This window comes from Tasmannia lanceolata, unplaced genomic scaffold (genome assembly GCF_043159265.1).
Source record: "Tasmannia lanceolata isolate RefF3 unplaced genomic scaffold, GAP_Taslan_0.1 ptg000037l, whole genome shotgun sequence".
Taxonomy (NCBI): domain Eukaryota; kingdom Viridiplantae; phylum Streptophyta; class Magnoliopsida; order Canellales; family Winteraceae; genus Tasmannia; species Tasmannia lanceolata.
Genome location: NW_027518714.1, coordinates 20,188,257 through 20,260,345, shown reverse-complemented (window position 1 = coordinate 20,260,345; position 72,089 = coordinate 20,188,257). Strand labels below are relative to the sequence as shown.

Here is a 72,089-nt window from a genome sequence, read left to right as displayed (position 1 = left end):
AATTGGGGAAGACGACATGTATTATTCAATAGTAGTTTTGAGAATTTTTGACATCTAATGGGAGTTTTAAAACTTTCAAACGACTACCATACAATGGTAGTTTTTTACATAAATGTCATAGTTTCATAAGTTTATAAAGTCTTTTAAATAAAACATTGCCGTCACAGCGAGCGTGCCAAGCGCAAGTCATGAATACAAGGGCGGTGAATTATCCTCTATGAAGTGAAAAAAAAACAGAAGGGGAGTGAATTTATCCAAAACCAGAATCTTTTCGGGGGCCGGTTCGGCCTTCTCCCGGTCGGTTCTTGGCAAATCGAAACCGGTTCCGGGACCTATAGGTTCCCTCTACCTTGTGTAAAAATTTCAAGGGCACTGTCTTCCATTTTTTATGAAATCTGAACTTTTTGGCATATTTGGGTTCCCCTACTACTAGCCTTTTGGACTCATTTTTGGGAGAAGTTTTACAAGATAGGACTGTTTCGTGAGGTTTTCCGATATTCCGGATCCATTGGCGTAGGTTTTGAAGCCATCTGAGGATCGAATCTTATAGCCCATGTGTAAATGTGCTTGTGGGCCTCCTTTTGTGAGTAGGTTTTGGACCCTTTAGAGTTGCAGTTTTCTTTTTCTCACAATTAATACTTGTTTGGTCTTACTTAGATGCATTAGTTGCACAAAATATCTTTTTGTGATATGCATGTCTCGTTTATTTTTATGCACCCAAATACATATTGTAGATGTTTTATATACCCCTACTTATCTTTTAGCCATTTTGTTCCTCATTCTTGAGGTTATATGGCAATGCTATTATTTGGGTACATCTTAATTTTATTGTTGGACATGAATCTAACATGAAGATGTGCTTTTAGGCTCTTTTTATATATCCAACCATACTTTTATGTGTCTTTTGTGTTTGAATTTAGTTGGATTACTTAAGAAATATATGTGCATGTTTTGAGAAGGACCTTTGGATTCATGCAATGAGGTTTTTAAAGGATTCCTAGTGTTTTGAAGCATAAATTAAGAGCCTAATATATGTAAACGTACAATAAGGGATTGAAATCTTGTGAGTAGCATTATTAGTTGGCCGTGGATAAGCATCATTGTTGCACTTGTATCTATTTAGTCTCCCTTGTGCACCCAACTACGGTTTCTAGATGCTCATTGTTCACATAAAAGGATTTTGTGCCTATATGTAAAGGATTATTTGGATTCACACAACAAAGTTTCCAAAGGATCCCAATTGGTCATGAGGCACAAATTGAGAGCTTACATATGTATGCACACTGTGAGAGTTTGCAATATTGGTTGATCCGATGAGAATCTGTCTCGCTGTCCCATTGAGAGTCCGTTTCATTACCCCCATTCGAGAGTCTGTCTCACCATCCTTTCGAGAGTCTGTCTCGCTGTCCCTTTGAGAGTCCGTTTCATTACCCCCATTCGAGAGTCTGTCTCACCATCCTTTCGAGAGTCTGTCTCGCTGTCCCTTTGAGAGTCCGTTTCATTACCCCATCGATGGTCTGTCTCGCCATCTCAGTTTTCTTTACGAGAATCCGTCTCATCAATTCATCTTATCATTTCTTTCTTGATTGATCCGATGAGAATCTGTCTCGTCAGTCAACCTTGTTATCCTCTTACATCCCTTTAGTTTGAAGCCTTGGGCCAATCAAAATGTGTTGTCTGTTCGGCTTTGGCTTTCATGCGACAAGCGCACTCTGCCAAAGAGGGGCATCTGTAGACACCCCATTTTGACCGGACCCTAAAGCCCCCGAAATCAAATAAGAACTTCAAAAATCGAATAAAATTCCCAAATTCCGAGTCCCAAAATATCTCGAAATTAATCTCATAAATTCCTGGAGGACTGGGCCCAAAATGAGAAGAAGGCTCAAGTTTTGGGCATCTTATTGTGCGTATTCCTGGGTACAAATTCCCGAGGAGGTTGTTAGTATTCTCAGGGATACCCCTGCAAAATTTCATGGCAATCGGGTGAAAAATGTAAAGAAAGACAGGCGAAGTTTGTGCAATAATCAAAACTGGGTTATGATAGGGTATGAATTATCAAAGCTTGGTTGTGTAGATATCACCCTCCTTTTTTTATAAAAGGCAAGATATTTTTTTGTTTGGTAAAATGGTGATTTGCCATCTTTAGAAGGGTGATGTTGTAATTCTAATATTACTTAAGGTGTAAGTAATCTCTAAGAGCCATTAGATCAAATCAAAAGGCTAGGATTGAATAGGGAGAAGAGAATCTTTCTCTTTATTTTTACCTTGTTTTCTACTCGGACCACCCCCTGTTCACCAAATCAATAAGCATAAATGCATTAGGAGGGGTTGTCCAAGTAAAGAAGAGTGGGGGCAAATTCACCATTTCCCTTTAAATAAACCGTCGGCTAGGGTTTTCTGGAAGAGAAAAAAGCCTCATTTTTGCAAGAGAAAAATCAAGGAAAAAAACAGAGAGAGAGAGAGAGAGAGAGAGGCAGAGAAGAGGAAAATCCACAAACCCCTTCCATCTTCGGCCAGCCATTTCTGACCGACCGCCACGCCCACTCCCACCTTGAATCCGTCCACCTTCTTCTCCTTCTTACCACACCCCCCATCTTCACCTTTAAACACACACACACACACACACACACACACACACACACACACACACACACACACAGAGAAGACTCCGGTCATCTTCTCCAGCGGCCATCATCGGAATCTAATTACCCTATCCCCTCTCCTCCAATCACCACCATTCGCCCAACCTCCCCTGTCCATCTCTCACACCGTCAAAACCCCATTGAAACCCACTAGCCACCGAACCCATCTCCTTCATTTTCCTAAATCTAAAACCCACTAACCCAAACCCTTCTCCATTTTCGAAGAAGAAAATCACAAAGAAAGAAGGAGAGGGAGCTCAAGCTCCATAGGCCATCATCATCATCTTCTCCGGCCGGATTGCCGGAATCCGGCCAAACCCCCATCACCCCTCCACCTAGATCCACCACCTACCACCTCCGTTTACCCTAACTCCGGCAAGCTCCATTAAATCCGGCAATGCCTTCCTCTAACTCCAACCAAACCCATTTTCTGCTTTATCCTCTGTAAATCCCATTTCTTCCCCACCATCAAACCCCCTTCTCAGCCACTTTCCCTATCTCCTCCACCGAGTCCCCATCTTTGTTAAACCCATTTTTTTTCTTCCTGCTCCAACTTCTTCTTCTTCCCATCCCATCTCGACCATATACCCCTTAACCCCATTACCTAATCTACCACCACCTCTGCAATTTCATCCAAGTCACCATCGGGTCCAACGATTTACAACAATATCCCATGATTTTGTATGTTCCAGCGACCCTCTTCTCTATAATTCTGGCAATCCACATCGGTAACCCCATCGCTCTTGGTATATAATTCGAAATGAGAAGAGGGGGAGATTGGGGCTTGTGCGCCGATGATCTGAGCATTGTCCGAACCTCGCAATGGTCGCCGGTACATCTCACGTAAACTCCATTCCACTTTGACACCATCGTTTGACCCTATCTTGAGGAGCAGATACATGTAACATTTCCATTTATTTCTGATGTTGATCACACTAGAATGTTTATTCTTGTTTCGTTTCTTTCGATTGAATGGTGTCTATTGCATGATTTGGTTTCAATAGGAGAATCTATTTTGGCCTTGAGCATGGGGTAATGTTGTGATAATCGGTCCTCTTTAGTTATGGCTTTGATAGATATTGGAATGTCCTGAAATTGCTGATGGATTGGGCTATGATTGGTGTTTGCAAATAAATTTCAGTTGTAATGTACTTTGATTACAAACCAATTTGGAATTTCTCGGTCCTCACAAGTTGATCTTGGTCTTTTATTGCACTCTGCAATTCTAACTTGTTTTTGGATACCTCTGTGCTTACAAACTGAATTTAGTTGTAATACTCTGTGATTATCCATGCCACCTGTTAATGATAGCAGGCTTATGATTCCCAGTAGATTCAACCATCCCGTTGGCCTATGGGGTATTCTTCCCTTCAGAGGCTCTTGACTAATATTGATATATTCACTCAGGGCATCAATAATTCTTGGTCATTTTGTTTGACTAGTTGGTTGTATGGTGAAACCCTAAGACCATCTTTCTGCTCCTGCTAATTGGACTTTCTTTGTGTACTTATAATTGAATCGTAGTAATCTCAGGGCAAGTTTGGCAATTAGGATCAAAGTGAGTTTATCACCTTTGAGGTAATGGATCGAGAGCCTCAAGGTCATGTTGATTTATCACCCCCAATCGGTGTAATTAGGGGGTCATAGAGATGTTTTAAGTCTTTGGGTCCATGTCAAGAATTAATGCTGGTCTTTCGTATTCCTATCCAGAATACAGTGACAAAGCTTTGGTCTTACCTCTGAGTCCATATTGATTTCGGGCTGAACCTGTACATTTGAGTAGTATGGGAGAAAGGCCTTAATGTAGAATTTTCCACTGGAATGTTTGTTGCTTTCTTGTCTTTATCTAAAAAGGGTTCGGGTAATGTTTGGTCTCCAATTCACTTGTGCTAGCACTAGCTGTCTCATTTATAACATTGATTTTGGCAATGGATTTATGTTGTCTTCCCTTTTGCTGTAGGCGCTCTAAGGAAAATTTATAATTGATTGTCAAAAAGGAAGTAACCTGATCAAATCTATTTTTACCTTGGTTTTGGCCTAACAGGGGTTAAGAATGTTCTTCACCTCTTGATAATGGTCTTAATATGGTTAAAATTACTCGGAGCCTACCCTTCCTTTTTCCCTCATTCTTTTGGAGTTTGTGTTGATACTTGGGTTTCGTTTTCTAGAGTTTCCTTTTGTTTTTGGAGTCTTCAGTGGAGTTTGAGATTGTCATTAGCATTCGATACCTTCGTCGATTTTCGGAAACTTCCCCAGCAGAGGCTATGACGGAATGCTTCTTGAGCCAACCCCTTCCCTTCCTGCCTTAGAGTTTTCGCAGGTTAGGGGATTTCTTCCTCTTTAGAGTCTATCATAGAGAGTTTAGGAGTCTGTCCTACCACCCTAGAGTTTAGGAGTCTTAGGAGTCTTTCCTACCCATTTAAAGTTTAGGAGTCTGTCCTACCCTTTTAAAATTCATCAGTCTATCCTACCTCTATAAAATATAGGATTCTGTCCAACCTTCATAGAGTTTAGGATTCTGTCTTTCCATCTTTGAGAGTCAATCTTTCAGGAGTCTGTCCTATCATCATAGGGGTTAGGATTATGTCCATCCTCTCATCAAGTCATGTGATTTTTATCTGCTCTTGCAAGGTATAGGATGATGTCCAACCCTTGCAGAGTCGTGATTCTGTCTAATTCCCCCGCAAAGCATAGGATGATGTCCAACCTTTGCGGGATATTAGGAGTCTGTCCTACCCTTATGATGATAAGATTCTGTCATCTTGTGTCAAAAATAACAAAAACGCTTCAAAACATCAAAAATCTCAAAAATCTTGAGTCATTAAGAGTGTAGTTAGGAAAATCCAGTCCGAACTACGGATGGCTTGATCCCTAGCTGAGGGGTACGTAGGCAGCTCGGGCTTGCAGCTGGCATCCCGAGTTCAGTCACAACTTTAAAAACTTCTATAAGCTTCAAAACCTTTCAAACCTTCCAAAACTACAAAAATTCTTCAAAATAACCTTACCAACAATTTTCAAAAGATCTTCCCAAAGAGTTAGGAGTCTGTCCTAGGCGTTTGGGGTGTCTTAGAGTTAAGAGTCTGTCCTGTTTGTGTTGATATGCCGAGTCTTGTCGTGTGAGTGTCCTCAGAGTTAGGAGGCCTTGAGTCGTGGTCGGTTAGACATTTAGTCGATCCGATGGCTAGACTAGAACGCGCTTAGATAGCCCATGGTTTTACTTATGACGCACAGCCTAGTCACACATATGATGTAAGGCCCACCTGCATTAATTTAAGGCAAAGTTTGTATTAGTTAGGACATATAGGGAGTCCTAAAAATTACAATTCACTTGAACTTAAGTAATAGCAAGAATCTTTAAAAACTAGTCGAGTCTAGTTGATCGGACTAGCCCGGATTCGAGGCGTACCTTAAACAAAGAAAGAGTCGCCATCCAAGGAAGTATGCCCTGGATCCCATGTTGCGCTCTGTCGCAACAGATAACCAGAGATACAAAAGGTCTGTGCCTGATGACGAATGGGGAAGGGGTTAGGCGCCCCCAATTCGCCCAAGTGCAAGCACCTGATCTCTTATGCCATTTATTATTAACCTTGAAGAGTTTTGGGCAAAAATCATATGAAATGGGAACGAATATCTCCGAGATAACGTCTATCTAATCATGCATGTCTCGGAGATGAATAAGAAGCCTACACAAAAGAAATGAAAGACATGGCACCTAAGAATAGCTAGGTTATGAGTGTCATTCCTAATTGGTGTCTAAGTTCTGATGGGCAAACACATGCATGCTAAAGCTAAAGGTATAGGGTCTGTACATGAAAGTAAGAAAACAGAGCAAAACACACAACACAACCCGACTCCACACACGACTCAACACGACAAACCCTAGACTCTAATGCGATACTTGACTCGGACCAAGATGGCCATCCATCCTGGCTGCACTACGTATCTCGGCCAAATTTGGAAACTCAGCGAGTTGCCAAATGTTGTCAAGACAGTTGGCTATAGGTAGATCTTTAATACCAATGTTTGACTCCAAGGATGATATTGAGATGCATAAAGTAAGATACCGAAAGGCTACACTGTGGAGGGGGATAGACTATGAAGAGACTTTCTCTCAAGTTTCAAAGAAAGGCTCTCTATGGGAAGGCATGTCTTTGGTGGCTCCTTTTGTTCTGGAGTTGCATCAGGTGTCTCGGTAGTGGTACTTAAAGTTTTCACATATTAATAATAGGATTTGGGTTCAATAAAAATGTCATGGATAAATGAATATATTTTAGGGACAGTGGGAGTAATATCATCACTTTAGTATTTGTGAGTTAATAGTGTTTTACTCTCTAGTAGTATTATTTTGTCCATATTGTATTGAGACCAAGCAAGCACAGGCTCCTGGCCTGGGTAATTCTTCTGCCCAAAGGTGATGAAGTACTTCTGAAAGCCTATAATGAGAAGGTCCTTAAATTATCAACATGGATGAGTGCCCCACTAGTGGTTCCTCTTGTGGTTAGTGCTGATATATTCAGTCAAGCTTGTAGGTCCCAGGATCGAACATGAGCAGATAAAGAGAAGCCCCTATAGTTCTGCATTAGGGAATCTCATAAATGCTTGAGTTTACACCTGTCTCGGCATAATCTATGTGGTGGGCTAGCTTAGAAGGTACCAATGTGATCTTATGAATGGATCATTGGGAGGAACCTGCCAAGAAGGTTGTGTAAGGGACTGAAGGCTCACATACAGTAGATTAGATGACCCTAAGGAAATTACTTGATTTGATTCTGATTTTGTAATTGTGAGATACCTAGAGTTCTGCTTAAGGATATTTTAGCAGAAATTCTCAAATCGTGGAAGAACGTAAGATATAGACCATTAATTGCTTCCACATTGGGTTTAGAATTCATGGTGTATTAAAAGGCCTTAAGATATGCCTTGTAGTTGTGAAATTTTTACTTAGGGTGTTACCTTGTTGATAATCAACAAGTTACTAAGAATGTGTTGTGATAATTCCGTTGCGGTTTTATTTTTCCAAGAACGACAAATAAAGTAAATAGTCAATGTGTTGACCTATTGTCGTGATGAAGATAATTCAGGGTCAGTTAATGTCTATTGAGTACATAAGTACCGCACTTATGTTAGCAGATCAAATAACGAAAGGCTTACCATTTGAGGACATCAACGACCATAAAGCGCGTATAAGGTTGGTGGGTAAGGCCGATTACATTGATTGGTGGGAGTCTGCATAAAGGTTATAGACATTGTAATGTGGTCACTTTTGAGCTTGATCCTGATAAATAAAGTTGTCTGCTGCACCATTATTTGTTTTGTGCACATTGAATGGATATTTTGAAAGCAGAATGTCTGTAATGACATAAAGTGGACCATGCTTAATTCATGTTGACGAGTTTGCTAGCATTGTGACCGTGGGGAGGTTATTGGATAATTTAACATTCCAATGGTTACACAATCCATTGTTAGTACACTTATTGAAGGGAATATTAAGTGGTTGATATGAAAGGTATAAAGCCCATGCAGACTAAGTGGGAGACTGTTGGAAAGTTTCTAAAAAGTCTAGAGTTTCTAACTTGATAGAATCCCTAAAAGACAATGATTGCTATGTTTAGGCTTGCTAATTTAAATGTGGCCTTGCATGTTTAGTAACCTTTCATGTTCATAGGGTTATACCTTAACTTTGGAAACGTTTGGGAAGGAAAAGATGACTCTAATTGTACTTTCTAATTAGGGTTTAGTTGCCAAACGAATTTGGGCACTTTAGGAAAGCTCTATGGGAGCTTTGCCTATAAAAGAGACCATTGGTCCCTCTTGCCACACACCACAACACTAGAACTCATTAAGAGAGAGAGAGTTCACTTTTGAGAAGTTTCCCATAGACCTATTTGTGTTCAAGGTAAGAGAACAACAATGGGCATTTCCAGGCCTTCATTGTGCTTAGAAAAGATCGAAGACTCGTTGGATTTCAAGCTTGGCGGTCATGGTGAAAGGTACATCAAACCCATCTCGTTAAGTTCAAGTTTTTCTTTGATTTTCATTGCCCAAGATCCAAAGGGATCATTAATTTGATGTTTAGAATAGCATCTATAATTAGATATTATAATTCCTACAAGCAGCTATCAAAGGCCAATAAGAAGAGTATTTAATAAAATGATATAGTGTTTGGATATTATCTCTTGTAAAAATATGATGTCATTATCTGGCCTGTGAGACATCATTGTATAGCATGGATTACGCATGCTATGAAGTCTTGTTTTTCCTTTTCTTTTTCTTCTTTTTCTAAAAAAATGAAAAAGAAAAGGCAACGAGGAGAGATGGTGGGCCACATGTCCTTTTTTATGCCACTTCAGTAAGCTAACGAAACACGTCTTTCCAAAGTAGAATATATTCTTGGTTTAATCTATATATCATCATATTTTAAGAGGAGTGCTAAACGGAAGGGTGGTCTTGCACAAACCCAACTGCAAGGGCGTCCCATTGGATTCACGTCACACTACATTATCATCATATTTTAAAATATGATGATAATATAGTGTTTGGATATTATCATCATATTTTAATCTATATCTCATGTAAATACAGTTGGGTGATGTGGGTCCAATGAGGCACCCTTCCGAGTGAGTTTTTGCAAGGGCGCCCTTCAGTTTGGCATTCATTTCATTTTAATTAGATTGAAGAATGGAAGTTTGAGATACACATACAGACATATGAAAAAAAAACATGATAGCAAATAAATTTGGCATTCTCATCCAAAGGCAAAGGAAAGCATTCGAATGAGTTGAGCATCTTTAGCCTATGTCGGCATTATGTCTCCAAAGAATCTGTTAAAGAATTAAACATTCAAAGAAAAAACATGTACTAGAGTCCATGATCAATTTTGTCAAATGAAAATTTAATAAACTATTATATTGTTTTATGGCTTTATGCTAAACTTATTCTACAGCTATAGCATTCGGGCAGCCATCCAAATCGTCCTATATAGTGACTACTAATAAATCTCTCTTTTTCTCACTGTTTTAAATCTTCAGATATATCCAATGAAGGCACTATATTGATAAAGGTGCTCAAAATTTTCATGGGTGATATATCAGTATTCTTATCGGTCATATCAGCAAGTATTTTCAAATGCAAATGCAGGCTAAAATGAGGCCAAAAATAAATCCTAGTCGTCTCAGCGTAGTGTGATCGAGTACTCGGTTACAAGCTCAAATAAGAATACAGCCCCTAGGATACAACAGTCCGACGTACGGCCGATCTCTAAGAACAGCATGATCTAAGAGATTCGAACCAGACGAACATTCTAATTGCCCGACAAATTACGTAATGTAGAAAGAGAAAGAAGAATGTGAAAGAACATTGTTTGCAAAGAACATAAAACAGAGAACAAACAGCAAAAAGAAGGGTCTCGGTTATAAGGTTTTTCTATGTTATCAATAATACATGTTGGTTTCTGTTTTTATAAGCCAAAAGTGTCCGTTCAATACAGCCTTTAATATAGTAATGACATCCTTTAAGAATAGAGCCATTTAAATGACATTACAGATGCAAAAGATCGCATTCCAAAAGTCACGACCCGCAAGAACGGTGAAGTTATTCGCCGCGAGAATTTATATGGCTAGTAACAAAACAAAATTTAGAAGGCAGGGTAAACGCTTCGGGTTACACATGCGGCTGGCCTCGTTGGGCCGGGCGATGCATGTGTGTGATATAGTCAAAAACCCATTGGGCCCACTTGGTGGCTCATGCGCGTAGGCCCTCTTTTCTCTTCTCATTCACTAGATAAGTGTATAGCTATATAAAACCATTAACATTTCCTTCACTTTCTAATACGAGACTATTTACTTTTGTGAAAGAATAATGAAAACTCATTTTTTCAAACCAATATGGCAGATTTGTAAATAACACAAACTTTTAGAAATACAAAAGAATGCCACTTTTTTATTAAAATACCAACAATATTTACGAATCTCAAAAATATTGGCTAATATATTTGACATATATATGACATATATATGACATATATATGACTTCATCTCGTTGATATGTTGTCTATATATGCGGATACGACGGTTTTTTTTAAAAAAAATAAAAGATAAATGTATCTTATGTAATGCATAGAAATATCGTCGCTCCCCTGTAACCTTTTTTTTGATGACGTAGGATGTCCCCACCCCCTTCGGGAGTAGGACTAGTCCCCACGGATACACGCAACGACCCACTCACCACATGTATCAGGTAACTCGGGGGCGGGATTCGAACACTTGTCAACAGGGAGCAAACCCGTGACTTTATGCCGAAGAGCCAATGCCTCGGTGGGTAAAAATATCTTATGTAATACATAGAAATATCGTCGCTCCCCTGTAACTTATCTTGAAGCATTTGAAATTTTGTCCTTACATCTTAAGTGCGTAGGCAATTTCTCCATTCGAGGATGCTTGCTTCAAGAATCCGATCTGGGTTGCTTCAGTCAAGCATTCTCGGTTGAGAAATTACATATCTCGCACCTTTGCTCCTCTACTTCGAGTATTGAAGAAGAGATATTCCTATGAACGTGAGAAGGTATTTTATACAGTACATTGATAAAAATTTAGGCTGCAAAGAGCTCTTTGGGAAAGACTAGTGCTTCTACGGAAAATGGCTGCCTAATGAAGAGCGAAACCTAGCAAATCCATACAGGCCACATGTATAGGGAGGGCTAGTTTTTCTGTTTTAAGAAAAGCAAAAAATAGAAAGAAACTAAGATAAAGGGACAATATGTTACGAGGCAATTGTCGGTTCCATACTCAGGCTTCCAATTCGGTTGCCATATCATTATTCTTCTGGGAATTGTAATAACCTTTTTGACAACTTGTTAAACAGTGTTAAACAAAGTGAGTTCACCATATAAACCTTAAATCTAATGCCGATATGTAGATCTATAAATCTAAGGATCTAATCATGCAAATAAACTAGAATACAAAAGGGATTAAGAACTTATCTCAACCTGCCATAGCGGTGATTGATCGGGCTGGATCCTCTATTGTCTCTCTGGTTTGCTTGATCTTTGATGGGGAAGATCTCCTTTAGTCAGGATAGATGGCAGCAGAGACCAACTCCTTATTTATAGAAAAATACCTCTTAGAGTTTCACCCACAATAGAACTCTATTTGGCTTAATACATTTAACCAACTACATTATCCATATCTACTTGATATAGTTGATTGGGCTACACTAATCATGCATGTCTCAATAGAGATGAGATGTACTAATTAACCTTATATCCTTTACTGATCACTTTGGTCAGTAGGTAACTCCAGAAATTTCCCTCTTAATCTCATGCTTCAATCTAGACCGTTGATCTTAGATCAATGATTGCCTACATAAGATCTTACACACCATATTTATCAAAACATGGTTGTGTGGGCATCTGAAACCAATTTTCATTTTCTTGAAAACAGGGAAAGCCTCATGTTGATTTTATGTGGAAACAAACCAGCGGGCAAAAATGAATTGTTGGACAAATTAGATGTTGTCCAGTAGGGTCTGATATATGGCTTGATTGAATCCAGAAATTAGAAATGTAAATAAATCAGTACTTAGCTTTTGTAGAAAACGTTTCTGTAAAACAGATCGAGAAGAAGAAGGCTGAGTCGTGCCACTGGTCAATCTCCTTAAGAATCGTATCCACCCCCTACCGGTGCAAACCGGGATCCGCGAACCGATGCTCCAAGATAAAACAGCCAAAGTTGGCTCCAGTCCACGTGCACTCGCTGACTGGTCCACCCAGAATCACCGTAGAACTGTGCTCAGATCAGAACGGAGGAAAGGAAGAAGACAAGCAGAAACTTTGATGTTTTTCTGTAAAAAACTATATCTTCAATGGTGCTGTTCTCTTCTTTTTATAGATGAGAATATGACCGTTGGAGGATAATTAATCACCATTAAAAGACCAAAACGTTCCTCTTTTAATCACCATTAAAAGACAAAAAATGTTTCTCTTTTAATCACCATTAAAAGACAAAAAACGTTTCTCTTTTAATTACCATTAAAAGACATAAACGTTTCTCTTTTAATCACCATTAAAAGACAAAAACGTTTCTCTTTTAATTACCATTAAAAGACAAAAACGTTTCTCTTTAATCACCATTAAAAGACAAAAACGTTTCTCTCTTAATTACCATTAAAAGACATAAACGTTTCTCTCTTAATTACCATTAAAAGACAAAAACGGTTTTGGTTTTGAAAACACACCACAAGCACACTCACCAAGGTCTTGGGTTCAAGTCCCCACATATGCAAAAGTCTTTTGCTTTAAAACAAGAGAAGGAAACATAATTTGAATCTTCCCTCCAAATTTTTTTAAACAAAAAGAAAAAGCATCTTTGACTTTTCAAATCTTTTTATTATTTTGTTTAAAAATTCTAACAATCCCCCACAAGATTCAAAATACAGTTGAAAATTGAAAACGGAAGTATCTAAGCACATTAGAAAATAGAGTGGATTCATACCGGTGTCTTTTGGACTTCAACCGATATTTAGGATAAACAGATTACGTTACCGAGTATGGGTAGAGTTAGACTCCTTCAACCTTTCCTCGTGGGTGTAACTGACTAACCTGTTATCCACACTCTACATTCGATTCCTTGGTAATTCATTCACAGTTTTGGAACATTTTGGCCTTGTTCCCCTCTTGGTTCTCATGAATGTTCTAGAGAATTACTCGTTAAATTCTCATAGGAAGCGGCCTTACCTCCACATTCACTTAGGTCAGTCATCAAGTATGCACTGCAAGTAACATACCACCCAATACAGGTTATGATCTGATTAAGAGTCTATAACTCATCCTCTCTCATTTGCAGTGAACACTATCTTTCATCATTTTGCATCTAGGAGTAGGGGGTGATAGTGTTAACAAACCATCCGGTGACTTGTTAGTACCCATTGAACCAAATTTCAGGGATCTCCTTTCACATTGGTTGGGTGTCCATCACTAATGATTCATGCCACGAGCTTTAACCCCATTCCTTGCGATGTCTCATAAACCACCTTGTTTATCTGTGGTTTTGTCAGAGGATCTGCTAGATTCCTCTCCGACCTTACAAAGTCGAGTGCTATTGTTCCATCACTCAAGTATTGCTTTACCAAATTATGCCTTAGGCGAATATGCCTTCTTTTGCCATTATAGGTCTTATTTTTGGCCTGGGCTATAGCATTTTTTGGCAGTCACTATATAGAAACACCGAGGGAACTGGCCTTGGCCATAAAGGCACATCTGCCATAAAATTCCTGAGCCATTCGGCTTCAGCTCCTGCTAGGGCTAAGGCTATAAATTCCGCTTCCATAGTGGAACTTGTACTACAAGTTTGTTTAACCGATTTCCAAGAAATCGCACCACCACCAAGGGTGAATAAGTACCCACTGGTATACCTTGATTCTCTCAATTAGAGATCCATTAGCACAACCTAGCCTTCTTGAACAACAGGGCCCCCACAATTTGAACAATTACCTCTTAATTCTGAGTTACCAGGTACTACCCATCCCGATTTGATGTACACATGTACCTTTCGAGCAACAAACCATAAGTGAGTACATGGCATTTACATTTTAAGCCGCCATACTCCAAAAATTATGATTAGCCTCCCATTCAAGAATTTAGAGTCATGTCCATACGATACTCATACGCAATTACATTCAATTATCCAATCTTTATATAAGTTTTCTTACTTTCTACAACCTGCAGAATATGTATATAATAGGCACATAATGCATATATTGTTCAAATTTTATTCCAATATGCAAAATCTACTTATTTTTCAAAAAAAATACAGAAAATTAGAATGACATTTTAACATGTATTATATTGATGAATTTCATCAATTCTTCTTTAGATGGAATAAACTAGTTAGGGTAATGCCAAACCCAATTTGGCTCTTAGAGTTCCCATGCCATAGTACATATAAAACATCATTTCTAATACATCAAGTTCCTTAACAAGAACAAGAACTTTAAACTTTGATAGTATATGAACTATATAGCATTCCCATTCAAGTAATGCGGATTTTTTCTCATTGAAAATAAATCATTACTTATATTGCCATTAGATTCATTTACAAGCATTCAACAAGACATGCTTATCTCTTAAAGGCATTTTAGCAAACACTTGACAAGCATCATTTTTTTTTTTTAACTATGTACCATTACCAAAACAAATGAGTGTCAAAACATTTAACTAGATAAATGGGTGTTGATATCAAAACATAGGCTACTGATTTTATGAGCCACCACAAACGGTCCAAATATCAAGCCCATATGATGATCAACCATGAATTCCCTTTTCTTTTATCAACAAACCAATAAAATTTCTTAAAACAGAAATTTAACATGTTGAGGCAATTGTATAAAGATACAATAAGAAAATCCATCATCAAAGCCAAACAAATATAATCTACTAGTTTAGGTGCCAATAACAATATTGAGTCATAAGGTACTCAACCTTTTAATTTGCCAAACCAAATAAGAGATGGGTTTTTGCAAATATAATCAGCATTATTCCAGTTTTCAAAATCAGCAGAATCTTCAGATGGTTTTGATTGTGTAAGAACAAAAGCGGCACCAATTTGTTGTAGAGCAAACAAGATCTGTTGTTTCCATCTTTTATAGTTCAATCCAGTAAGGCGTTCGATCTTGAAAAAATCTGGAATGGTGTTGAGAATTCTGTTCACAACAGAGGTGCGAACAACCGTTGGATTGGAATTCTCAATAGAGATGGTATCAACAGAAGTTGGGTTCGGATTATCAGAAGCCATATGATCAGATTTGAAAAATACGATTCTTAAGATTGTTGGACAAATTAGATGTTGTCCAGTAGTGTCTGATATATGGCTTGATTGAATCCAGAAATTAGAAATGTAAATAAATCAGTACTTAGCTTTTGTAGAAAACGTTTCTGTAAAACAGATCGAGAAGAAGAAGGCTGAGTCGTGCCACTGGTCACTCTCCTTAAGAATCGTATCTGCCCCCTACCGGTGCAAACCGGGATCCGCGAACCGATGCTCCAAGATAAAACAGCCAAAGTTGGCTCCAGTCCACGTGCACTCGCTGACTGGTCCACCCAGAATCACCGTAAAACTGTGCTCAGATCAGAACGGAGGAAAGGAAGAAGACAAGCAGAAACTTTGATGTTTTTCTGTAAAAAACTATATCTTCAATGGTGCTGTTCTCTTCTTTTTATAGATGAGAATATGACCGTTGGAGGATAATTAATCACCATTAAAAGACCAAAACGTTCCTCTTTTAATCACCATTAAAAGACAAAAAACGTTTCTCTTTTAATCACCATTAAAAGACAAAAAATGTTTCTCTTTTAATTACCATTAAAAGACATAAACGTTTTTGGTTTTGAAAACACACCACAAGCACACTCACCAAGGTCTTGGGTTCAAGTCCCCACATATGCAAAAGTCTTTTGCTTTAAAACAAGAGAGGGAAACATAATTTGAATCTTCCCTCCAAATATTTTTAAACAAAAAGAAAAAGCATCTTTGACTTTTCAAATCTTTTTATTATTTTGTTTAAAAATTCTAACATGAATATTTTCAGAACAAACAATAGAACAACAGAGGCGCAAATGCAATTACTTTTAGAGTCCGACAAATGGAAGAGGTGACAGTGTTGAAAAAAAGGTGCAGAGATCATTTCTTCATCTATTATTGCCGGGGAAGAAAAGGAGGTGAATATATCACTTCCCCAATTTAGATAGTTGAAAAGGGATCCCACATGTACTTTTGCTTGCTCTTCACCAACCTTGAATGACACAAACATGCACCATATTTAGGGGTGGCAATGGTTCGGTTTCAGTTCGGTTCAACCCCCAAACCGAACCAAACCGAAATTTGAATGGTTTGGTTTTACCAAACCGAAACCGAACCAAAACCGAATTTTCAGTTCGGTTCCACCAATTTTGCCCCCCCTTACTCATAATCATTGGAAATATTCGGTTTTGGTTCGGTTTGATCCCCAAACCGAACCAAACCAAAATTCGAATCGGTTTGGTTAAACCAAACCGAAACTGAATTTTTTGTTCAGTTTCGGCTCGGTTTCGGTTCGGTTCGGCCAATTTTGCCACCCCTAACCATATTATTCCCCATAAGGCACTGCATAATAGGAAAAATGCTTTTTTTTTTTCAATCATGCAAAGTACATACGGGGATTGCAAATCCAAGCCATTCATCTTATTAGTCTCATTGTGCTCCACACATACTCTTTTATTGGATGTATCCTACTAGACCCTATATTTCCTAATCATTAAAGTCTCCGGGCTTCACCCTATAAAGAATGAAGGCCCTGCGACCCCCGGCGTTAACACTCCCAAATCTGGAAATGCTAACCACAGTTTCAATGGTAACGGGAATACGCCTGACGGCGAAAGCATAGGAGTGACTAGGAGATTTTACAAATCAGATTTCGCAGCCCCTCTTTCTCAGGAGAGAAGAGCCACCTCATAGATGGCTTCTAGCTATTCAATTAATTAATTTCATAGGTTATTCTATCTTGAGAAAGAGGGGCCGCCAAAATCTGATTTGTGAAATTCCTCTTGTTTTGAGTGTTTAGAGGGGTGTTTAGGTCTACAGGAAGAGAAAATTAGGAAAAAAAAAATCAATAGAAATAAAATTCTAGGGCTCTACTAGGTTTACAATTTTCCTTGAAACAATGGAAGATGTTTAATTTTGGAAAAAAAAAAAGCCATAGAAAATGGGTTTTCCACATGCTGGAAAACTCACTGTTTAAGGAAAAGATTTTCCAGGACTTTTTCCCTAAATCCAAACAGAGCCTGATTGTTTAACAGATAAGAGTATGACGTGGGGTCATCCTAAAAAAAGGACCCCCCTTAGAATGATCCTGATGATTCAAAGAAAAAAAATCCTGATCAGAGACTACTTTAGTGTATAATTCAATTGGACTGGGTTCAATTTATCTATGTATTTGCAATCTAACCACATCTAAAATCTAATTACATCAATGGTTTATAACATTTGAACAAGTGGTCGCCAACAATACCAAATCCATAAAAAGAAAGTCACTTTTAGACATTTTCCTAAAGGCACTCATTGGGGGCCACCTTTGCCGATTTACGTGACCCAAATGGTGTTGAGAACGCCCTGATGAGATGATCTAGGCTCTTGACCCATCAACATTGTTTAGGGGCCATTTGGATACACGGATTTTAGAATCCTTGATTTCTTTAAAATTGTAGATGGGAGACTGAGAGAAGAAAGAGACTGGCCGTCGTTTTCTGATTTCTCTCCATTCTTTCCGATAGCAAGAGAGCAGCAAATCGTCCCACGTTTCTAGGATTTAGATATCTCAGTCTGCGGGAGAGATTTCTAAAACCTGGATTTCTTATTTAAAATCCAAGAAACGCTGTCAAGACAGCATACAACAGCTTGATCAAGTTTTACACTGTTTTTAAACTAAAACCCGGATTCTAAAATCCATGTATCAGGGGCCGTTTGGATACGCGGATTTTAGAATCCAGGTTTTTAGTTTGAAAACAGTATAAAAGAGGGTTTCTTGAATTTTAAGTGAGAAATTAAGGTTTTAAAAATCTCTCCTGCAACCTGAGATTTCTAAAACCTAGAAATATGGGAGGATATGCTACTCTCTTGCTGTCATAAATAAAGGAGAGAAGGTAAAAACAACGGCTGGTCTGCTTCTTCTCTTGTCTCTTAGCTACAATTTTGAAGAAATCCCGGATTCTAAAATCCGTGCATCCAAATGGCCCCTTAGGGTTCTGCCAGGAATAGCTAAACCGTTGATTTTTGTAGTCATGGTCTCCTCCAAACGTTATAAGAAAGCCACTTTTACAGTCCTCCTGAATAGACAGTCATTGGGCCCCACCTTTGCCTTGTTTGTGTAATGGGATCTTGAAGGCCCTTATGGATCAAGCCTGCCAAGACTAGCTAAACCGTTGATTTTTTGTAGTCAGTTGTCTTACGCATGAGATGCCTGTTTGGGATGGGACCGGGACCAAGACCAAGACCAAGTGGGTCACCTCAGGATGATCTACAAGACCAATGGTCATGATCTCCCCATACATACCCCACTATGCTCCCTTGTAGGACCAAAATTTTGCCTTTTACCATTGATGGTAAAAGTGACTTTATGCATAGTATTACCTGTGCCATGTTCTCCCACCAATAGTGTTCCTTGTCATAAACTGACCCCAACTTTTATTTTATTTGGTAAGTAGGTGGGATCAAACCTATGACCTCAAGATTGAGATACATGGTCTCAACCGTTGAGCTACAGACCAGGATAGTTCTGGGGTTTTTTTTTTTTTATGGGTAAGCTGGGGTTAGGCAGACCCCTACCTGATATATATCTTAATATAGAGAAAAAGATGCAACAAAAAGAGCAACATATGGAGGGGGAACAACAAAACAGAAAAGGCCCAAAAGATGAACCAAAACAAGAGGAAAATGAAGCCAAAAAACCACTCAACCAAAGCAAATAAGGGCTTAATAGACAGCAGCAAGGGGATCAACCCCAAAACAAAACCAAAACCTAATACCCTGGAGACCCAAGGAATCCAAGAGAGGATCCTAAGATTGCTTTGGGGAGAAGGGGAGCCTGCATGAAGCAGAAGCTAAAACGAACAAGGAGGGAGCCTACTCTGGGGTTTAGCTTTGCATTTTGCGTGCCACACATAGTTAGCAAAACTCTGTTTTAAGGGGCATTTCGGTTTTTTTTTTTTTTTGAAAAAAAAAAAAACGCATTTTATTGTTGTGCCGTTTAAAACTTTTACAATGAATAAAAGTTTTAGGCAAACGTTTTAAACACATTTAAAATGCGTTCTAAACGTTTTAAACACGTTTTTTTGGCCAACTTTCCAATTTTACCCCACCATATTTTGCAAATGACAAAATTCTACACTCAATTTTTTGTGTTTCCCTTTTTTTACTACATTTTTTTAACAGTACCATATTAAACTCGAATTATTGCAGTCCCATTTTTTTTTGCCAAATCACGTCTTGCTAACTATGGTGCCACATTAGCAAAATCTCTTGTTTGGCTGCCAATTTAACATCTAAATCACTGGTGATGATTGTTCATAAGACATTCCCAACATATCATAAGATTCCCGTTCTTGAAAATCAGCACTTTTCCAAATCTAGGAGACTAGTAGACGAGTTTCATAGGTAGTTATTTCATGTTCGGTGACGTAGCACCTGTCCCTTTTACCTTCCAAGCCAAATTTCTCAAAAACGTAGAATTTTGCCTTCTCTCTATACTGGTAATGACACCCCCTCCCACTACTCTACGAGGTTGGCAACCAAACACTACGGAGTCGTTTGGATATGCAGATTTTAGAATCCAGGATTTTAGTTTGAAAACAGTGAAAAAGATGGTTCATGATTAAGCTGCTGCCTCTGTCGTGGTAGCGTTTCTTGGATTTTAAGTAAGAAAGCTAGGATTTAGAAATCTCTCCTGCATCCTGAGATTTCTAAAACCTAGAAAAATGCGAGGATATGCTACTCTCTTGTTCTCAGAAAGAAGCGTGAGAAGTCAAAAACGAGTAAAAAACAAGCCGCTTCTTCTCTTATCTCTTAGCTACAATTTTGAAGAATCCCGAATTCTAAAATCTGCGTATCCAAACGGCCCCTACATATCACTATTCTGCAAGGTTAATTCTAGGTAAAACAAATGTTTATATCCTCCCAATTGACTACTTGTACCACAAATCTACAAGGCCACTGAAGATAAAACTTTTAAGTTCTCATAGGATCATGTGTTCGATCCCAATTTACCTACAAATAAAAAGATCGCGTGCATTTGTGATGGTATAGTCACACCCTAAACGGACCAGCTGAGTTCTTTGATCGGATGCTCAAGATCATCCTGTCATTTCGGAATGAACGGTTGTGATGGCTAAAATACCCCTCATTTTTGCCTGTATAAATACCTAACGTTTTTGCAATTTTTTATTACTTTGTTCGCGCCTCTAAGATGATGCTGAGAACTCGTTTGGTTTCCTTCGCGCTCGGGTTTTCCACCGCGGGAGCTGCGATTTCTCACTTCGTTTGGAAAGAAATGTGGAGCGATCGATCTTCACTCTCTTCTGAAGTAAAATTCCATCTCTTTTTTTGTTCCTTTTCTTCCTTTATTCGTGATTCCTCGTTTTGATCCCTTGATTTTTTATTCATTTCTGCTTCTTCTTTTTTTGTTCTTATTATCTCGTTTATCTTTTCTAGATAAAGCATCGATTTGGTGCTTTAGAAGCAAGAATCACGGAGCTCGAATCGCTCGCTTATCGAAATTCGGATTCGATTAAGGTGATCTCTTCTTGTTTTGATATTTAGAGCTGAGCATTTGATTATTTTGGATGTTTTAGGGTTTTGGTTTTGAATAGAAAGAGAAGTAGATTTATAAGATTTTATTTTGGGTTTAGGCATTTACGGGACTTTATAACCAATCTCACTGAATGAGAAAGTAAAAACCCTAAAATGAAATAATATGTGTTTATTTGATTGTCGAATCCCCAAAAAAATACTACTAACGAGAATTCGAGTAACCTTTTGGTTGTGAGCTGACAAAGAGCAGCAATACATGTGGTGCACAATCGTGTGGATTATATTAGCAATTGGGTACTTGTGGCTCCTCGTAGTAAAGCCCTTTAACTTTGATTCTTACAAAATTATGTCAGTTTACTTTTATTGATCGAAATATTATGGAAGTAATAATTGACAATGTTTTCATGCCATGTTTGAATCCGTTGCGTACAAACATCTGTGGCCATCTTGTTACTTTTAGGGACTAGTTGGTTAATACCAATTCTCGACTTTAGACGATATTGTTTGGAGTTTTTGTTTTTGTTTCTCACATCATGTTAGTTAGCCTAGTTGTGTTTTCTTTTTTTGGTTGGAAGCCAAAATTAGATATGAGGGCTCTTTTAGGTTTTTCAAAACCTATGAGGCTGCCCTTCTTGAACTACAAAATGAAAGTAGGCTAAAAGGAGAAAAACTTAAGAATGCTTTCCTCTTGGTGTGGGGAAGAGAAAAACAAGAGAGAGAAAAAGGGTTTTTCTTCTTTGTTTCTCGTGGTGAGCTATGATTTAGCCGACACTTTGAATTTATTGCTGACACATGTGTCTTTCCGTGTCTAATGTGAGCGTGTCATGTGGACATGTTTTTATACCGTGTTAAGTGTGACATTCTGTTTTATTATTGAATACTGTATTTACCTTTGTTAAATGTATTCACACCTAATTTAAAAAAAAAAAAAAATGTATTCACACCTATGAAGGGCAAGCTTGTCATTTTGTATTATTTCTTTAGGGAGTTGCTAAGCTCCATCGCAAAAGGCTTTTCGCGGCTGGTCTGTTGCATGTCAGACTAGCCACCTCGTGAATGGAGACAAAAGCTGTTGTCTTCATTAATGAGGTGGCTGGTCTAATGTGCGAGTGAAATACTCAAGAGGGGGGGTGAATTGAATTTAACTCAATATTAGGCCTTTTGAAAATTATCTATAAACCCTAATTGGAATTTTTCTTCACTTAATTAAATATTTGGTTAGTGCAAATATAATTGAAAGAACAAAGTGAAATGCCAAACCAAGACAATAATGGAAATGCAAGAGTGAGAAATGACACACCGATATATAGTGGTTCGGCCAACGGCCTACTCCACTCTACTCAAGGTCGCACTTGAGGGATTCCACTATTGGAGACCTCCACGATGCCCGGCTCCGAGGCGGTTACAATTCCAAGGGATATTAAACAAGGATGCCCTTACACCTTTACAAAGACTCTCCTTCTCCGCCGAGTTCTAAGCGGTTGCTCTCTAGGGAATTAAAAAAGGAATGCCCTAGCCACCTATACAAGATATGGAAGATTTGATAGCTTGGCTTCTTCTTGAAAGCTTGATGCCCTTTGTAGTTCCTTGATTGCTCTTCAACAAAGATTGCAAGTGATAGCTCTAAATCCAAACTCAATAGGTTCACAAGTGAAAGGCAAGTTTGGGAAAAACCAAAAATCTTAAGCTTGAAAGGGTTGCAAGTTTGCTTGAGTGCTTAAGAGGGTTTTTCAAAAATCAAGAGAGTGGAAATAATCCTCTAGATATTGTATAAATAGTCTCTCCTCAAAATATGACCGTTTGGGGGTGTAGATAACAAAAAAACAAATTTTAATTCAAAACCCAACGGCTCTTTTTTGAGCTGTCGCAAGGTTCTCGGAGTTCCGAGAATTCTCGGAGTTCCGAGAAATATTCTCGGAGTTCCGAGAAATATTCTCGGAGTTCCGAGACAACGGCCAGAAGAAATAAAATTTCTACTGGACCATTTCTCGGAGTTCCGAGAAATTTTCTCGGAGTTCCGAGAAAATGTCCAGATGCTACTGGACCTTTTCTCGGAGTTCCGAGCTCGGAGCTCCGAGAAAAATTCTCGGAGTTCCGAGAAGCCTAAAAATCCGCAGTTTTTGATTTTTATTGCTTGTTTGATTTTTAGCTTTTGGAACTCAACTCCTATGGTTATTTTGGAATGTTTATGAGGGTCCCAACATGTTGGTCCACCACATAACCATTCACTAATGCATTTTAAGTTCTTAAGTGTTCTTTGAAAACCAAGTTGAAAACACTTTGAAAAACGTTTTGCCTTGACTTGAAAATCTAAAGAGAAAGGATGTACAATGATACCTATGTAGCTTTCAACTTCTCTTTAGTCTTGGTCTTCAATTGATCTTCCATCTTGTGTATGCTTGCTTGAGAGATGAGGTGAGCTTCACTTAGCTCCTTTGACTCTTGTATGGGATATCTCCAAGCATGACCATGTTGTGTGTTGGTTTCTTCAATGATCAATCCTATCTCAAACACAACACTTCAAAGCAAATTGATTAGTATTCAAAAACACAATCAATTATGTTTAGAATCATCAAAACAAGATAGGAGAGTAGACCCTTGGGCTTACAATCTCCCCCTTTTTGATGATGACAAACAAAATTGATTATGAGGTGTGTGTGGAGTGACATAGTAGGCAAGTGAATACTAGAACTCCCCCTCAATATATGCACACATATAAATGATACAAGTTATAAGCATGAGGTGCATATAGTAAATTTGAATAGATAATCAATTTCAAACCTTCTCCCCCTTTTGTCATCGACAGAAAGGGTGTAAAAAAAATTTAGGAGTAGATAACTCCCCCTAAATCAATGCTTATGGTATAAAAATATTTAACCAAGTAATGCACATATACCTGTTAATGATCGAGATGTTGACATATGTCAAGATGTTAGGTATTTTAATTAAAGTGAAGATATCTCTCCAACTTAGAAAAACTAAGAAGGCTAAGAATATCAATTGAGTGATTTTTAAGATTAAAAATTTGACATCTCATTCATGCAGATACTACCAAACAAAGATTATATATATAAATACTATATAAATAAGCTGGTTAAAGGCACAAAGTATTTATTTGGCAATTTCTTTAATTTGATCCGCACTCCAAATGTTTAAGGCACTTCGGATATAACAAATTCTATCATCACTAAGGGGTTTTGTAAAGATATCCGCTAATTGATCTTCAGTGTTGATATATTTTAAGCAAATATCCCCTTTTTGTGAGTGATCTCTGATGAAGTGGTGCCTAATCTCAATGTGTTTTGTTCTTGAGTGTTGTATGGGGTTCTTTGTTAAGCATATAGCACTAGTATTGTCACATTGGATGAGAATATTTTCCATTTTGATTGCATAGTCCATCAATGTGCTTTTCATCCATAGGACTTGAGCACAGCAAGCTCCAGCTGCCACATATTCTGCTTCTGTTGTGGACAGAGCTACTGAATTTTGCTTCTTGCTAAACCATGAAACAAGTGATTTACCCAAGAATTGGCAAGTCCCACTAGTGCTTTTCCTATCTACTCTACATCCAGCAAAGTCTGCATCTGAATATCCGATGAGAGTGAAGGAAGATGATCTTTCATACCACAGTCCTAGACTTTGGGTTCCTCTTAAGTACTTGAAGATCTTCTTAACTGCTGATAGGTGAGATTCTTTAGGATCCGATTGAAATCGAGCACAGAGACAGACAGTAAACATAATGTCTGGTCTGCTGGCTGTCAAATAGAGCAAACTACCTATCATACCCCTATACAGTTTCTGATCCACAGATTTGCCAAATTCATCTTTTTCTAGCTTAGCAGTAGTACTCATGGGAATTCTTGATGTCTTACTGCTATCCATGCCATACTTCTTTAATAACTCCTTTGTATATTTTTCTTGATTTAAAAATATTCCATTTTTGTATTGTTTAATTTGAAGTCCTAAGAAGTAGGTTAACTCTCCCATCATGCTCATTTCAAATTCATTTTTCATTAAGGTTGCAAATTCATCACACAATTTTTGATTAGTTGAGCCACAGATGGTATCATCCACATAGATTTGGACAAGGAGGATATCATGATTTTCTCTTTTGATAAATAAGGTTTTATCCACCTTTCCCATCTCGAATCCCTTTTCAACTAAGAAAGTGCAAAGCCTCTCATACCAAGCTCTAGGAGCTTGCTTTAATCCATATAAAGCTTTATCAAGCCTGAAGACATGATTTGGATGTTTGAAGTCTTCAAAACCTGGAGGTTGCTCAACATACACTTCCTCTTGGATATAGCCATTTAGGAAGGCACTTTTGACATCCATTTGATATAGTTTAAATCCTTTATGAGATGCATATGCCAAAAGTATCCTAATAGCCTCCATACGGGCAACAGGAGCAAATGTCTCATCATAATCTATCCCTTCCTCCTGATTGTACCCTTGGGCTACAAGCCTAGCTTTATTCCTAGTGATAATTCCATTTTCATCCAATTTATTTCTATACACCCATCTCGTGCCAATGACTGGATGATCACTAGGTCTAGGTACTAGCCTCCACACTTTGTTCCTTTCGAATTGACTTAGCTCTTCTTGCATGGCCATCAACCAATATTCATCCTTTTCAGCTTCCTTGATGGATTTTGGTTCTAATTCGGATAGGAACGCCAAATTGTTACTCACACTACGATAGTATGATCTAGTTCTTACTGGCAATGTGGCATCACCTAAAATTTGGGATTCAGGATGATCTACCAATGTTCTCCTATCCCTAGGCAATGAGTCATCAATTTCATTTTCTACTTCCTCACTAGGTAATGTATGACTTGTTGATGCATGAGGAGGAGCACTCAATTTTGGAAAAAGATGTTCAATGGGTTCATCCTCATCATGTGGCATTTCTTGTGATGTTGGCTCTCTTTCATCAAATGTCACATGCATGGATTCTTCTACTACTAGGGTTCTCCTATTAAATACTCTATATGCCTTGCTGTGAGAAGAATACCCTAAGAATATTCCATCATCCGATTTCCTATCAAATTTGTGTAGATTATCTTTGATGTTTAAAATAAAGCATTTACATCCAAACACTCTAAAATAGCTTATATTTGGTTTCAAGTTTTTCCAAAGCTCATACGGTGTTTTCTTAGAAATTGGCCTTAGATATACCCTGTTTATAATATAGCAAGCGGTGCTAACCGCTTCCGCCCAAAAATATCTAGGGAGATCATTTTCATGCAACATAGTTCTAGCCATTTCTTGGAGAGTTCGATTCTTTCTTTCTACTACTCCATTTTGTTGAGGTGTTCTAGGTGCGGAAAAATTATGTTTTATGCCATGTTCATTACAATAAGTGTCAAAATGTACATTTTCAAATTCAGTTCCATGATCACTTCTAATGTATGAGATAGCAACACCTTTTTCATTTTGTATTTGATTGCACAATGTAAGGAAGTTTTCATAAGTTTCATCTTTGTGTGCTAGAAATATGACCCATGTGAATCGTGAGTAGTCATCCACAACTACAAACACGTACCTCTTTCCACCTAGGCTACTAGTCTTCATTGGTCCAAAAAGATCCATATGAAGTAGCTCCAAGGGGTAGGAAGTTGAAATCATATTTTTAGGTGCAAATGAGCTTTTCAATTGTTTTCCTAATTGACAAGTTCTACAAATGTGATCCTTGATGAATTTGAACTTAGGCAATCCTCTAACACTTTCTTTTGAGGAGAGGGTCGAAATGAGATCCATTCCGGCATGACCCAACCTCCTATGCCATAGCCAAGAATCCTCACTAATGGCATTTAGACAAGTCACATTTTGGAGTCTAAGATCATCTAGTCCAATTGTATAAATGTTATTGTCTCTTGACCCTATGAATTTTACTTCTCCATTTATCTTATTTTTAACAATGCATTTATCGGGATTGAAGACAACTTCAAAACCATTATCACATAATTGACTAATGCTAATAAGATTATGGGACAAGCCATCAACAAAGAGTACATCATGTATGGGAGAGGTAGAGTTACCTATGGTGCCTTCACCTTTGACTTTTCCTTTCTTGTCATCTCCAAAGGTAACTTCTCCACCATCCTTGAGTGATAGTGATGCGAATTGAGTGAGGTCTCCAGTCATGTGTCTAGAGCATCCACTATCAAGGTACCATGTGTTCCTCTTGTTGTGGCTTTTAAGGCATACCTACATATGAATAGGCAAGTGAGATCCCTTAGGTACCCAAATCTTCCTAATCTTGCTATGTTCATTTGTTTTCACATTAGAGTTCAACTTAATCTTATCTTGTTTAGCATGTAAGCAAGCAACCTTGTAATGACCTTCTAGACCACAATAAAAGCAAATTTTGGTACCGCTAGAAGAAACCTTTTCAAGTTTAGTTTTATAGTTGGATATTGTGGTGTTCCATTTATGTCCAAGTCCACTTTTGTCACTTGACATTCTTTGAAGATTTACAAGCCTATCCAATTTTAATGAACTATTTTCAAATTTTTCAAAAAGTTTTTTTAGTTCATCATACTCAAAAGATAATCTACCATTTTCATGCTTTAGATTGTTGTTTTCATTTGAGAGTTCTTGTCGGTTTTTATTTAAGATTTTGATAGAAGCATTTAACTCATGAATTTCTACTTTGTATTTTTCATTCTTATCATCTAAAAATTCATGATCCTTTTTCAACCAACCAAATTCTTTTGTCATGTTAGCAAGAGAATTTTCAAGAGATGCAATTTTATCAAATTGAATTTCAAGTTCATCATTTGCATTTTGTAGGGAATCAAGAACTTCTTTTAAAACAATAACATCATTTAAAGTGTTTACCTCATTGTTGTCGTTTGTTGAGGCCATGAAGCATACGTTCCTTGCTATCAAGCAATCTTCGCCATCATTTTGTTCGCCTTCGCTTTCAATTTCTTCATCCCACGTGGCGGTCATTCCTTTCTTGCCTTCTCTTCTCTTGAAGCGGTTGTTTGAAGTGGGTTCATTGTTGAGTGGACAATCCGGGCGAATGTGTCCAAGCTTCTTGCAACCGTAACATCGTGGTTGAGAAGATCCATCACCGAGTTCTTCTTTCTTCTTGAATGGAGGGTTTGTCCTTCTATTTCTCATCCCTCCCATGTTCTTTTGCAAGAATTTGATCCTTCTTGTTAGGAGGGCAACTTCATCTTCCATGTCTTCTTTTGCATCTTCATTTTCACCTACATTACAAGCAAAAGCAATTCCTTTTCCTTTTTCAATTTTAGTTTCGATTTCGGGTGCTTTTGTTTTGAAAATCATTTCATGGGTGATCAAGGACCCTATTAGTTCATCTAGGTTCAATGTGTTCATGTCCTTGGCTTCGGTGATTGCGGAGGTTTTGGATTCCCAAGACAAAGGTAAGGACCTAAGGATTTTAGTCACTAAATCTCTATTGGAAAATTGTTTTCCAAGACCCCTTAATCCATTTACAAGATTGGTGAATCTAGTGTACATGTCGGCAATTGTTTCATCGGATGTCATTTGAAAGAGTTCGTATTGCCGAAAGAGATGGTTCATTTTAGATTCTTTTACTTGATTGGTTCCCTCATGGGTGACTTCTAAAGTGTCCCAAATTTCCTTAGCCGAATTCAAATTTGATACTCTATTGAATTCTCCGGGAGATAGAGCACAAATAAGAGAATTCATGGCTTTGGCATTATAATTCGAAGCTTGTTGTTCGGCTTCGGTCCAATCATTTAAATTTCTTGTGGGTAAGATGTATTCATTATTAATTGCTCTCCACATTTGATAGTCTTGGGTTAAAAAGATTTTCATTTTGGTTTTCCAAAAACCATAGTTTGTTCCATCAAAATAGGGTGGCCTAGTGTTTGAATAACCTTCATGGTGTTGAGGGTAGTTTGCCATTTTAGAATCTTTACTCTAGACCGGTTAGGGTTTTCTAAAAATTAGAGACGAGGCTCTGATACCAATTGAAATACTAAAGAGGGGGGGTGAATTGAATTTAACTCAATATTAGGCCTTTTGAAAATTATCTATAAACCCTAATTGGAATTTTTCTTCACTTAATTAAATATTTGGTTAGTGCAAATATAATTGAAAGAACAAAGTGAAATGCCAAACCAAGACAATAATGGAAATGCAAGAGTGAGAAATGACACACCGATATATAGTGGTTCGGCCAACGGCCTACTCCACTCTACTCAAGGTCGCTTTTGAGGGATTCCACTATTGGAGACCTCCACGATGCCCGGCTCCGAGGCGGTTACAATTCCAAGGGATATTAAACAAGGATGCCCTTACACCTTTACAAAGACTCTCCTTCTCCGCCGAGTTCTAAGCGGTTGCTCTCTAGGGAATTAAAAAAGGAATGCCCTAGCCACCTATACAAGATATGGAAGATTTGATAGCTTGGCTTCTTCTTGAAAGCTTGATGCCCTTTGTAGTTCCTTGATTGCTCTTCAACAAAGATTGCAAGTGATAGCTCTAAATCCAAACTCAATAGGTTCACAAGTGAAAGGCAAGTTTGGGAAAAACCAAAAATCTTAAGCTTGAAAGGGTTGCAAGTTTGCTTGAGTGCTTAAGAGGGTTTTTCAAAAATCAAGAGAGTGGAAATAATCCTCTAGATATTGTATAAATAGTCTCTCCTCAAAATATGACCGTTTGGGGGTGTAGATAACAAAAAAACAAATTTTAATTCAAAACCCAACGGCTCTTTTTTGAGCTGTCGCAAGGTTCTCGGAGTTCCGAGAAATATTCTCGGAGTTCCGAGAAATATTCTCGGAGTTCCGAGACAACGGCCAGAAGAAATAAAATTTCTACTGGACCATTTCTCGGAGTTCCGAGAAATTTTCTCGGAGTTCCGAGAAAATGTCCAGATGCTACTGGACCTTTTCTCGGAGTTCCGAGGGAACTCTCGGAGTTCCGAGCTCGGAGCTCCGAGAAGCCTAAAAATCCGCAGTTTTTTATTTTTATTGCTTGTTTGATTTTTAGCTTTTGGAACTCAACTCCTATGGTTATTTTGGAATGTTTATGAGGGTCCCAACATGTTAGTCCACCACATAACCATTCACTAATGCATTTTAAGTTCTTAAGTGTTCTTTGAAAACCAAGTTGAAAACACTTTGAAAAACGTTTTGCCTTGACTTGAAAATCTAAAGAGAAAGGATGTACAATGATACCTATGTAGCTTTCAACTTCTCTTTAGTCTTGGTCTTCAATTGATCTTCCATCTTGTGTATGCTTGCTTGAGAGATGAGGTGAGCTTCACTTAGCTCCTTTGACTCTTGTATGGGATATCTCCAAGCATGACCATGTTGTGTGTTGGTTTCTTCAATGATCAATCCTATCTCAAACACAACACTTCAAAGCAAATTGATTAGTATTCAAAAACACAATTAATTATGTTTAGAATCATCAAAACAAGATAGGAGAGAAGACCCTTGGGCTTACAGCGACAGACCAGCCACGAAAACCCTTTTGCGATGGACGCTAGCAATTCCCATATCTTTAATATATAAGTGAAATCGTGGGTAGAGATCGTAACTTTTTGGCTTCTCCATTCACGTCATTCTCTATCTCTCTTCTCTCTTCCCCTCTCATCTCATCTTCTCTTCTTCCATTCATTCAATCATGTAGAAATCTAACATGGTGTCAGAGCTAAAGGTGGAAGTCATTCTTCCTTGTTAAAAGGTGCCATTATTATCTTCCTTTTTCTCTTTTTTAAACCCTAGCCAAACCTCTTTTGAGTTTTTTCAATAAAACCCTAACTTCCATTCTTCGTCCTTAATCTTTTCCCTCAAACCATCCTAACCGTCACCCTCTTCTCAATCGCCCACCCCACCCTCTACGAACCCTAGCCGCTGACCCCCCCATCTCTTGTTTTCTCTTCAAACCCCCGACCCTACACTCCTCCCACCTTAGCCGTAAATCCTCTTTACACCTCTTTTGAGTTTTCACCCTACCCTTTCCCCCTTTTTCCAATCCCAAAATACACTTTTGACTTTTCACCATAACCCTAAAAGTTCCCATGTAATTTTTCTCTTCAACGTAATACTAAACCCCTCTCACATTATTTTTCTACTCTTCTTATGTTGCTATCTTCCCTTAACCCTGAGTTTTCTTCAAATTAGTCCCTAATTCTCCATTTCTTTATGTTCTAAACTTGTTTCTATTCTCTTTTATTCCATTATCGGTTCCGGTACGTTGGTTGGTGGTCCTACTTTATTACTTTATTTCTACTATGTTTGTTGGGTATTCTTGACCCTTTGTTTGTCCCGGAACCGCATCTTGATGTATACAAAAGTTATTATTGGTGGCTTTATTTGTGGATTTGTGATTGTTGGTGATATAAGTGCACGACAACTGTTTGATGAAATATCTGAGCGAATTTTTGTTGGCTTTGGTAGTGATCGGATGTGCCTCGGTACTTGTGTTGGTGGTGATTGGTTTGTAGTTGGTATTGGTGGTGACATCATCTGTTGGGTCTTCCGTTCGTGACCTTGTAGTGGATCTATGTTGATCGGTTGTTGGTAATTTGATTTTTTTGTCTTGGCTAGTGGTTGGTTGCTTCTATGCTTTCGGTTGGTTGCTTCTATGCTTGGTTGTTAGTGGTGCTGGGTGGTTGTTGTCGGTGGTGAATTGGTTGATGATTGTTGATAGTGGTGTTGGTTGTGGATTTGTTGGTGATTGTTGGTGATTGTGGATTTATTGGTGATTGTTCGTGGTGGTGTTTGTTTGTTTGTTTTTGTTGGTTGGTGGTGGTTGTTAGTTGGTAGTGATTGTGGATTTGTTGGTGATTGTTGTGGATTTGTTGGTTGCTTCTACACCTGGTTGTTGGTATTGATTAGTGGTGGAGTTGTTGGTGATTGTTAGTTGTTGGTTGTTAGTGGTGATCGTTGGTTGTTGTCGGTGGTGGACTGGTTGATGCTTGTTGGTTGTGGTGTTGGTTCTTGGTGGTCTTTGGTTGGTTGTGATTGTTGTTGGTGTTGGTGGTGGTGGAGCTTTTGGTGCTTGTGGCTGTTGGTTGGTGGTGATGATGGTCTTCCTGGGTTGGTGATTGTCCGTCGTTCTTGTTGGTGGTTGTCAGGTGTTTTATGACATTCCTATTGTTCATGGAATGATATTGGGGTGATAATCTTGCATTTACGTATATTGGAGGCTGTTTGCTGTTAGTTTTTCTCTGCATTCTTCTTGTTGTTGCCTACGGTTGTTGCTATGGATCGTGGCCGTGGTCATGATTCAGAGGGAGGTCGTGGTGACGGGTCTCGATATTGTACCCACTGTTGTATGGATGGCTACAATGTTGACTACTGTTATGATTTACATCTAGCGCTTCGCCCCTATCGCTCTACTACTGCTTCTGTTGCTGCTTCTGATGGTTCCCTCTGCTCGTGTTGCACCTGCTACATTGGCCCCTCCAGACTATGCTTTTCAATCGTGCTGAATATAAGGAGAACTTGTCCGCCTACGTGATAGAGGCAAGCAGCCCATTGCCACATTTTCCCAGCCAGGGAGTTCATCTTGTTTTATTTCTGGCTCTGCTTCTAGATCATGGCTCATTGATTCAGGAGCATCTCATCACATGATTGGTAACTTTAGCCTCCTTACTTCTTTTCAGTCTGCCCCTTCCAGTGCCCCTCATTCTATTACATTAGCAGATGGAACTACATTACCTGTCTCTGGGGTTGGTGTAGCCTCCATCTCTAATGGCCTTTGTTTATCTTCTGTTATGTATGTTCCTTCATTTCCTGTTAGTCTATTATCTGTGCTTCAATTGACAAAAACTCTAAACTGTTCTATTTCCTTATTTCCCTCTTATTGCACCTTTCAGGATCTAAAGACTGGGAATTGGATTCTGTCACCATTATAAACTCGGAACCTAATCCTGTCTGAAAATATCGAGCTGATGTCTAAAATATCCCTCCAAACAGTCCTTCTTGGATTATGAAGCAATTCTCTGAAACCCAAAGACCCGGGGCAGCGCCATACTTTCCTTCAGTTACTTCGACCCACAGATGGGAGGTTTCCTTACCAAATGGAGATGATTTACATGATATAGCCTCTTTATGTTGTGGCTTATCAAATGAATGGTTTTAATCATCCTATGAAGTGGGTGATGTAGTGGAAAACTCAGATCCAGGCAGCAAAGCTTGAAATGCATGCAGATTTTTGCATTTTGCTCAGACTAGGGACTGTCGTATGAATTCGTTCTATTTCTCCAATCATTCTTCTCTAATATGAGTCTTCATGAAGTAAGGAAGATTTATAAAAATTGCTTGTAAAATCTCCAAGGAACGAGAGATATATGGATCAAACAAGGAGGTAGTGTAATGTGGTTTTTCTGCCAAATTTCGTGAGTTGTTTGCAATTCCAACTCAAGAACTAAGTTTAAATCTCCCACATGAAAGAATGATAACTTGGGCATCTTCAGTCATAGAAAACGAAATTCCAGGGGAGGATCCCACCAAATTCTTAGAGTAAAGCTTCAATTTCACCATGGATTCAACACTAGCAGCCATGAAAAGATCTGCACTTGATGCTTTTCTTGAAAATTTCTTCACCAAAATCAACATCAAATCTTGGAGATGCAAGAATTCCAGTACTTTGATAATCTTGCATTAGATCAAGAAGAAAGATAGAAGAGAATCAAGAGAAAAGCTCTCACTGGCTTCCAACTCTTTCTCAACAATAGAAGAATCCTTGCATCAGGCAAAGGAATTCCCTCCAAAACCAAATCCCAGATCTAGAACTCCATTCAAAATTCAAAAAGACTGTAGAAAAAGAGGGAAGAGGCCTTATATAGGCGGCGTCAATACAAGAAAATGTCCATACTACCCCTACTTGACCACAATTACACAAAAAGGACCACTAACACCACATAATTACAAAACTAGATACCCTATGAACAATTAACTGAATAAAAGAAAATGATTACCCTAAAGAGCCATGTAAGGTTGATGTAGGGGTGCTCTTGCATCAAACTCCCCTTCTTAAAACAACTCGTCCTCAAGTTCCCCACCCGCCTCATCAAGGGAATGTCTCCTCTGGGTCAAAGACATAGACGACCAATGCTCTATTAAGAATGCTCACTCCGTAGTAGTCTTCCATCTTCAAGTCTCTCTGCCTTCTAGCGCCGTGCTTGCTAGATTAGTAAGGGAAGGCAACTGCAACATCATGGTGAAATACATGCATATTTAGGTCAGCCCATGTAGTGATGTAACCGGATACACTTAATAGAATTCATCTTGAAGTGTTATGTCTACCTTGGAAAACACCTCAAGGTCTTCAACTATAGCTGCACTAAAATCATGATTAGTGACTTCTTGTATCTTCATCTCCCCCTTTGCAATTTCATTCTCATGCCCAACTTCTAAGTGCTCTTGCTTGGCTAGTGTCAAGCATGGAGGACTCATGTTTATCTTGAACTTCATCTTCATCACTTTCACTTTCACGCTCAAGAACAAAAGTATTCATTTCAACTTCCTCATTAATCTCGTCATCAAGGTTACTAATTTCATCAACCTCATTGTCATTCTCATCATCCATAGCCTCATCAACATAGCATTCTTCATTGGCATTAATCACATCAAACTCTACACCGATCTCTTCTGCTTCTAGAATGATAGTTGCTTTATCATCGTATTCTTCATTGAACTCTTGTACTTGGCTGTTATATTCATCATTTTCATCATACTTCTCTTGTGTATGTTTTGTGTGAAGAATAGTGCTTGGTGTCTTGGATGTAATCATCATACCCACGGCAAGAAATGAATGAACTAGCTATGAGAGAAGGGTTAGAAGTTAACCTAAGTGGCTGCAATGATGGTGGAGAAAGCCTAGCACTCTTTGGCCTTTTTTGCAACTTGTGGTGATATCCAAAGGGAAGGAATGCTTTCCTAACCTCCCTTTTCAATTCTTCTCACATTTGAATTGGCGATTCATCAAGGTCTATCTGTCGGTAGTTCAAAGATTGCCTCCAATCCTTGGTCTGCTCTCTAAATTTTGCAGCAACCAAGGATACTTGACACTTTGCCGGCACTTGCTTAGAATCAAACTCGCTCTCAACTTCATGCACCCAATCACTGATTTCCATGACTTCCATTCTTCAATAGAACCCAGGAATATTAGCCTTAATATGTGAACCACATTGCTGATCGCCACGAGGATGAAGAATAGGCCTTGGAGCGGATCTCCTTCTCACACTTGCCTCATTACCAACCCTCTTCTCTTCTTGGAAAATGTGTGTTTTCATCGGAGGGTACTGATTGTGTTGAGTTTCGAACCGATCCCATTTCCTATTGATGCTGCGTATTTGTTCAAGAAGTGCATCCCGCTTTCTCTGTCCCTCCAATAGTTGTGCAAGTAACAGATTGTAATATGAAGTATTTGCCTTGAGGATTGAGCCTCTAGCTCAATGGTCAAGGCTTTGGTCTTCAACCTTGTGGTCAGAGTTTCGATCCCAGCTTACCTACCAAAGAATATGAAGTATTTACGGCCACGTAAACTAGTAATTCAGTTGTTGGGGTTGAATTCAACTGGGACTGGTTATGAACCCGGGTATCGGACAAAACCTTGCTGCCAAAATCAGCAATTACATACCTTTAAAAGAAAAAAAAAATCAGCAATTACATGTTGGTTTAAGCCAATAAATTCTGTCATTAGATTCACACAAGATCTGTCCATGGCTGTTAAACTAGAAGGCTTCTAATTAGGAGCAGTAGGTGAATTGGTTCAATGCAACTTGGCTAGCAAATCCTCAGGCTGCTAGTCACTCTAAGCTCAAAGTTGCAGCAGCGAACTTTCATCTCAAAATTAGCCCGGAAAGAAGGAACTCTTGACTGACGTCTTCTTTTTTTATTGCTTTGATATCAAATTGATGTATTTGTGCAGGCTGTAGCTCAATGAAAGGATTGAAACCTGCTGAAATAGAGCATCATTTATGGATTCAAATATTATAGATCTAAACATGCAGTTTAGATTCTTTAACATATACGAAACTGTATCCAATCTGGGATGCAAGCGTCATGGAATCGGATCTGCGGCTTTACTAACCGAAGGCGCAAACCAGTTTGTACAAAATCTCAGCTCTCAAAGTAAGTTATCAAATGCTGAGTGTCAGATTTGGTGATGAAATAGGTATAATTTGCAAATCTAGTTTGAATCAGACCATTCAATCGGTCCATTGACTGCTTTCTGCCATCAAGACTACACAAGCCTCGTCCAATTCTATTGGCTTAATGTTCCAGATCGAGTTCTGTAATTGTCATCTTTTAATGTTGATGGTTCTCACTCAGATTTACAAGCTTTGTAGAGTGATCTTCTAAATTGGACTCACAATGCTCAGGTAATAGCATGTTTCAGAGACTGTCAACTGATAGTTTATCAAAATGGAAAAACTGAGAGTCTATGTATGATTTCAGCATGTTTGATTTCTACTGCTGAAAAAGTCTAAGAAAATCCCCCAAAACTCTTAATATTCTTTGAAAGGACTGAGTTAGAAGAGGTGAATTTTCATGGAAACATCGGCAAATAACTGTGGATTAAGTAACTCGGAGAGCCTACTTGGATCTGTTCATTTATGCTAGCCGAGAGCTAGTTTCTGTAGGGACAATTAAATGATGTCTGAGAGTAACATGAGCAAGATCTTGGACTCACGACCAGATCTAATCAATTTGTTCATGTGTCTTGTTGATCTGTATTTATAGCATAGTTTTAAAACTCCCCCGCCTCATCGTGGACTCCTCCGAGTCGACTCCCTTTTACCTTGGCTGCATTTCACGTTTTGCCGATTAGAGTCAATAAAAACTCCTTTTGACTCTCCCGAATTATGACCACTTCAACCGACTACTCAGCCGCGTCAACCGAGTACTCGACCTCGCCGTGCCGAGTTGACTTGGATTTTCTTCGGCCACGCTCCGCGCCGTGTCCGCGTTTTTAAAAACGGAGAAGCAGATCAGGTGATGATTATCCTAAACAAACCAGAAAATACGGCCATTGGTAGCAACACGTACTTTCCTAGAAACTAGGCAAGGTATTCACTCATATCTGGCCTGAAAATGGACTTTATCTCCATGAAATTTTCTCAGGTCTTATAGTTCTCCATGAGATGAAGACTCAGGGATGACAACAAGGGTAGAAACTTCATAGATCTTATAATGACCCTTTTTTCCAATCTAAATGACGGGCCTTTAGCTCTCACCAAGCATGGCTACATTGCATACACATACTACAAATGAAAACACTCTCATTTAACACACCATAGATACAATACCAAAATACAAGAAGTAGATGGCAGATGGGCAATCTCACTCTAATATCTTCAATAGCGATTCATTCACATACAAAAAGGGGGCATTACATAGGGGAATGTTTTGGAGAATATGTAGGGAAGGAGAAGAGTAGATGGGGAAGGATAGATGGTTGCCGCATCCAAGGGCGCACTGCTCATGGAGGGGGTGTCCTCTTGAATGATTGTGGAAGATGGGCGATCTCCAAGTGCACACTGCTGCGAGGAGGATGGGGGATGGAGGATAGATGGGGTGCTCACTGCACCTTCACCATGTAGGAGATGCACTATCTCACTACCACGGCTGATCGGCTACACTAGCCAACTTCACTTCGAGACAAGGAAATAATAAGCAAGCATCATCCCTTTCCTTACCTATCCAACTTATTTATAACCAATACAAAACAAGGTGCCCATATCAAATCAATGCCTAGGCAAAAATGTCAAAGAGAGTGGCTTTTGCCCAATGCACACAGAAGGGGTGCCCTTATCATTTCAGCACCATGAAGAGATTGCCCAAAGAGGCCCTTGCATAATCGCGTATTTCTTAGCCCAAACCCACCAAAAGTTCCACTCACCCGTACATGGGTGCCAATATCATTTAATCCCCCAGGCGGAAATAGTGCAAAATAGTACAAAATATGGCCACCTCTCATACCCTTTGGACTCTAGATGGCTCTCCGACCAATGCTCCAAAGAGTCCCACTCCAATGGCCCCACAAGTGGACCATCTCCACCCGATCTAACCCCACAGATGATGCCAAAACACACAGAAAGCGGTCACACACGGCCCAATCCCTGCACTTCCATCCGATCCGTAATACTCGTTCAATGTTCCTAAAAAGGAACATTACAAATCTCCCCCTCTCAAATTGCTTGCCCCCAAGCAATTGCAAGAGGGATGGGACTACCATGTAAGTGTATCGTCCACGATCAAATGGGAACCTGGGTGGTACGTCGGGATCATCTGCTTGATGTCGTCTATGAGAATGGAACAAGAATCGAATGCAACATTGTTGATCGATGTTGGGGCGCAAACGGTCCCATGACATTTCCTCTAGACCAAGAAAAATTACCAATCGAGATCCTCTAGATGGCATGCCCACAAGAACTCCTTCCATTGAGTGGGTTGATGAGCAAGGAGTGTGCGAAACAAAATCCCCATCACAGAGTGAACCATACACCTTGATTGCCTCCTCTTTATACAGAGAAACATTAATGATCTCAACCTGAGGTGTGCGTGCCTCGTCCTTGTCGTCACCCACGCTCTCACCACATTCCTCAAGGACCTCTTCACTCTTGACCTCTAAATCAGCCCCAATGGTCTCAATGTCTATTGGACTCTGTTGTGTTGGCGACTGTAGTGGCTGTGTAGGAGTGCAAGTCACCATGGCACTCACATAGCTATTGACCGATGTATTAGTAACAATCTGAGCTATTGGTCGGTATGGATGCTGCGTTGGTATGTCTATGGTAAGGGATGAAGAAATGAATCTTTCCAAATCAGGAGGCTCTATCACTGCCATGAACTCAAAACCCCTCTTGGACTCAGCCGCCAGCCTCTCTATAGCCTCTAGTAGGGTGCGCTCAAGACGGGCAAAGCAGTTGTCAATAGCCTCGACGAAGCGTGCTACCAACCGTGCCTCTGTATTGTCATCCCTAGACCTCCTCCAAATTGACTCCATGAGGTCTTTCCAAATAAGTCCACCTAATGTGTAGGAAGTGCTTGGAATAACTCTAGTTGTGGCGTCTCACAGACCACATAACGGATACTTTGTGTGCAGCCATATATTGGATGTACAGTCCCACACAGCCCACTCGACAAGCAGTTGGTGTGCAGACTAGAAGGCCTTGCTATCCCTTGTAGAAGATCATGTACAACGCTTGCATTTCTGAGATCCAGTCCCAACTGCTTCTAGGGCCAATGCTTGATGCCTCATAAGAGGGGTGGCATGCCAAGTGCTCCAATCAGACCAGTCAACAAGGATGGAGTATAGATGTGCCAACTACACATTCAACTATACATGCCCCTCTCACAAGCAATAGGTGTACAACTTCAAGCTTCAACTTGGTGCATGCGGCCTCGTGGGCAAACATTGACACAACACAACCCACCTAATAACAGCACTTTCAACAACTACAGATGTGTCACAGACCAAACAATAAGCACTTGTTGTGCATGCCTTTCTAACGTCTCACAGGGCACCCACAAATGGTTGGTGTGCAGGTTCGAGCAAACAAGTTGTGTTGAATAAGGTATGTAGGTTTACGCTATGCACCTTCACAATATGGTTCGCATAGACGTTTCTTCAAACACCTGGTGGGCATCACTGCTAGAATGTCCCTGCAAACAATAGTTTGCAAGTCTCTTTGAGGCATTTCATCAAACATCAAGGAGGCGTCATTGCAAGAGTATTTCTGCAACTTTAAACTGCCTAGAACCGTGCCCTTCACTGGAGAATTTCCTCAAACAGTTGGAGAGTGTTGTAGCTAGAGCAATCCGGTCACCCAATGCGGACCAAACATTGCTCCATTTTCATCGCAGCTCTTGTGTGACGTCTACTATATCATCGGCAGGAGGCTTTTGCAACAAACAGTTGGCAGGCTTAGTGAAGCATTTCATCAAACATATGGAGGGCGTCCTTGGATGGGCATTTCTGCATCCAAAATTTGGCCAAATTCGTGTATACTGTTGGGTCTTTCTTCAAACAGTTGGTGTGCCAATGATAGAACGACCCTAAAACTCCCAGTTAGCCCATCTCATTGAGGCATTTCTTCAAACACTTGGAGACGTCCTTGGGCAAGTCTCTACAGCAACAAAAAACATAAGAGAAGTGGCTCGAATTCTTCACAGCTTCTTCGTGACTTCTTGGGGCTACAAAGGATGGCAGGACGCAGCTCTGATACCACTTATAATGACCCTTTTTTCCAATCTAAATGACGGGCCTTTAGCTCTCACCAAGCATGGCTACATTGCATACACATACTACAAATGAAAACACTCTCATTTAACACACCATAGATACAATACCAAAATACAAGAAGTAGATGGCAGATGGGCAATCTCACTCTAATATCTTCAATAGCGATTCATTCACATACAAAAAGGGGGCATTACATAGGGGAATGTTTTGGAGAATATGTAGGGAAGGAGAAGAGTAGATGGGGAAGGATAGATGGTTGCCGCATCCAAGGGCGCACTGCTCATGGAGGGGGTGTCCTCTTGAATGATTGTGGAAGATGGGCGATCTCCAAGTGCACACTGCTGCGAGGAGGATGGGGGATGGAGGATAGATGGGGTGCTCACTGCACCTTCACCATGTAGGAGATGCACTATCTCACTACCACGGCTGATCGGCTACACTAGCCAACTTCACTTCGAGACAAGGAAATAATAAGCAAGCATCATCCCTTTCCTTACCTATCCAACTTATTTATAACCAATACAAAACAAGGTGCCCATATCAAATCAATGCCTAGGCAAAAATGTCAAAGAGAGTGGCTTTTGCCCAATGCACACAGAAGGGGTGCCCTTATCATTTCAGCACCATGAAGAGATTGCCCAAAGAGGCCCTTGCATAATCGCGTATTTCTTAGCCCAAACCCACCAAAAGTTCCACTCACCCGTACATGGGTGCCAATATCATTTAATCCCCCAGGCGGAAATAGTGCAAAATAGTACAAAATATGGCCACCTCTCATACCCTTTGGACTCTAGATGGCTCTCCGACCAATGCTCCAAAGAGTCCCACTCCAATGGCCCCACAAGTGGACCATCTCCACCCGATCTAACCCCACAGATGATGCCAAAACACACAGAAAGCGGTCACACACGGCCCAATCCCTGCACTTCCATCCGATCCGTAATACTCGTTCAATGTTCCTAAAAAGGAACATTACAGATCTTGGGCCAAAACAGTCCAACAAATGAGGTATTCTCTTTTATGGCACCACAGTTCAGATTACAGTGAACTCTGATATGGGTTTGTATCATGCACATTTCATTCAAAGTCTGGCTCTAGCTTTCAGATCTGATGAAATATAATGAGCTTAGACAAATTTACCTTAAGAAACCGGATTTCCAGAGGTAGATCTCACCGGAATTAACATAAAATTCACAAAAGCCATACACATTCTAGCGGCTTTGAATTTCTGAACTATTTGTCTCCTTTCTTGATTTTCTTCGATGAATTCACTTCAAATCTTTGTAAATATCGCCCGAGGACTGCGAGAGTGAGGATACTCCTGCGATCTGGCTCTGATACCAATTTTGATGCAGTAAAAAAAAAACTCAGATTCAGACGGCAAAGCTAGAAATGTATGCAGATTTTTGCATTCTGCCCAGCCTAGGGACTGTTGCCTTTTGTGACATAAATTCCTCTATGAATTCGTTCTATTTCTTCAATAATTCTTCTCTAATATGTTTCTTGATGAAACATGCAGAATTGCCCTTTTCTTGAAACCCTCTACACCCACATAATCTCAGCCAGCCCACATCTGTAACCAGTCCCCTGTTCCTATTGATCGTAACCCAGGCTACAAGCACCACCAGCATCCCCAATATTGTGCTGGTTTTGCTACAACACACCAGTCTAACATACTACCCAAGACCCACCCCTTCCTCAAACTGATTTTCTGTAGCAGCCCATAACCCCACATGCCTACGATCCTCTATCACCTATTAGGTAATGGTGTACAACACGTGTGGTATGATGCACATCACGGTGTAGTTCTAAAAGGCTTAAAGCAATCTCAAACTTGGTGTCACTTGATTACACAATGTGGGACAAGTCCTCATTGATTCAAGTTATCTGGCTCATCTTAGACTTCCCATCATGGCATATGAACATGCATACAAGCATATGAACATGCATACGTTTATCTTGAACCCATCTTGATCACCTAAAGAATTAGTGCAACTTATCGTCACCTCATGATTTGTCTCATTCCACTCAATGGGGTACATCTTGTTGTGCAAGTAGCAGACCATCCTGTTGACGATAAATGTATGCCCTATATTATATAGAATAAATTTGATGTCTGTCCTATATTTGTTGCACAAAATTTTGAATGTTGGGAAGAGCATGCTGCTTTAGTAGTTGCCTGAGGAAGGCATAGGAGATTAGTGGAAGTAAGTAGGAAAAAGTTTGAGGACATAATGGGAGAGAGAGAAACTACGAACTCTACCTCTGAAGAGGTCTCTCTCACAAAATTTATGCGGATGTAGAAATTAAAACCCTAGGTATCTAGTTTGGAATACCTAGTTTGCTAAAAAAGTCAATGGTGAAATGCCTTTCCTGGATGGGGGCGCAAGGGGGGAGAAGATCTGAAACATCTGTAAGGAATGGAGGGTGGTCGGAGGACTGGCAGTGTCGCCATTGTTCCTACCATAACTTTAGATGGAGGCAAAAAGCAGAAGGTGTCCGCAGGATAAAGCAGATCCGAATCCCCTTATATTTATCGCCGGGAAAGGGAAACCAAGGAATAGTCCCGGTGGTTGGTTTTGTCCCCTGTGCAAATATTTTAATGTCCGGAAGCAGGATAAATGCCGCTGGTGGTGTCAACGGTCCGAAACCCCTTCAAAATGGGTTGCCCGTGGTATGGAATCTAAGTGTGAGGGGACTAATCGATGGCCTGATTCGAGTAAAATTCACATTTTAGAGGGAAAAGGGAGGCCATCTTTGTCCATCTCCGGCAACAAAGTGTGTACACGCATGAATACCCTTAAAGCTTGTCTTGTAGGAAAGACAAAAAATGATAATCATATGTCTCTAGAGAAGCTTTGGCTTTGGGCACAAAAAAGTCTGGGATCTTCTTTACCTTCCTCGCCCTTGTATTTTGGCTGAGGACGAGGTACTCTTTATGTTTGAATCTGAAGCCCTGGCATTAAAGATTCTGGCTATGGGATCTGAAGCCCTAGGCAATCATTTGGTATCCCTCTCACCATAGAACAGGGAATTCGTTCAAGGAGAGGAGGCTCTTTGGGTTAATTTCTATGGCATCCCCCCTACACGCTTGTGCCGTTTCAACGGTGGAAGCTATAGTAAATCTCTTTGGGAATGTCTTGGAAACCAACATGGAAGGAAATGGCCAGCAATGTATGAGTTTTTTCTTGGCCAAAATTCTGGCTCCCCGGTGGCTTTTTCATCATTCTTGTGTTAGAATTCAATTTTTTGATAAGGTTTACTCCATTGGGATTGCTCTTCAACAGCATCAAATCGATTCTAGTGGCCCTGAGGGCGATATCACTCCGCCTGCGGGGGAATCCTCACCGTTTGAGGATAGGTCCCTTGGTGAACCGTTGCTCCCCATGCCTAATTCAAATTTCAAATCCAAGGATGGTCTCGAAAAAGGTGCAATGGGGCCTGCAGGTGTGCTAGCTGGCCAGTCTAATCTGCCCCTAGTGGGGTTCGAGAGGAGTAGGACCTTTGACTCTGCTCCTTGAAAAAGAGTTTCTTGGTCGGACCTTCCCATTAACGATAGCGGTAAAGTTTCATTGGGTAGGAACTCGAGAAAAGTTCTAAGGCTAGAAAATCTTTCCCTAAACGGAAAGGGTTCTGCTATGGCTCGAGTTCCAAGCCAGCTAGCCTTACCTCAAGAGTTGGGAATTTGGTGGAATCTCGGGCATTTGCTGATGGTGCGAATGCGGTGGCCAAGAGGCCCGTCTCCCACAATGGCACAATGATGTATCTGCTAAAGACTGCATTGGCCTTGATTCCTGGATCTAGAAAGAATGGGATCCTCAAGATCCTAAAATCTTTTGCCAAAATGGGGAAGATCTCATCTACCCAATGGCCTTGATTCCTGTTTCTGCTCCATAATCTTTTGCACAATGATGTATCTACGATTGAGGGTTCTGGTCTAGGAGTGGATGCTTTCTTCTTTATTTAATGGTTGGATTGATATCTGTCAAGTCACATCTTGGGAAGATACAGGGTTTCCTTGATGGGATGGCACGTTTAAATAAGTAATTAGCAGTAATTGTGAAACTTCCTTGGAACTCTTGGGTCAAGGTCTGGACCCTTTGGTGTTGATATAAATGTGGCAAGTTCAAAGGCAATCTTTAGAAAGAGATGGATAGTCAAGAGCATTAGGAATCCTCTTCATGTTCAGGGGGTCGAAAACGAAACCTCTTCATAGAAATCATGGTATTAAAATCAATCCTCAATAAGATAAGAAGCATGGTTTTTGTGGAAGAGCTTGCAGCAGGAAGCGATTTTCTAGATATTTCTGAAAACCTGCGAGAGGATAGGAGGCGACGGAGTAGAATATGGCATGTTTCCAAGGAGATGGCTATATCATGCCTGGAGGAAGAAAGTGAGACTTGATCTTCTCCTGGATTCTTGGAGAGATCTCGGGAAGCTGTTGGCAAGGGTTTGCCGACCTCCCTGTTTCAAAGTTTTTTGGATGAACTTGGAAAATGCTCGTATTAACTGATTTCAGGGTTTTCAGAGTTTCTCTGTGCCGCCGTGATGATGTTGCAGACATGGACCTTCAATGTATTTATCCAGGATGTAGAGTTCGGGGGACCCTCTCGTTATATTGGTGATGGAGTTGGGTACGATAGTAAAGGCAGATTTAGTAAGGCAATTGAATTAGCCATATGGCTGGGTGGAGTGCTTGGGAGAGTTGAACTATTTGTAGTTTTTGGCCTAATAGCTCCTTTGGTTTCTATTGGCCCAGGAGTATACTCCTGGCCACTTTTAATTGATTCTATGTTATGAATGCTGGGACTACAGGTCCCAATGTAATCTTCATAGTTTCAATAAAATTGTCATCTTTCAAAAAAAATATTGAGAGAGAGAGATCTTCAGAGCTTCAAAGGACTCATAATTTCTCTCTTCTTACTAGTTTATCACTATATCTATTCACAATACAACAACACCCTATCAGAGCGTGCTTTTTATTTCCAAACATGACAGTGCAATCGCGATCCAAATAGATAATGGTGAAGGAGAACAATCCCTCATGATTAGGGTGTCTCAGGATGGTACACGCTTCCTACCCTATCAATGTCAGATATTGTTATACTTCATGGTATTTTCTGCCTCATCTTGTCATATCACGAGTCCTTGGTAAGCGGATAGGGATCCTTTTCATGGTGCATGCGAGTCTTTTCAACAAGCGATATGATTGAATGGTGTCCAGCATAGGAGTGCTATAGATAGTTATTCCCAGCATAAACTTGCATCTACTTGTCACTGAAAAATAATTGATTTTACTAACAATAGATCATTACTTGAGACTCTAATCAGGCTTATATAGAACACTTAAGGGACAACCATGGAAAGAGATTATGATAAGAAGAGAGAGTGTAATCCTAATCTAACTTAACTACCTATTCTAGGCTTCTAGCATAGTTAATCTAACACCTTGGTGATCTAACAATGAGATTTTATGAGATTTGATCTATTCTAAAATGCCCCTCAAACATATGTAGATTGAAAATCGACATATGTTTGATTACAATAAAGGTGAATCAATTTTTGATTACAATAAACTTTCCCAGTTAAGTGTTAATTGATTCAATGCACATTTTCAAAAGTAATGGTTGATGTATGTTGATGAGGGTGACTGATGTCTGTTGTCAAATGCCAAATTGATGATGATGATGATCGTGATGATTGATGCTGGTTGTTGAAGAGGATGTCTCTTGAAAGTGAAGAGGGTTTACAAAAGCTAATGCATCATAATAGACCATTGCTTCAATGGGCTGGACGTGGCTCAGACGTCAATGGGCAAGTCCTCATGGGTCAGTTTGGAATACCAATCCTCATAGGAAAGGGTCACTATGGTCCATTGTGATGCAAATTTTGTAGGCCCAATAAGAGGCATATTTGCCCATTAGGACTTCTAGGGATTTATTTTCATATTATTTAGTTTCTAGGATTTTTATTTCCATGGTATTTAGTTTTAGGGCTTTTATTTTCCATGTAATTTAGAGTTAGGGAATTTATTTATTTTTCATGGAATTTTATTTTAGTTGCCTATATAAAGGCCTCATGTATTAGAGAAGGAGAGGAGAAGAATAGAGAAGAGGAAGAGAAATCTCCTGGGGGGAGAATTTCTGTATTCACTTCAATTAAACATAAAAAAACTAATAATCCCTAGTACATGAGGCCATTATATGGGCAACTGAAATAAAATTCTATGGAAAATAAATAAATTCCCTAACTCTAAATAACATGGAAAATAAAAGCCCTAAAAATAAATACCATGGAAATAAAAATCCTAGAAACTAAATAACATGCAAATAAATTCCTAAAAGTCCCAATGGGCAAATATGCCACTTATTGGGCCTGCAATCTGCATTATTGTCTTTTAGGGATTCTTAAATGCCTATTTATAGGGCAATTTACAGCTTTTTTTTGGTCACTTTTGGATGATTATTTGAGATTATTGATTGAGTTTCCTCTCATGCTAATTTCTATTCTTTTTCTCCCTTATTTCTTCTCTTCTACTTCTTCGTCGTCTTCTTCTTCTTCTCCTCTTCGTCTTCTTCTTCGTATTTTCTCTTCCTAGCCTACATCACATCGTTGTAATGGGAAAGAAGAAGCTTGATAGGCAAGTCATCATGGGTCGGAATTGAGTACCGATCTTCTGTTGGACGAGAGAATTACTCCCTCAGGCATGCAATTCTGAAGCACATCAACTGAATAAAGCTACTGTTTCATGCGTGAAGCTAAACTGAAATAGATAAAAGATAAGGAATTATGATCTAGAAAAACAGATTTTAGAGAAAAAGAAAACTAGGAAGAAGAGCAACAACAAGCAGCTTATTATAATGATGGCAGTTATAAGCGATAGTGCGATAACTTTTTTTTTGTTTGAAATGGAAAAGTGCGACTACTTTAGGTTTTTGGACAGTGCAAGAAATTTTTCTTTTTGAAAGTTGCGGATATCAAATTTGGGGGTGAGATATTTCACTTACAACGAGATGAGGGATGTGTGGGAGAAAATAATAGGGGTTCTAAATATAATTAGAATATTAGAGAAATTTTAAAAGGAAGGGTGCAGGTATCGAATTTGGGTATAGGATTTTTGTGAAAATAATAGAAGGGGTGTATTGAGTAAAGTAGGTGGTGCAATTTCTGACCCCGCTTCTTTATATGGTTTGTTGCAAATCCTAGGCAACCTTTTTTTTTGCAAACGCTAGTCAATCTTTTTTTTGTTTTGAAAAATAATTAATTTTACTATCAGAGACTACAATTTAGCTCTAATACCATGAAAAACAGTTGATTTTACCAATATTAGATCATTACATAAGATCCTAATCAGGCTTATATAGAGCCCTTAGGGATAAACATGGAAAGAGATTAAGATAAGAAGGGAAAGAGATAATTCTAATCTAACCTAACATAGTTGCTTAATCTAACGCCTTGGTGATTTAACGGTCATATCTTGTGAGATCTGATCTATTCTAACGGTATTTATATACTGTGAAAGTGTACTGTCTCAATTTTTTTAGCAGACTATCCTAGTTGTACTAGTTTTTGAACAAGTTCAACTGGACATAATATGCTGATCATTCTTATGGTTCAATTGCCATTTCTAAATACATGATAGTTCACCTCTTCAATTGAAGCCTGCCTCTGATAGAGAGAAGGCTTCTTATATACATTGTCACTGTTTCATTAAAAAATATTATAATATTTCGGAGGTTTTATTGGTTATTTTAGTTAAAATACTGAGTAGTTAGATTTTCATGTGATTCATCCAGTTTAATTTTTGTACTCTTTAAGTGGCAATGAGTATTAGTGAGTATCACCAGCATTGTTCAGAATTTCTTCTCTATTCTCTTTCTGCTGCAACTTTGTGTTTCCTGATTGTCGTAATAAATTCCATGGCAGGATGAAGGAATTTAGGTAGAAGCCTGGAAGTTTGGTTTCTGATGTTGGGGTTTGACCTTTTCCTCGTCCAATACTGTTGCTCCTTGTGTTGAATTTGTGGTCATGGCTTGTGTAATATTTCCGTTGATGGATACTCTTTTTGTGCAGAGATGCATCATATCACTATCTAATCACTTTTTAAAAATTCATTTGCTTTGAGACCAACTATTGAGATAATGAAAATGGACAAGATTATTTATAGTTTTATGCTTTTAGTTTTTCAGGTAATGCTGCATGGTTTAGTAATTGAGGCTAATGATTGTAATCTATGATATAGCCGACACATTGAATTTATTGTCGACACACGTGCCGTGCTGTGTCCGACATGACACGCGTGTCCACCCGTGTCGACACTCCTTTGGACACTTTTAAATGTATTGCTAGAGTGAGTTAATGTGGGTGTGTGGACATGTTTTTGTGTAATAATCAATAATTTTGTGTATGTGTCACAATTTCTAGAATTTTAGATGTTGCCAATTCAGACAACTCATATCCGTGTCGAAACTCGACACACGAATCCGTACCAACAAATTATGATTATATATACTTTCTATTTTAGCCGTGTCCCCGTTTCTAAATTTTATGGGTTTCCCATGTCCAATACTCCGTAATTGTCAACACGCGACACTCATATCCGTGTCCACAAATCATAGGTTATAATTCTTGGGAATAAAATCCATGCCAGATAAGATATTTTCCAATGAGATGTGTATTTGGCTATTTTCTGATAACGTAGCAGTCTAATAACAAACTAGTTTTCTACTTTCGAAATACTAGGAAATTGTCACACTTTGTATCTTTCTGCTTTCCTCTTAACAGAAATTGCATGAATGTTGTCATTGTCAGTTGCAGCCATAAACTTTAACAAAATACTTTAATTTTTCAAACGACATACCTTTACCAAAATACTATAATACTATAGACATGAAGTCAATACGTTCTGATCTGTGGAAATGCTGGTGAAAAATTCTAAGAGCCCTTTATGTAAAGACAAAATGAGTGGATCAAGGATGCAACCATTTTATTTAATTCAGTTTGTACTTGACTGAGTATTGATGCTAAGGAATGTGGTTGCAAAGAGTAGTAAATTCAAAAAATAATTCTGATGAAAGCCAGCTCTCGGCTTTCAGTTACAACCTGAGGTGTTTGTATTCCGGACTGTTTTTGTTATGCATTTATTTTGTCTGAGATCATTCTCTGACCAATTTTCAGCTCATTGCCTTTATATTTGGTGTCTTTTTGGCACAGTTGAATTTTAGGGCTGTCTCTCTCTCCTGAACTTGCCAATTTTTCCCTGTTTTCTTTTCTTTGGCCATGTCTGTTTTGAATTTTGAGAATCAAATCAATTTGGAGTCCAAAATTGATTCTTAGTAAAATTGGGCATTTGATTTGTAGTTGTAGAATCGATTTTAGATTCATATCGATTCTACGTACCCACAAAAAAAACACAGATATTTTTTATTGTGTAGAATTGATTTGAGCCCAAAATCGATTCTACAATGTGAACCAAAACATCTTACCAAGATTCGGTTTTGGGCTCAAAATCCAAAACAAACAGTACCTTAGGAAACTAATAACTGGCTGGCTTTAGGCCTAAACTTATAGGTCCTGTTCGTTTTAGATTGATGCAACCAATCGCCGCCCCCAAAACCGATTACTGAACTCGATCGAGTTCAGTAATCGGTTTTGGGGGCGGCGATTGGTTGTCACAATCTAAAATGAACAGGTTACTTTTCTCGCAACCGCAAGCGAGTTCAGTAATCGGTTTTGGGGGCGGCGATTGGTTGTCACAATCTAAAACGAACAGGTTACTTTTCTCGCAACCGCAATCCATGGTTAATGGCCAATTTGGATGCTCAATATGATGTTTTCTGATGTTTTACACAAAATATTGCAATATTGCAAAAGAACAATTCTTTTTTGTATGTATACACAGAAGTAATTGAGTGCACGTTAGAGGATAATTTTTTTTTTTTATAGAAAATCAAGGGGCTTTTTAGGCATTCTCACCCAAAAATTTCAACCATTGATGCATTCAAGCCTTGATTGAGGGGTTGGATGTACTGTACAGTTTTGTGGCGGCGTATTGAGATCAAACCCACATGCTAGTGTAGTGATGAGACTGGCGAACGACCAAAATTCTCACTTTAGGCGACTGCATAGTTTTGGAAATAATACCTTGAGGAATGCATGATAAGCTTGATCAGATCATGATTCTTCATTGGGCGGCCCTGGTTTGTCGATCATTAATGTTAAAATCAACATTTCTAACCATTTAATTACAGAATTTGAATGTAGATTACTGGTCATTTTTCCTAGCTTCCCATTTGAAAGACACTATCAGACAACATTTATTACCATTTAATTACAGAATTTGAAAGTGGATTGTAGCTCATTTTTTCTTAGATCCCCATTTGAAAGACACTCATAGCTGATAGTGTAATTTTATAGTCCATCAGTCATAGACTTTTGGCATATTGGTTAGTTACCTAATATTGGGTATCAAAGCCATCACCATCACCATCACCATGTCCATGTTCTACTCACTGAATTAAAAGTCATCACAGTGTGTGTCGGCAACAGAAGGGATGACTTATGCTACCTGCGAACTAGAGTAAAAGTCATCACAGAGTGGGCCACCGGGGACGTCGGCTACGGAGCATAGTAGAATGTTAAGATCCTAAGTGATTCAAGGGCGTAGCCTAAGCCTAACACGTTCCATCAATCTTGAGATTTTTGGCATATTGGTTAGGCAGGAAAGGATATCTCAAAAATCAATTACGCCTTTGAAAAATTAAGGGCAAGGACAACTTTGACCGGAATGCATGTAATGTTACATCCAAAAGCACATCTAGACTACAAGCGTAGCATGGTTTGATGCCTGAACGTTAGGATTAAAATAATTTTGAAGGGATATTTGGTTGATTAGAGCAGATGATTTATTTTATAACCAAGATAAAGAAGCTGATGGACATAGTTTTAGTGATGCTTGTTGTTGGGTGGTGTTATTTTACAGTTTTCTAATTGTCTGGTACAGTGCCCACAAGCTAGTAACATTCAATCAGAGAAGTTTACAATAGAGAAAAGATTGTAAATGTCAAAACAAAGGAGAGAAGTGCTAACATTCAATAAGGGATCCAGATATCAAGTGAAAAGCAAAAATGACTTTCATCCTACTGCTACTTCTTCAATGGAAAAATTCAAAAAAACAAAGAAAAAAAAATTGCAATCAATTCTTGTATTAGGATTCTACAATCTGCGGGTGAAATCCTCTGATTTTCTTGCCATTACAAAAAGAATTCTTTGCCAAGGTGGACTTGCTCCTTCGGATCAAAGTCTCCATCCTTTAGTATTTCTACTTGGGATGCCTCTTTTCCTTCTGCATCCACTTTTGTCTGATAACTAAGTTTCTTCTTCATCTTTTTACTGCTTTTTATTACTCTGTTTCATATCCTGATCTTTTGGCTTAATTAGCCTCTAGAACATCCTTATACTTTGAATTCCCATATATTATACAAGAATCTGAATTCAGCTACACACCCACTTCAGGTTCCAACTGTTTCACTTGTAAAATTGTCGTATCATCCGGTGTAGTTGAATGAGGTTTCACAGACCCATCAGAAAAATGGCGCTTTCTCTCATGGTAAGCTTTCGCCGTCCATGTTAAAACTAGAACCACCATTATCATTGAGAGAACTGCCATTGATGCCCAAACCATTCTAGCATACTTCTTCACTGGTCTACATTCGTGGGAAAGGATCTCAGTAATGGCATCTTTCACCAATTGACAGCCCACCAAGCTTTCCATGCCTGGAATCAAGTCGAGTAGGTTCTGAACTGAAGTTGTAGTGGCTGAAACTGTGTTGAAAGTCGTTGCAGGAATGAATTCGCCCTCTTTACAGGGATCGGAGTCATTGCCGGAACATGTAAATCCCCTCAAGATCTTGATAAGAAAAATGTTTAAGGGTGTCAATAATTGAATTTGGGATGGGAAATCAAAGAACATAGGAAGGTAAGAGAATTTGTAGAGCTATTGTCATCTGTGTCACAAATATCGTTCTTGGAAATTTCTCGATAAGGGAAAATCTCGTAATATATTATTTTTTTAATTTTTTTGGGTTTATATCGGGGAAAAATGATAAAAGAAAATTATTTTAAAATATATAAATTAAGAAAAAAAATATAAAATATATAATATCGTAAAAAATATTGTGATATTATGGTGATAAATGAAAATATTGCTATATTTTTTAAATTCTCTGGATTATTTCAAGATTTTGTCGTTTTATCAAAATATCGTGATAAAATTAGGGAAATGATTTCAGAGCTCCAATGTTTTGATAAACATGCGCTCCACATGTTTGTCGTGTAGTATTTAAAGGGCTTTAAGAGCTTTTTGAGAACCGTAATATTCCTCTGACAGCCCTTTAAATACTACTTGACAAAAATTAGAGTGCATGTTTATCAAAACATTGGAGCGCAGAAATCATTTCCCTAAAATTACTGTATTTTGAAAATATTGGAGATATTTGTGACTGAGACTGTCATGCCCCGAGAGTCAGGTGTTAGCCAAAGTCTCGGAGCCGGACACTTTGCAAACGTCAAATACATGGTTTAGAGTACACTAATAATCCACAATATACAAAGGCTTTCATTGAGATCAAACCATATTATAACAATTATTACCTGGGGAATCTCTCCTATTCGAATTGTATTCGCAGAGCAATTTTCAGGCTGATAAATGTAATCTGGAGGGCCGGAGAATGGGTTGCAGATGCGGATTTGGCCCACAGGGGATGATGCAGGCTGGGCTGATATGTTGGCATTTACCTGTAGTTTGAAAACAGAAGCAGTTAGTGGAAAACTTGAAATAAATACAAGCTATTATATGTTCATATCAATGAAGGAATTGGTATTGATACCCATAAATAAGATTTTGTTACCTGGTTAATGAGATCATAGATTCCTGCTTTGGCATCAAATAGGACGGGTTCAGCCGAAAGAAGTTCGTCACATGGAAGGATTTCGCTCAAGCTGCTGTTTGTAGGATCTTGCTGGTAATCTTCGAGAGCGGTGCACGTGTCGCCACCAAACCTAAAAAATAAAGAAAATGTTCATGATCTCAGTATAAGGAGTCATTTTCAAAGGAAAACAAAAGATAATGGAATTGTCAAGGGGTGGAAAAATCATTTTCCTATTCTAATTCTAGGCAGCCCAAAAAAGAATAAGGGAATTCAGAGGAGTTGGTGCCATGAAGAACTTACTTTTCTAGGAAGAAATACACTCCAAAGAACATCCAACAAAGTGCTGTGAAAACCCAGCATAGAATAATTAACCTGTCCAAACAAGAAAATTCAATGAGAACTTCAAAAGTTGGATGGTGCCAATGGAAGGTGCTTTGGTCATTTTATTGGTAGGTAAGTTTGGATTGAACCTCCGACCAATTGAAACATAAAAAAGTTGTCTATAAATTCTTACTCTGCAAAATATTTCCCAATTAGTCATTGAAAATTATGAAATTGCCGAAAACGCAAAGTTGTAACTTCTTAAATACTTGACTAAACTCTTTTTTTTTCGCAAAAATACCTTTCAATTATTTCAAAAATCATGATTTTTTTGCCTACTAAAATTGGGCTTAGCATTTGTCATATTTCAGTTTCATAGGGGTACAGAACAAAAAATTATGGAAACAAATGATGATTTTAGAGTTATCATGAAGGGTATTTTGGTAAAAAAAAAAATAGTGTCTTCACATATGACAAACTTTTTGGCTAAATCATAATTCTTAATGACTAATTGGCACATAAAAGATTAGAGTTTTATTGGTAAATATAACTTAATCTTAGTGTATTTTGGACTTGTTAAATGACCAAATGTAAATATCACTTAATTTTACTGTATTTTCCAGTCTACTTACGAGTAAATAGGCCGGCGCGGTCGTAGAAACCCGGAAACTGCAATCACAGAATTTTCAGAAATTGGAATGAAAAATAAGGACAAAATTCCATTACTGCAAAGAGAAGGAATTTGCATAAAAAATTAAGGGTGTTTTTATTAATTAGGCACTAAAACTTACCTAGCAAAGCTAGAATTGCAATCAGATTCAATGAAACAAAGGCAGTGGTTGTTGCAAACCTGCAAGTAAAAACAAGAGCATGAGATTAGGGCAATTCGGTCATTTTGATATTAGTTGGGCATTTTAGTCACTTAAAATGGTAGACATGGCCTATACACCGATTTATACGACAATTCAACTACAATACAAACTCACTTGGGCCATGTTTGGAAACCATGACATGGCCTGCACGTAACCATAATATCAGAGTCTGATAGGATGGTGACATGCAGCCAATGCGGGCGCCCTTTCACCTCATTTTTGCAAGGGCCCCCTTAACTCTAGCATTCCTCTAACAATAATATCCCTAAAATTTATCATTTCCCTATATAAATGGTGGAAATAATAAAATTTTACTCAAGAAATGTTCTTAGAAACAAAAAATTGTAGAAACTTACAGTATATTGAGACCCAAGTTGACCCAACGTTTATGCTTCCTGGCTTGTCTGAGTATGTTATCAGCCTCGCTGTCGAGTTGGCGAGATGTCGAGTTGAGGCGTCCGGCGGCATCGGAGACCACAGCATTGTCTTGCAATGCCCTTATTGCACCCGTTACGTTGTATATCGTTTGGGCCGCGTCTTCTGCCGTGTCAATTACTATGTCCTTCACTCTCGTTCCCTTCGAATAGAACCTCGCATTGCCCCCTAGAACCACTCCTGATGCTACACTGCAGATGTACAAAATGTTCTAGCCATTGTTACACACAATATTTTTTTAAGAACATGTGTTGCAAGAAATTAAATGTGTACAATAGCAATGGCAATATAATATGTTGAAGATTTTTGTAGAGACTAGTAGGTGCAACTCGGGCTGGATTGGGTTGGGTTGAGGCCAACTCTAGCCCAACCTAAGATAGCATTCTCTCAATCCTAACATGACCCAACCTGACCTTCAGATCGACGATGGTCACCACTAACCCAACCCACCTATAAATATCTCAACCCTAACCCGTTCCGCATAGCCCATTTTTTTCCAAATTGGGTTGGGTTGAATCAGGTTGGGTTTGGGTTAGACTAGGGCAGAAATTAAAAAAATATATAGAAAAACATAACCCCCTAAGATTTTCAAAATCACCATAAAAATAGAGGGCCGAGGTTGGGTTTGGATGGGGTCAGGTTATCCAAGGCATAGTTTTAAAACTCCCCTGAGTCGACTCATTTTTTCCTTGGTTGCGTTCTGCGTTTTGTCCTACAATATCAATAAAAACTCCTTTGATACTCTCCCGAGTTATGACTGTTTCAATCGTGTATTAGACCGCGTCGTGCCGAGTTAATTAGGACTTTCTTCGACCTTTTTTTGACCCGTACGTATTCGCATTCTAAAACACTGGTCCGAAGCCTCAAGCCTAATTCAATCCAAAATTAAATCAGGTTAGCTTTCCCTACCCAACCTTATGAAATGCCGACCCAATCCGAGCCAAAATGGGGTTGAACCCGTTGAATTCGGGTTGAGCCCGACCCAAGTTGCACCCCTAGTAGAGAACAAATAAGGTAGAAATAGCATTTTTGTAGGCAAAAGTTTATGGGATGTGTAGAAAAGAAGACTCACATGGCTAGGAATGTAAAGAGAAATCCCAAGAGAATAGGGTAGAAATAGCAGGCTCTAGAGCAGGCTACTTTCTTAACATCTGTTCTTTTCTTTTTCTTCATACAACACAAAGTCGTGAGCAGAATTCCCGCATAGACAATGCCGCCCAAAACCCAAACTATGGCAGTGCCGTACGCGTATCTTCCTGTAAATACAGTAGACTAAACAATAAAAGAGAACAAGTCAGCTATGTTAGAGAGAGAGAGAGAGAGAGAGAGAAGGGGGAGAGAGATTACACTCCAATAGTGCTTGTTTGAAATGTTATATCCTCCTCTATATTTTCTGAAATTATCAAGAGGATCAATCCTCACTGTATCAGCTAAGGGTCTCACAGATTCTGAACTGTTATCGCCTTCTACCAAACTCCTGCCTAAGAAAATACAAAAATAAAGATTAGTGTAAATTAAACGTGATTAACATATTATTTGTAGTTAATTAATCTACTTGTTAATTAATTAAAAGAGCAGCTACCAGTGGAACTCATTTAATTTGTTCTAGAAAAAAGGTAATAATTTCCTCAAATTACAAAAATGAAGTTTTAATCAATAAAAATGCTTCAAAACTAGTTACAACGTTCATAGAACTTTCAAAAATATATAATTACGAAAAAGAGAAATTATATCTGCACTCTCTTTTTCTAATTCCAATCAGCTATAATATCCAAGGTTTAAAATCTCGGTTTCGGTACAGGTTTCGGACCCTGAAATTTCAATTTTTCGGTCGAAATCTGGTACAAAACCCAAATTCAATATTTTATTCAATATTATATTAAATTTCGGTGAAATATTAAATTAATATTAAAAAACAAACAGATTTTTTGGGTCAAATTTTGGAAAAACCGAAATTTCAACCGAAGTTCCGAAATTTCGGCCGAAATAAATGACCGTTTCGGTTTTGGGTGATTTCGGTGTCGGTCTCCACCGAAATCTGAAATTTCGGTCGAAATTTAAAACCATGATCATATCAACCCCCCCACCACAATTAGAAAAGTGCTAACAAAATTATTAATGGCTAAACCAAAAGAAGGGTGTGTGAATATCATTTCCCAAAAAATATATAAACGGAATTCCGAGGGTCTATTGAAATTTGAAAGAAATAAAAATTCTCACCTCGTACGAGTTGAAAGAGCGTTTCTTCGAGTGGGCTATGAGCCGTAATTTGTTTGAAATGTAAGGCTAATAGGATCACTAAGAAGCCCATGATCAATTTTCTAGAACAGACCATGTTGAACCTGTCAAGGAAGAGAGATTAGAATAACCTTTTAAATAAATACAAGACTTTTTTCAAAAGAAAAAGCAACAAAAGAGGAAAAGCAAAGACTTTTCAAATGACTAAATTGCCGTGAAAATTCAGATGATCAACCCGTCAAAGTCTTAAAATCTCCCTATGATCCTAGCCGTCTGATGGAGGAATTTTGGGCCCATCATATGGAGGTTAAAGAATAAATTTGATAGATGGTCCACATTCAATGAGCAATAGCTTCAATCTAATGGTTAGGATCTTCTGATCGGTTTACTATTTGGGGCATTAGCAATCTGTTTATCTATTGGATGAATGGATCAGATCACACGCACATAGGATTGGATTAATAAAATGGGAGAAAAAAAGGAGCAATTATCATATGGCATCACATGTGCAATCCAATTGGAGGACCATCTCATCGATCCAAACCGTCTAATCTATAGCAAACCCAAAAATTGAATTGGTAAGATGATCTTAACCATGTGATAAATCCCATCTTTATATGTTCCTTTTGGTTTGGACATCCAAAAGAATGCAATAATTCATCATCTTATTGACATGATTTTCAAGGTATAGTTCATCAGAATCGAAGTGGGTGGCTCATATGGATGAGATAATGCATCAAATGGTGTTAGAAATTTGACAAGATTCTTCAGCAAAATTCAAGGCCGAGATCCCACAGTTAAAAGAAGGAGAGAGGGCAAAAGAGAGAGAAGAATAAGAAAGAAGCATAATGGAATAACTGTTGTGATAACTTACCAGAGATTCAAGCAAACTTCCTCCCACTTTTGAATGGAGATTATATCAAAATCTTCTAAAGACTCAGAAAAATATCAATCATGCAAGAACTAATTCATCAACTTTCCGTGCTCTGCTCGACTTGGAAAGCTTAAACAAACAAAACCCAGACAAGAGTTCCAACAGAAATCCCTCTAGAAACTCAGAATCTCCGCAATGTAGAGTTTTTGAAAATAGTGTAGTACAAATGAATATAATCTCCCTTGAAGCTGAATTTACTCAAACCTCAGTTCTTAAAGTCTTAAACAAACACAACCCATGTGCCAGAAACTTCAACAAAAATCCTTCTAGAATTAGATTCCCTTCAATTTAGGCTCTTAAATAAACAAGACTGTTTATAAAAACTCTCAATCTGAATCCCTCTAGAACCTTGAATTTTCTCAATCTCCTTTCTCGGAGGCTAAAACACATGTCAAAAACTTCAATATAAATCCGCCTAGAAGTCAAATTTCTCAATCTGATCAGCTCTCAAATGCTTAGTAAATCAAAACCCATGTACACATATTCAAGTTCTTTTCAATCTCCCTTCTTAAAAATGAAAACCATGGAGGCTTATAAGTAATTCTATAATCTTGGAGGCTTCAACAGACGAAGACCCGTGTCAAAAACGGCCACATAAACCTCTCTAGAAGAGAAAATTCAACAAACTCAAGCTTTACGTAAGGGAAATGATGTATTAGCCCCCCTTTCTTCCCAGGCCACCCCCTTGAAGTGTAAAAAGGTAGTCACACAAATAAACTAGATGGGTTGAGACTTGAGAGAAGAAGAAAAAAAGGATTCGAATTTATTACTTCCATTACGTAATCCACAATTTTTTATTACTCTAAGATCAAAATCTCAAATATGAGCCATCACTTGAACATCCCCTTATTTTAACAATACCACCACACATTCTATTTACACGTTTCTAATTAGGAATTAAAATATTTTAATTCCAAAATATTTATTACTAGTCAATCAGGAAATGTTTAAAAATGAGGATTGTCGCTATTAAAAAAACAGGGTGCGGATATCATTTTTGGATTTGAAAGATTTTGAATGTATGTGGTTCGATTTTCTACCAAAACCACCGTAGTCAAAGAAGAACAAAATTCAAGTCATCTCACGACCTTTACAGTCTTCAGGCTAATCCATTTTTAGAGGAGGTGATATATTCTCCCCCTTTTCTTAGTAGGGACAGCCTCATCCAGTGTATTTATGACTACTCCTTTACACTAAAGGGGTGATCAAGTAAAAAAATGGGTCAATAAACATCTCATTTCCCTTTGTTAGGTGTGAACCTGACACGATAACACGATAACACGAACAAGACAAAGGGTAAAGTTGAAAGAAATATAATAATTAAGGGACACTGTTTTTCTTTTCTTTCGGCGAAGTTCCTTTGGGTCAAGAAAAGTAGGATGGAAAAGTTATTACAACTGCGGAATATGCTGAGAATAGGTTGGGTGCTAGGGTTTTTCTCAGAAGTCATGTTTCAGGGCCCACGTGGGCCACATGGGTGATCTGAACCGTTGGTTTAGGACCTACCCCAACTCGGGCCGATCCACGTTGATCCCACCATGATGGCATGATCCTACCCGGTTGGATCATCAAGATTCGCTTAGGGTTTCACCAAGAAAAGTTAAATTAAGCACATGCGCATCTGTGTGGGAACTAGAAATTGATATGGATGGTGAGATGTTGTTGGTGGTTTACAAGATGAATGGCCTTGATCGTTAAACTACTAGTTACTCCAAAAGCTTAAGCAGATGGAGAAGGTGTTATTAAATCTTTATTACTTTAACACTCCGTCTCACGTGTGGCCTTCTTTTAGGGTTTAGCCTACAAGTGGCACATGTGGCTCCTCTTTTTTGGGTTGGCCATTGCATGTGGATTTTTAGTATGAAGGAGGTTTGAACCCTTTTCTCGATACCATGTGAAACAACCTGTTACTCGAAAAGCTTAAGCTAATGGAGAAGGTGTTATTAAGTCTTTTATACTTTAACAAAACCCACGTCTTGTGTTAGGTGGCCCCAAGCGAGGACAAAGGTTGCCTTCACTCTAGAAAAAATTCTGTAAAATATAAGGATATTTTGGTCTTTAAAATTTTGTTAAGACTTGTTGATTTATGTCTTGTAATCTTAACGTGGAGTGCTTCCGCACGGCACCACCTCATTGTAATACAATGTAACTCGCCTGCTATGGCATGGTGGGTCCCATCTTTGGTTGATCCTGGCCGTTTATTTAAGAGGCCTTGCTTTTAATTGCAAGAAAAACTTTTATGGGATTTTTTATTTTGGGAAATTTTTTTTCTTACCCCCCTTTAAAGGAAATGCTACGATGGATTATGGTTAATTTAGAGGGCTACTATCATAAATTGAAGGTCAGTCTTAAGTAAAAAAATAATGAATAGGATTAGTTCAACTTATGTTTTTTGTGTGTTAAAGAAAGGTAGAACTTTTGAAAAAGGCTAGCTGAGGCTCTGTTCATTTGATTTTCAAAAGGCGGAAAGAAAAGGAAAAGTAGCCCAAAGTTTCCTTGGAAACACGAATTTGGTTGTCTTGGATTTCCTTAGAATCAAGAATATTATACTTGAAAATTACAAAAAAAAAATAAATGTGAAAATGTTGTTTTCCAAACTTTTTCTCGTATCTTATTTCCGCTGCACGCTGAGTAGCTGAAAATGATACTTCCTCGAAATTTCCAACTTTTCGAGAGGCGCTCTTATTATGCCCAGGCTTGTGCGTCAACCTTGAAATCCCACTAGGCAACCTAAGAGGGGGGTGAATTGGGTGTCTTTATAAAAACTTTCCCTTTTGAAAACTCTTACTAAAATCAACCTAGTTTTATCCCTTGTTTATTAAGTTGAAATAGTTAAGCTTAATCAAATATCACAAATTTATATAAGCTTAAAAACCCTTGTTAAACAACACACTTAATTAGGAGATTTAGTGGCCTAATTAGCAATGTAGAGGTATTTAAGTAAAATGCCAATGCTAACTCACTCAATTCTAAATATGTAATGCAAAGCACAAATAAGAGAGTGAGAGAGGGAGTGAGAGATAGAGAAATACCAACACAAGTGACACAAAGATTTATAGTGGTTCGGCCAACGGCCTACTCTACTCTACTCAAGGTCGCACTTGAGGATTTCCACTATTTACGTCTCCACCACGCCCTGCTCCAAGGCTTTTACTACTTAAGGGAATTAATGAGGATGCCCTTGCCACCTTTACACTGACTCTCATACTTTGCCGAGTTCTAAGCGCTTGACCCAAGGGAATTAAACACGGATGCCCTTGCCACCGATTCTAAACTCTCCAAGGAACTTACATGGTGTTCCTTTCGCCAAATTTACAACGATGAAGAAGTTAAAAGTTTTGCCTCTATGCAGGCTACAATGCAAGTTGAAGCTCACTACAAATCTCTCAAATAGTTGTACAAAGTATAGCCTAATCCACTCTCAAATGATTTCTCAAAATCAAGACACAAAGAGAAGTGGGAGAGAAAAACCCAAAAATGATAGCCAAATAATTTTTAAGGGTTTGTTAGAGTTGGACCATGTTCATTGTCTCTTTTAAACCCTTTGAATGAGTATATATGAAGTCCCAACTCAATCTGACCGATTGGGGGGTCAAATAGTCAACTAGCCCAATGGGCCACAACGGCTATATTTTTTTTGTCCCTGGTTGTTTTCTCGGAGCTCAGAGAAAAATTCTCGGAGTTCCGTGACTAGATTTCCAGCAATCTGCTTTCTACTTGAAAAATTCATATCTCCTTCGTTTCTTGTCGGATTTCGATGTTTTTATACTCTACGGATATGAGAAAAATGAGAGCTATCTGTTAAATATATTTTCAAAAATATTTAAAAATATTTTAAACAAATTTTGATAGGATTTAGTTGCTGGTCCAGGTTGTTTCTTCGGAACTCTGTTTTGTTCAATATTGTGTTGAATGCCATATGGGTCCCAACATGTTGGTACACCACTATGGCCATTCACGTATCCATTTAAGTCATTAAAGGGTGTGTTAGTCTCTTTGAAAAATATATTTTTAAGGGGTTTTAAGATGTACCTTGATAAGAGAAAACACAAGAAAGATAGGTGATACAATCTACCATTTTTACCACTCTCTTGAATGAACTCTTGAGGTAGTCATTGCTTGATCTTCTCTTTGAGTGCATGGCTTGCTTTGGGATCTTCAAGGTTGAGCTTCTTTGCTTGACACCTTCCAAGGATGTTACCACCATTTGGTTCAAGCTCCTTTGCAAGTTGTTGATCCACAAGCTTTGTCCTTCATTGATCTTCCTTTGTTTGTTCAATGCTTTGAGATGGTTGATGATGAGCTTCTCCTTAGTACCTCCAAGGCATGAATTGATCCTTTGTATGCTCTAGCTCCCTTGACATGTGTTTGGTTCATCTTCAAGCATAGGCCATCAATGGTGCGTGCTAGCACGGATTAACCTGTGAATTTCCTGTCCATAGCACAACACTCAAGGCTTACAATTAGTCCATAAAAGACTAATCAATTTGCGTTTGTTAATCATTAAAACAAGGTAATTGAGTGAACTCATGTGGAACCCTTAGGCTAACAATCTCCCTCTTTTTTATGATGACAAACCAAATTGATTAGAGAGGTGAGATGACCATCTCATGATGATTAGATAAGCAAGATGAGTGTGACTACTCCCCCTCAACATATGCATAAGTTATATTTAACAAATTATAGTACAAGAATGCATATGATTATGGATATAATCAATTACATAAATTCTCCCCCTTTTGGCATCGGCAAAAAGGGAAGGTAAATATTTAAGCACAATACATAAAGCATCATAAATATTCAGTGAGACTAGATGCTCCCCCTAACTTCTTAACATGATTTACCAATTAAAATCAAAGTATATATGGTATGATAAGAGCATAACAACATAGGAAATGAATAAACTAATACAAATCAAGCCTATGTTAGAAAAACAAAGAGACATTCTAATTTTAGCACAAATTTTTAGGGTATATCTTAGTATATGTATAAATCCAATATAAATCTACCCTATTACCCATAAAACAATAATATATTAGCAAGTTAAAGCTTATATTCTACTTATCATGAAAAAAAATTAAGCAAGCTTTAGACTTAGCATAATAAGCTCCCATTTTTTTTAATGAATTCCTTATGCTCCGTTTGGTTGCCGGGTTTTTTTTGTTCCCGGGAGTTATGTGGGAGAAAAAATATCCTGGTAGATAGGTGGGAAAAAAAAAGTCCTAGAAGTATCCTGGTAAAATAAAAAAACCCATGTTTGGTTGACCACACTATGGTGGGAAAAAATAAGTCCTAGAAGTATCCCGGTAAAATACAAAACCCATGTTTGGTTGGGCGGACTATGGTGGGAAAAAAACCCTCTCTGTATCTTATTACTAAAATGCCACTGTATAGTCTATTCTGTTTTTAGATGGGTCCCACGTTACATGGTTGAATCAAACGGTCCCGATTAATTTATTTTTTGGTGGGGTTCACTGCATTTGAAGATCCAATCCAGACGTTCAATGGGCCCGGCATAATAGACTGCCACGTAATCATCTTAAATAATCTTAAATGGAAGAATCTTGATATATTTGATGGTTGGGATACAACAAGAACACAGGATTTTCGGGGCATGGCCTATTTATATTGGGCCGCAACAAAATTCTCTTTTGGGTGGACGTCACTGCATTTGGAAAAAAATGACTAACTTATAGAATTGTTTTTTTCTACATGTGAAGGGTAGACATTTTATGAGAACATAAGAACGATGTTTATTTATATCTAGAGTGAAGGGAGAAAAAAAAACGGTTTGCATCATTAAGTACAATCCGAACCATATTTACAGCCAGTACACATGTCCTCAAAAAAGAAAAGTACACCACCACGCATAAGAACCATATCTAAGTAGAAGAGGAAGTTGAGCCGGCAGAACTTGTTGACGCTAGTGGATACCCTTGAACGCTGGTCTCCTCTTTCCCATGTTGTGTGCACCCACTACTACCAAGTAAATACCCATGAAGGGCAACATCTGCCTCCTGCCTGGTCCCATATGATTGGTAACAAGCTCCACTAAACTTGTTCACCTGAAGATGGCAGTCATGCCAATTGTCAAACATGCCAACTTGCCTTCCCTTGAAAACCACGTAGAACTTCTGTTTTGCCATTCACCTAGAGGAACGCACAATAGGGTTACAAGTAAACAATAAAGCACATAGACATGTAAAAGGAAAAGGCTTCATAAACAGAACCCAATGAAAAGAATGTTGAAAAACTTGAAGCACAATTAATCTTCATAGGCATTTTGGTCATCTAAGTAGGCACCACCTAGGTGATCGCCACTAAGTTATCAACCATATAGTTATTGGGCATGAAAAGAGGCTTCACGTGCTCTATATAGCTAAAACAATAGCTGGTTGTCCCAACACCCCCACCTTCCCAATTGTGCTATGTGCAGATTTGAACTTACAAGTAAACAATAAAGAAGAGAAGTGAAAGCTGTGAAGTAAAAAAATAAGAAAATTACACTTACTATAAGAATTTGTAGGGACTTGATCAAATACTCATCTCATTTACACAAGCTTACACACTTCAACATGTTATTGCACAACATATAAATATATAGAGGTAATGTACAGTTTTTTGTTTGCAGATATTATACAAAAATCCACACCTAAAGAGGAATTGTATGATAGGAAACAATCAATAAAAATGAATACATATACTATATAAGTAGTTAAAAGGCACAGAGAAGACTCACATAATCTTCGTGAAGAAGATCTCCCGTTGTTTTCCTTCACATCATACTTACGAACAAGGTTACTTAGCTCTTCACACAATGGCATCCAAAAAAGGCACTGACAATTGAACTACAGAACATTATGGCTTGTGCACCTTTGCTGCACTTTCGCAGAAAGCCATTTCACGGCTCACTCTCCATGACAGAACAACCACATCATATGAATTAAATGAATGTCACAAGTACCCCATGATGTGATTGTTCTCTAAAATACATGCTGACATCCACGAGAATGTTTTATAAAGCATGGTCATTAAAGCAGGAGGCGTAGATAAAACTTAGATTAGTAGAAGGAAATTTAATAACAACTGTTTTGCAAATTAACATTACAAACCTCGAGAAAAGGACTGCAACCTAAACATACGCCCATAAGAACCTGAGCCAACAAATCATAGTACTTATGATAAAATCCAACCATATTGTCCAACTTCAACCAGAGTATCCAAATAAAAACATAGAAGCAACCACAACAACAGGACAACAAAAACACAACTGATGTCCGAAGGAGATCAGTCACTCTACTCACTCCCTCCCAACTGACCGGCTCCGAAAGAACTTTGCGACATACATTTCTCGGAGGTCCTTCGCACGGCGAACAAACGATCGCCCCTCTGCCAGGTGTGTGCTCAGATAGTCATATATGTCAGTGAGCGCTGCACGATCAAGACCATCAATTTGTTCCAGTGCCTCCATGATCTGGTCACACAGAATGTTCTCCTTCTCATTATTCTCTTTAACAGCAGCGGTATTCTCTTTAATAGCAACTGCAACCTACGAGACACTGGCGACGAAAGTGTTTATAGTGGAATTCAAATCACTAGAACCTCGCCTCTTGCGTCTACTAGGACCACCTTCCCTACTTCCCTCCCCGCCCATACTCGTTTCCATTGGACTTGGTGCCTGACGAGAGCTCGACCTACGAATATTTGGCCTACTGGATGAAGTGTGTATCATAGGGGTCGGCATCTGAGGAGCACTGAAAGCCTGAGAATATTGACCCAAACAGTCATCATGGGAGAGGAACTCTGTGAAGCTATCGTCTTCGGTAGGTGGCATCTGGGGAGTGTAGAATTCCTCTACAACTGGCCGTGGCGGATTCTTGTTATTTCTCCGAAATCCCCCATCTGCGATGTCCTTCCCAAATATTTCAACCCACTCATCATATAACTCATAAGGTTTCTTGAAGAATTTAGCTGTATCAGGGTTATCCTACACATCAAAGGAGACTATATAAATTAACAAATATATTGACTGGTGGGACAATAATTCTTTAAGTACTATAGTTAGGCACTTCTTACCCTAACATAATGTTCACCAACGTCATTCGTAACCGTGAGCCTCTTCAACTCACAGTCCCAGCCGAACCCACTCCTGTTAACTAATCCATGCAGGATCTTAAATAATTTCTTCGTTTGTTTCACACGATTCTCGATTTGTGTGCGCCTCTAGAGGCAGAAAGTCTCATTCACAACCGTCGTACAGTATACATAAGCACTCTCTTTGAATCCGTTGAGGCATGTCTGCCCCTCCGCACATTGATGGCGCAATGCTGCAAATAATACCTTATCCATCTCTGTAGACCATTTCACATTCTTACCTTTCTCGGTCTCAGCTTCGTCATCCATAACCTGAAAAGATATCAGTTGGGAAAAATGCAAGAAAAAATATATTATCAATGCTTTCAGAATTTTCTCATAACCATGATTTCAGAATTGCAGCGGCTCATCTTGTCCTTCTATATTACAACAATTGATTCACCAACCCATGCAATCCAACATGAATACAGATTAGGCAAGCAGGCATGAGTTTCTGCAATTCTGAAAACAGCAATTACCTAATATCATTCGGCACAAATAAGTAAAGCAGTTTAGTGCAACTCTATGTTTTTAAATCATGACCACATAAACCCCTATAGCAGACTATGGCCATAACTGATCATGTCATTCAACAAAAGAAAAACAATTGAATTCAAACAATCTCCTGGACAGAACTAAGCAAAGGAATAATGTATGAGCGTCTTATGACAACAAAACTTGAACCAATAGTCATCACATAACCATGAAACAGGTGCTGAATATCTTAAATTTAGGTGAGAAAAGGACTGAAGCACTGCAACTCTTCTATTATACAGTGCAAAAATAGTATAGGGTATTATCAAAACACAAAGCATGTGAAAACAGAAAAAGAGATAATGGCAAAGGCATTATTTTTCTTCGTGAATGACAAACCTCAGTTTACTCTACACTAATCATCTTAGCCACCGTTGTCATTTAGATACTATCCCGCCCATAATGCAAAGCATCACCAGAAGCAGTAAAAAAAATGGTTAACTCTATTGATACTACAAGTTGCGGTAAGGCTAAGACATAAAGATAACATTAACCAATTAAGAGATAAAATGAAAACAGGCACAACTATATGAAAAAATGGAAAATTTAGCCGGTTACAGACTATGCTCAACCCACCAGTAGACATGTATCTACCCAACCAACCCAAAATTCAAAAACCATCAAACCTCATGTATCCCTCAACACCCTTTTCCCAACCAACCCAAAACTGACAAAAACAAATAAAAAAAATTTAGAATCTCATCAACAACCTCTTCCCAACCAACCCAAAACTAAACAACATATAATCTCATCTATCTCTCAACACCCTCTTCACAACCACCCCAAAACTCAAAAAACATACAGTCTCATCTATATCCCTCAACACACTCTTTCTTCCATACAAGACGCATAAATTTTTTTTGCTAGAATAGAATAGGAAAGTAACAAGAGACACCAAGAATTGAGGAATGAAGAGATTAAGGTGTAAAGCAAAAGCGTGTCTATGAAGATGGGTTTTCGCTATAATGGCAAGTTTCTCCGTTTCTTTAGGAGATTGATTGAAGGCCTTAGGCAAAAAAGGCAGTTTGAGAAGATGGGTTTTTGCTATTATTCTCCTTTCTTTTAGGAGAATTGGTTCAAGGCCTTTAAGGCAAAAAAGGCAGTCTCAGAACATAGGTTTTGCAAAAGTCTCACTCATGTATGACTCCACAATGATAACAAGGACCTTGCTTCCTCATCCAAAAAGTGACACAAGTTACATAGAAGGGTGTTAAAATGAAGCACTAGTGACATACAATCCAAAATTAGTATACCTTATAAGTGGCATACGAAAATATGTGCCATACAATCCAACCTCAAGCACCATACATGAACCACACAAATTTTGCAAACAAGAACCATATCAAGCAGAGGGTGTATAATCTCTCCACATAGCTGAACATATTCCTGTCCTAATTCTATCTCCTTCTATCCCATCCTGAGCTCTACTTAGCCATGGCTCCCTACGCAGTTCTCCCTCATCTAATTCCTCCTCATCTTCTGCTCTTCCACCTTGCCTACTTGTGGAGGCTAATTCACTATCGGCAGCAGCAGCTAATTCACGATCGACAGCACCAACAAGCCTATCCCGAGGCATTACGCCTCTAATGAAGTTGTGAATACAACAACAGGCTATGACTAAATCAACCTGTTTGGGGAAGGGGTACATTGGTTCCCCGTGGAGGACGGCGAAACGCTTCTTAAGCACACCAAATGCACGTTCAATTACATTTCGAGCTGAAGAATGCCTATGATTGAATAGTTCCTCAGCGGTCTGTGGCCTGTTGCTTCGAAAATCATTCAGATGATACCTCGTCTTACGAAACGGGGTGATGAAATGACTCAGCAAGGGAAACCCGCCATCCACAAGATAATTCTTCCCAGGGTGGCAGATAATTCCCCTCTCGTTAGCAAGCATTTCCCCCAATAGTCTAGAGTCAGACACAGATCCTTCCCAACCAGCTTCGACGAATGTGAATTTTTAAGTCAAAATCACATGCAGCTAGTAAATTCTGGCTAGTCCACCCCTTACAACATAAAAATCGGCCTCGCGTATCAAATGGCAATGTAGCCCGAATATGTGTCCCATCGACTGCCCCAATGCAATTCTATCATTTAGGAAGGAAAAATGTTACTGACATAGTCTACAAGAAAGGAATAATTATAAGGCTACAAAGTCAATACCTTGAAGTAAGGATACAATCTTCAATTCGCTCTAATCTTTGGCGGTGTATCCGGTGATGGAGGTTTTATGAGCAAGTCTGACAAACTCATAATTGCGTCGAGAACCTTACTAGAATATCGACTAATAGTTTCCCCTGATCTTCTAAAATATGCTTCCATACAGCGGTTCCTCAAGTCATGTGAGATGATGTGTAAGAAAATCACCAAATGCTCTTCCACTGAGCAGTGGAGTGTATCAGTTAGCCGCCCAGTACCCTTTAATATATGGACAAATCTTGTGAAACATTCCACATTCATTCGAAGGAGATCATGGCAGCACTCGTCACTTTGCAGAGCATAGGGGAGAAATGTGAGTGGGGTGAGATAGGTGTTCTCATAAGGAGAACATTCGAAGAATGCTTGTTCCCATCCAGGAACTTGAGTTAGAAGGCATACATTATGGATTAAAGCTTGTCATAACTCACAACCTACATAGTGTGTGGATTGAATCTGATTCCCTGTTAGCGGTCAATGTCATTAATGGCAAATCAGAGTGCCCCTGGAAAAAGTTGCACTCTCTACAACATTCAATCCCTACTATCCACTATGGAGAACTGGGAAGTTTCACATGTTTGGAGAGAAGCCAATCGTGGTGCTGACTTCCTTTCCAAGATAGATTGCCTGGTCAAGGGGAAAAACACATACCTGTGCATCTTCTTCCTAAACCCCTCCTTGACATTGCTGTGGAAGATTTCCTGGGAGTCCTTTACCCTCAAAAATAATGTTGTGGCTCTCCTGTTTCATTGTGTGCTTACTGCCTAGCTTGTTCTCCTCTTCTGAGGTAGTCAGACTCATAGACCATAGTGTTAGCCATTATTTTGTTGCTCTTTTGATTTATTGGCTTTTGTATTGCTGGGAGCTTGTTCCCTTCTTGCTGGCCTTTGAGCCTCCTTAACTCTTGTACTTATCTTTTTTTTTAATGCATCTGGTCGGGGTCCTGCCTAACCCCAATTACTTACCAAAAAAAAAAAAAGAATGCTTGTTGTTCTTCGATCACTGCCGCCAAGGCTACATCGGTACCGGCTGCAACCAAAGCGCACCCCTGTATCGCGAAATTCATTCCACCATCATCTCCATTACCATCGTCTTCTGTTGGTAGTAAGCTCATTGCAAATGAATAAGTATACTCAAGAAATGAGAAATGAATGTATCTATTCATGAAACAAGGAAGTAAGTATGGGTCAGTATTATGACTGGAAGATTCACTCTACAAGGATGTAATTAGAATATAGGATATTCAAAACTCAAATGTCTCTCACTAACCCCATGAACTGATTTTTAACTACCAACATGGGTTAGTTAACAATATTAAGTACTGATTTTTTGTCCAATGGGAAAAGTTGATTTAAGTCTTGAATGAAGCCATTGAGGGTTAGTGATTAGTAACTGTGTCATGTATATATCCAATAATTAGAGAGTAAATGTTTTATTAATTTTGAACACTGGTCACCCAAATAATCCTATTTTGTTCGTGGAGAAAAAATTATATACATACCATCCTGTCCATAGAACGAAATTATCTCTTCCGTCGTCAAATTCATGCATTCTTAAAACAGGACATATAAAAACAATCATTAAGCATTGGTTAACCATGCATTCGTTGCCCTTAATTAGAATCTAATAAGATTGAGAAGAGATTATGACAGATTGAAGCAGAAAATGACATCGGATTCTACCAGTTCACAGATTCAAGCATATAATGACAGATTGAAGCAGATAATGAGAAGAGAAATTGACATGGGGTTCTACCATTTGAGAAGAAAAAATGAAAGATTCAAGCAGAAAATGCTTCAATCTGTCATCAGGTTCTACCAATTGAGGAGATAATCATCTTATTATCCAACAACAATATTTTTCCAGTAGGATTTCTAACCAGAAAATGACAGATTCAAGCAAGGGTTCTACCTGTTGAAGATTTGCTCGAGCTCACTTTCCTCTTCGGCGGGTCGATTTCGTCGAATATAATGGGCTAGAAGTTGTGCTCTCCTCCTCAGATGCAGCAGCAGATCTCTTCCCTTTCCCTTCCATACACCATAACCCTTCTTTCATCAACTATTTCTTCTTATAGAACCTTAGGACGAACTACCACCACGAATTTGTTCATCTGACCTTTGTTTTGCAGGATTTCTTCTAGATTTTGTTCTCTGCTCTGGTTCTCTTTCATTACAGCTTTCTTCTTTTTTGGGGCTAGGGTTTTGACTGGGAAAGAGCTTCTTTGTGGAAGGGACAGGTTAATCAGAGGGTAGGGTTTAACTTTCGTGAGGAGAAGAAGCCAAAACCTTGGAGGGGACAGATTATTCAAGAGAGAGAGAGAGAGAGAGAGAGAGAGAGAGACGAGTGGGTAGGGTTTTTCTGCCTTTTTTTTCCTCAATTCAATCGTATTGTGGATTGGGTTTTTTTTCTTTCTGGGATAAACTCCACAGTTGTATGCGTGCAAATTTTGGTCCTTCAGATAAATTTTGGTCCCACATAAAACCCACCAACCAAACGTGGGTTTCGTGAGGAAACTCCACACATGTCCCAGGGCAAAAAAAAAAAACCCGGTAACCAAACAGAGCATTATAGAATCTTATCATGAGGTGATGGATTAATTATGATGTAAAAAATATCATGATAAGCAAGAATAGATATATATCAAGTTAAGAACATTTTCTAAATTTGTCGTGCATAAAGATAACCATTTACGATTTTTATGACATGACAGTGAGCTCTATCATGGGTATATGGATAGCCAAGTGGAAATACACATGATAAGCATTCAAATTCAAAGAAATTGAAATAAACAAGTTTGATTTACTTCTATGAATGTACATCTAGAAAGATATGCAATTTTTAGCTCTTGTTTAAAATGTAGATCATTTAAGCTCCTATTTTTTTTAGAAGATATGCAAGTTTGAACACAACTAGTGGGGATATGTTTGAATGGACAATGTAAGCATCTCACAATGATCCATACAAACATAAAGATAGCAATAATTAGCTCTCCCCCTAAAGATTTGTCATTGGCCTTAGATGAAACCTATGAGGTAAGGCATGACAAGGCATAATAGGCCAAAAATATAAAAGTGAATACATGGCCAATAAAACTTATCATGAATATATAGAATAAATCACTTTATAAGCACATGATAAGGAGATATTTTCATAGGGAATGTGATAATCATCTATAAGAGAGATCATATGAAAGAAATTTTAGAGACTATACAACATAGAGCTCTATAATGGGAATACTTATGCTTGGAATATATGATAACATGTATGATCATCCAAGATAAGTCAAAGGCCTAAAGGGTATAACACTAGGGTCTAGG

The 72,089-nt window shown here is 38.7% G+C and overlaps 2 protein-coding genes across 3 annotated transcripts; one reads left to right on the top strand and one right to left on the bottom strand.

Annotated features, from left to right (window-relative positions):
• The first annotated feature begins 20,588 nt into the window (after window positions 1-20,588).
• On the top strand, window positions 20,589-48,350 carry LOC143862211 (fanconi anemia group D2 protein). Its single transcript, XM_077373218.1, has 3 exons — window positions 20,589-20,744; window positions 20,873-20,953; window positions 48,107-48,350. Exons 1-3 carry the CDS (start codon window positions 20,628-20,630, stop codon window positions 48,119-48,121), a joined length of 213 nt encoding a protein of 70 aa, XP_077229333.1. The 5' UTR covers window positions 20,589-20,627; the 3' UTR covers window positions 48,122-48,350.
• Window positions 48,351-51,245: 2,895 nt separating this feature from the next.
• LOC143862528 (uncharacterized) lies at window positions 51,246-58,484 on the bottom strand. 2 transcript variants are annotated; one of them, XM_077373599.1, is made up of 11 exons: window positions 57,850-58,484; window positions 56,958-57,079; window positions 56,085-56,218; window positions 55,810-56,009; window positions 54,659-54,928; window positions 54,222-54,280; window positions 54,063-54,099; window positions 53,410-53,481; window positions 53,089-53,239; window positions 52,832-52,975; window positions 51,246-52,088 (listed from the first exon to the last, which is right to left on the bottom strand). In XM_077373599.1, exons 2-11 carry the CDS (start codon window positions 57,070-57,072, stop codon window positions 51,678-51,680), a joined length of 1,593 nt encoding a protein of 530 aa, XP_077229714.1. In that variant the 5' UTR covers window positions 57,073-57,079; window positions 57,850-58,484; the 3' UTR covers window positions 51,246-51,677. The 2 variants fall into 2 exon arrangements, with proteins under 2 accessions (XP_077229714.1, XP_077229715.1); XM_077373600.1 differs by having other exon boundaries at window positions 55,810-55,993; window positions 57,850-58,478.
• Between the last annotated feature and the right edge of the window lie 13,605 nt (window positions 58,485-72,089).

Excerpts from the sequence above, each read along its gene's own strand:
- LOC143862528 (XM_077373599.1), bottom strand. The coding sequence starts at position 57,072 with ATGGTCTGTTCTAGAAAATTGATCATGGGCTTCTTAGTGATCCTATTA. Across the intron at positions 56,010-56,084 it reads CAAACAAGCACTATTGGAGT|TCTACTGTATTTACAGGAAG; the intron begins GTAATCTCTCTC and ends TTTATTGTTTAG. Across the intron at positions 53,482-54,062 it reads CCGCGCCGGCCTATTTACTC|GTTAATTATTCTATGCTGGG; the intron begins GTAAGTAGACTG and ends TTGTTTGGACAG.
- LOC143862211 (XM_077373218.1), top strand. The coding sequence starts at position 20,628 with ATGATGCTGAGAACTCGTTTGGTTTCCTTCGCGCTCGGGTTTTCCACC. Across the intron at positions 20,745-20,872 it reads GATCTTCACTCTCTTCTGAA|ATAAAGCATCGATTTGGTGC; the intron begins GTAAAATTCCAT and ends TATCTTTTCTAG.